We start from the raw sequence: 72,089 nt of genomic DNA on the forward strand, positions 1-72,089 counted from the left end.
GATTTTCCAAGCAGCAACCATTAGAAGAGTGTCAGTTGAGGTCTAATTGTGTAAACATTGTGTGGCACCTTCACAGTGCCTGGAGTAGTCTGCAAAATTAAAGACACAATGCAGGATTTACCATGCAGATAACAATAGAAATCTGGCAGCTGTGGAAAGATTGGCAACTTCACAGTGCCAAAGCACCAGAATGGGCAAGGAGAGGTGGCAGGAGCTATTTAAGAAAATCCCAGAAGTTATTGGAACAATACAAAATTCTGAGCAAAGGCTCACTGCAAGATGGGTATTAGCATGCACGTGCAACATATTTGCATGCACGCTAAGCAGTTCGTGCACACATGCATGCCCGGCACTGGGGTCAAATGGCCTATTTAGGCTGTATTGTAATATGAACAGATTGCTGAGTGGTCTTCAACTAGGCCCTGACCTACCACATTTGTCTTCCCCTACTCAACCCAGCTTGCCTCTGACCGGTCTTTGGATTCCTGCCTACCTGTATCAGCTTGTACCCTGACTCTGCTTCTGCCTTATGTTCCTGTACCTCGCTGCCTGGCTGGAAACTGACCCTAACTTTTATCCTGATGCTGCATCTGCCTGATGTCCCTGTACCTTGCTGCCCGGTTGTTGATGACCTATTGGCTTGTGGCCTTGCTTCGCACCTTTCCACTGGTCCCTATTTGGGGACCCATGGTCATCCGGATCCTGCAACCAACAGTTGCCGCTGCTTGCTACATTGGCCTATTTGCCACTCTGTGGCCTGTCATCACTACAAGGTGTGTTGGACAAAAGTTGCAGGAGAAGATCCCTTCAGCTCAATCTTTACCAGGTGCGTGACAGGCTGATAATGGTGACAGGTCTAATTCTAGTCTGTAGTATTAGTCGCAAAGGTTTGGTTGTCATTTGTAATCCAAGACTGGTTTATTTTAATAAAAGCCGGTGAGCCGGTCGAATGCCAGGGGTCTGTCTGCTATAATTTGAAAAACCCTACAAAGCAGTGCTGAATCAGATGCTGCCATTGTTGCTTCTTCTTTCTGGGATCAGAAACCTGTTGGCTATCAGAAGGGATCTTGCCAGCATCAGGGAATGCAGCAAAGAAGTTCTTAAAGCCCAATTCCAGGAATTAAAAAAAATACACCTTTGCAATGGGCCTGCTTTGCAAGGGTTTAATGCTTGTTATGTCTCCGGATTAAAGAACAGGTTGTAGTACATACCTTAAATTCCTGCTCCGACCAGCTCAGACGCCCGGGGGTGTCACAGTTGAGGCAGTTGTCAGGCAGCTAATATTGGAGCTGAATTTCTGCTAGGTAAGCCATAGTCACCCACAACCCCTTCTGGCCTAACAAAGGACTCCCTGAAAGCTTGGGCACTTCATGATGATCCAATAAACCACTAGGACATGTGCAAGGCAAGGTACATTGATTCCTGCACTTCTATGTATATGTATGTATGGTCACCTAGCTGGTGAATCACTTTTGGATATTATGGATACTTTTTGTCTAACATGGTCTTTCCACAGATGCAAAAATGTTACGGTTGTCTCTGAGTCCTGATGAAGTAGAAGCTGTTCCATAAGTCTGACCCTGTGTGCTATGAATGACATGCAGAATTCTTTATTGTTATGTGTACCCTACCTATAGTCCAGCAACACATGTATTAAATCCCATATGCTGGGGGAGGGCAGGAATGACCTTTTGGACAAATCAATGACAAATGGGTACCTTTCATTGTGGTGCAGCACAGGCCATAATGTTATAGAAGGGTGGATGGAGGTGATTTGGGGATATTTTTTCTTCCACTCCAACAGCTGCAGAAGACACCTACCTTGGGAAGGATGCTGCAGGAGACAGTGCAACAGGTGTAGGAGAATTCTTCAGAGGTTTAAACCTTTGCTTGACCCTCCATATTGTGGTCCCATGACCGTCTTTCATGGAAGGCTTGTAGGTTGGGTGTATTATGGTGTGGAGACAATAATTCACACAGGAAGGTGCAATAAAACTTGTAATGAAGAAACGCAATAGCAGTTCAGAACATACCTGGGGGAACACGGCCACCCAGCCAAGCACACTCCCACAGTTCAGCCGAGGGACAGAAACAGATTCCACCCGGAATGACAGCCTCTGTTAAGAGAGTATCGAATGTGGCTTGGATGTCAGGTCCCAATCGGGAGAACGTCCAAAAGAGATGTAACCCTATGTTACCCTCCACATCAGGAACCTCTCCCTAGTGCTGTTGTTGTTCCTCACAGATGGCGTATCTGTCCACTCGCCAAAAACACGCCAAGCTCATGAGTCAGGGCCTTATGTAGGCTCTGCCTGACCCAAAATGGCTGCTTGAGTGACATTAGGCAGCAGCTTTCAATAGGGTAGCCTCCCCAGTGACTGTGAAAACCATAGAGGAACATTGTTCCTCCTGTCTACCTCTCCAAACAGCACCGCTGCAGTGAGCGTCACCTGCTGGGGAGACAATAGTCTGCACCTGCCTACAGGCTTGTCTTAAGAATTGTCAAAATGTGAAAAACCGACCTTGCAAGTGGAATGGGAGCCAAGCTTGAAGGGTCTTGATGGGTAAGGTGTAGGAGTGAAGAAATTAAAGTAACCTTTTTTTAACAGACAAGAAGCCGAAGACTTTATAGTCTGTTTATTAGGCTTCTTCTGCTGAAGTAGATCCCTGAGAATGGAATTAAAAGTAGATGTGAAGATGTTGTCCGTCAAAAGCCATGATAGCCAGATGCTTCTTATGCTTCGTACTTTTGACCATGCAAAAGTCCGCCGTGAGTCTGTCGGAAGTCCGATGGAAAGATAGAGAACAGGTTCTCTATCTAAGGTCCGTCGGACTTCCGACAAAAAAAGTCAGATGAAGGCTACACACGGCCGGACTTTCTGAGAAAAAAAGCCTGTCAGACTTCTCTTCTCGGAAAGTCCGGCCGTGTGTACGAGGCATTAGAAGCAAGTTCTGCAGTCTTTTGCCAAAGCGTTCCATGCATGTGTACTGACATCATGACACCCATGCGGGAGATAAGCCGGGAAGCTTCCAGCAAACCGTCAAAACTACAGCTACAGCCATTTGCTCCACACATTCAAAATACATGAGATCAACAGCAGCAGTTGTAAGATCTCTAAAGCTGGTCCATACACAGAAGGAGGTTTGCCAGTTACTGATGAACAAGCCAAAGTTCTCTCAATGGATAGCCCAATCAACAAACTCCTACCTAACATTCTTCTACTTATCAATTGAAAGAAGCTGGGTGGAAAAATGCAGATGCAGCCACTGTTTGGGTATTCTGGCAGCTACAGATGCTCAATGGCAAAATACAATAGCTAACATTTCAGATTTGCCCATCCGCTCTGTATAGGTGGTGAAGTAGATAGATTTGTGTTGTTCAGTTGTTGTGGCTGAATTAGGGAAATCTTAGGCCTCGTACACACGATCAGTCCATCCGATGAGAACGGTCTGAAGGACCGTTGTCATCGGTTAACCGATAAAGCTGACTGATGGTCCGTCGCGCCTACACACCATCGGTTAAATAACCGATCCTGTCAGAATGCGGTGACGTAAAACACAACGATGTGCTGAAAAAAATTAAGTTCAATGCTTCCGAGCATGCGTTGACTTGATTCTGAGCATGCATGGATTTTTAAACGATGGTCGTGCCTACTAACGATCAGTTTTGACCTATCGGTTAGGAATCCATTGGTTAAATTTAAAGCAAGTTGTCTTTTTTTAACCGATGGTTAAATAACCTATGGGGTCCACACACGATCGGTTTTGACCAATGAAAACTGTTCATCAGACCGTTGTCCTCTGTTTAACCTATCCTGTGTATGAGGCCTTACAGTGTATGGCCAGATTTACTGTAAGCTCAGGGTATGTGGAAAGCCCTCAGGTACTCACGAAACCAGAACCGCTGGCAGTGAATAAGGGTCGGACGGCGGAGGTGACCAAAGTCACTTTCATTAGTAAAATCGGTGACATTAGGACTGTGAAAGACTTCCTGGAACACTGAATGGAAAAGTACTCTGTCATCTCCTCTGGCAGTGGTGACACCACACACATTCTTGGAACAGGATTTGTGGTTAAGCAGAGCATTTCACTGAGCAAACATTTTGCTCCAAAAGGCAAAGTTTGCCCTACAGCAATTTTTTATGCAACTTTTTGTTATTATGTGAAAAGTAGAGCTTTGTAGACCTGCCACCATAATGAGGGACGATTATCCAGTAAAATCATTCAACTTCCTTCTTAAAGTGTAAGTAAAGACTAGGGTTGTCCCAATATCAATACTAGTATATGCTTCACCTGATACTTCAGGAACAATCGGTGCGGCGGCAGGGAAGTTATAATCACTGATCCCACTGTGTGGATTTCAATAAAGCAGCTGAAAGCCACGGAGGGGAGAGGAGAAGCACATAGAGAGATCGTGGTTATAACTTCCCCACTGCTGCACTGATTGTTCCTGAGTGTTCCCTGTATCCTCCTCTGGCTCCCCTATGAGTCCTCCTCTGTGTTCCTTAGTGGGCTCCTCCGGTCCCCCCCGTCCTCCTCCACTCCCCCTCCGTGCGCTCCTCCGTGTTCATCTCTGGTCCCCCATCCTCCTCTGGTCCCCCTCCATGCAAACCTCCTCGTCTGTTTTCCCCTCCAGCCCTCTCCCATCCTCCTCTGCCCCCCCCCCTGCCAGATCTTTCAGGAAGGAGAGCGGATGAAGGAGCCGTTAATTTACCAGCTCCTTCCTTTTCTTGAATGCACAGTGATTACTGACTTTGTCCATTCATAATAACTGAGCATTGTAAACTGTGTTTACAATGCTTCAGTATATAAATGGAGAGGAGCCTCTGTCTCCTGTCCATCTTCAGTGCAGCTGAGGCTGCTGAGAAAGGGACTGGGGAATCTCTAGCCTCAGTCCCTTTCCATGTTTCAAATAGGATATCTCACCAAAGCCGCCCTAATAAAAAAAAGAAACATTGTAATAAATATTCTAAAGTAAAATTGTAAAAATAATAAAAAATAAAATTACTGTCCCCCCCACCTCCCCCAAAAAAATCATTGTAAATATATATATATATATATACAGTGAGGAAAATAAGTATTTGAACACCCTGCTATTTTGCAAGTTCTCCCACTTGGAAATCATGGAGGGGTCTGAAATTGTCATCGTAGGTGCATGTCCACTGTGAGAGACCAAATCAAAAAAAGAAAATCCAGAAATCACAATTTATGATTTTTTAACTATTTATTTGTATGATACAGCTGCAAATAAGTATTTGAACACCTGTCTATCAGCTAGAATTCTGACCCTCAAAGACCTGTTAGTCTGCCTTTAAAATGTCCACCTCCACTCCATTTATTATCCTAAATTAGATGCACCTGTTTGAGGTCATTAGCTGCATAAAGACACCTCTCCACCCCATACAATCAGTAAGAATCCAACTACTAACATGGCCAAGACCAAAGAGCTGTCCAAAGACACTAGAGACAAAATTGTACACCTCCACAAGGCTGGAAAGGGCTACGGGGAAATTGCCAAGCAGCTTGGTGAAAAAAGGTCCACTGTTGGAGCAATCATTAGAAAATGGAAGAAGCTAAACATGACTGTCAATCTCCCTCGGACTGGGGCTCCATGCAAAATCTCACCTCGTGGGGTCTCAATGATCCTAAGAAAGGTGAGAAATCAGCCCAGGACTACACGGGAGGAGCTGGTCAATGACCTGAAAAGAGCTGGGACCACCATTTCCAAGGTTACTGTTGGTAATACACTAAGACGTCATGGTTTGAAATCATGCATGGCACGGAAGGTTCCCCTGCTTAAACCAGCACATGTCAAGGCCCGTCTTAAGTTTGCCAATGACCATTTGGATGATCCAGAGGAGTCATGGGAGAAAGTCATGTGGTCAGATGAGACCAAAATAGAACTTTTTGGTCATAATTCCACTAACCGTGTTTGGAGGAAGAAGAATGATGAGTACCATCCCAAGAACACCATCCCCACTGTGAAGCATGGGGGTGGTAGCATCATGCTTTGGGGGTGTTTTTTTGCACATGGGACAGGGCGACTGCACTGTATTAAGGAGAGGATGACCGGGGCCATGTATTGCGAGATTTTGGGCAACAACCTCCTTCCCTCAGTTAGAGCTTTGAAGATGGGTCGAGGCTGGGTCTTCCAACATGACAATGACCCGAAGCACACAGCCAGGATAACCAAGGAGTGGCTCTGTAAGGAGCATATCAAGGTTCTGGCGTGGCCTAGCCAGTCTCCAGACCTAAACCCAATAGAGAATCTTTGGAGGGAGCTCAAACTCCGTGTTTCTCAGCGACAGCCCAGAAACCTGACTGATCTAGAGAAGATCTGTGTGGAGGAGTGGGCCAAAATCCCTCCTCCAGTGTGTGCAAACCTGGTGAAAAACTACAAGAAACGTTTGACCTCTGTAATTGCAAACAAATGCTACTGTACCAAATATTAACATTGATTTTCTCAGGTGTTCAAATACTTATTTGCAGCTGTATCATACAAATAAATAGTTAAAAAAATCATACACTGTGATTTCTGGATTTTTTTTTTTTGATTATGTCTCTCACAGTGGACATGCACCTACGATAACAATTTCAGACCCCTCCATGATTTCCAAGTGGGAGAACTTGCAAAATAGCAGGGTGTTCAAATACTTATTTTCATCACTGTATATATATATATATATAGTAAAGAAAAAAAAAAATTTGGTTCTGACTCAAAAAAAAAATATCTGTACTTGAACTCGGTCTTAAAGAAGTAGTATCGGGAAAAACCTAGTAAAGACAAAACTTTTATTCTGTAGTGCGGGAAGGGTTTGGGCCCCCATCTGCTTTTTCCTTTGCTGTCAAAGTCCCACTGGAGAGGTATCCTTTAACTTCCTATTCCAAAGATGCAACAGTTATTTAGGAAAGATCTCCTAAGACAGTTGTCACTGGAACCATTCCCTTCTGCCTCAGTGACAATGGTCACAAGGACAAATAAAGACAGTGAATCTCCCCAATAAAAACCTGGACAGATGGTTTATCCCTTTCACACTCCATCCAAAACTGAAGCCAGACAACGACTGCATTGTCCTCATTGGGTAAGCTTACACTTACTGCTCCTTCACACCACCAGATGCCATAATTCCATCCCTAATGGAAATGTGGTGTCCCAGTACAGGTATTTGCTGTAGGCCCTGTCAGATTGAGGCCCTCGGCTTGTGGGGTCTCCCCTGCAGGGACTCAGATAGTTATGGTTGATAATACGTTTATTAGGTGTGTATAGCTTTAAGAGGTTTAGTCAACCATCTCATGTTAAGTCAGTGTATTAGAGTCAGGAGGATTAAATGCTAGATAAGACCTTATTGTGTTATGTTATCCTACAAGGCAGTCTCTATGATCCACAGCTCTCAACCAATGAGCTTCAGCCTCATCAGGCCCTTATAAGGGATTGTACTTCCTGTTTAAGCCAGTCTAATGCTTCCCTCAGTTCCTGGCAGAGCAGAGCAACACACAGTGAGAGAAGCATTGCAGGCCTGAAGCCTCCAGGAGAAAATACAGCAAAGAGTGGAGTATCCCTAAACATTACAGAACCAGTACTTCAGCTCATTTATCAGATCAATCCGTTATTCCGGCAAAAAAGCCTCAAGTCTACAGACACTCCAGTAAGTGTATCTATTTTTCAGCCTAGTTAAGCATAGGCCCTGAATTACTATCCGGCTTTTGCAGCCGAGTATATACAGTATATGATCAACTAAGCTCAAGCATTATCAGCTGTGTGATCCAGCGACTGCCTGCAGAACATTTTGACACTCTGTTTAAAGCTGTGAAGATTTTGACACCTGCCTTCATGCCAGTAAAGCCTTTGTTGTTTTAACCCCCTGTTGTGGACTGTGTTATTACCATCCTAACTAGCGGGGATACGGAGGCCCCCGGAGCTGTAGTTTCCCGGGGTATACCAAGACTACAGTGGCGTCACGTGACAGAGAGGGTTAATACCATCTGGCCCTCACTAAGGGTTAATACCACCTGACCCTGGGCTCCTAGCCCCAAGAACCAAGTAGCTAACCATCAAGCGCATGTGTGTGGCCGTGGGACTCACCCTCCCCGGTCACCACATCGTTTTCTGGCGTCACGAACAGGATACGGGTGTACGCCTTAACCATTCAGCCACTAAAGCAAGTCCTCCCCCCCCCAGAATCTGAACTGTGTCATTGAAAGTAATTTACTCAGCGAGGCGCATATACAAGTGGTGGGGGAGGTGAAGGAAAGACTGTTAGCTGCCATTATTAAGTGGAGAAAGTCTGTACCTGAAGGGGTTAAATTGTTTCCAGCATTTCCCGCGCGCGGGAGCGGTCGCAGCCCCGCCCAGTCAAGCCCCGGCGGTGACCCCTTTTCAGTGTGCAAGCCGGAACTAGAGAATCCACTCTGTGTTGCACGGAGGAAACAATTGCTGACCGGACCAAAAAAAAAAAGGAAGTTGCCGGGCGCAGCCATAGCAACGTGTCCGGCAATAAAAGACAGCGCACTCAAAGACGTCGCACTCAAAGACAGCGCACTCAACGACATCGCACTCAAAGACAGCGCACTCAAAGTTTCTTAAAGTGACAGCGCACTCAAAGACAGCGCTCTCAAAGTTTCTTAAAGTGACAGCGCACTCAAACAAGGCTACAACATGTCAGCCCCAAGATCACCAGATGCAGGTGATATACCAGATCCTCTTGCGGCTCCTGCACAAGCTACCCCTCCGGGATCACCTCCAGTACGACGTCATGACAGTGGGGCCCCCCCATTCTACCTGGGGAAGCCTGTGTTGCCTAACTACAGAGGGGATCCCTTTTCCCTCAAGGATTTCCAGGAGAGCTTCCAAAGCATTTTCTCTCTCTACTCTCTCCCCCCTAACCAACAGGTGCTGTTGCTCTTGGGACAGTTGCAGGGACCTGCACGTGAGGAAGTCCGTACCTGGCCCACTTCTGAGAAGACCACAGTAGATCAGATCTTCGAGGGATTACATCAGGTATTTGAGTCCCACTCACCCTCAGAGGTCCGCCTCAGGCTGTACGAGAGGCGACAAAAGCCGGGGGAAACACTAAGGGCATATGCAGTAGCCTTGCAGAATGCCCTGGAGGCAGTCCAGAAACTGGACAATATCACCCCTGACCAGGGTAACAAACTATTGATGGATAGATTCATAGAAGGGGTCCAAAATAAATGGGACAAGGCGCAATTAAAGATGTTAGCTGTACAGAACCCCAATATGTCTTTTTCTGCCTTTAAGCGCCTAGCCCTTCAAGTTATAGAGCAGGGGGCAAGCCCCGAGGAGCATCCTGACCCTAAAACGGAACCCATGGGTGCGGCGGCGTGCCCTGCACCACTGTTACCACCAGCCCCCGCACCCGTGGCTGTCACCCTGGCCTCCACTACAATTACTGAGATTCAAGAGATTAGACAAGATATTGCCCAGCTTACCCAAGTGGTAAAGGAGTTGGCTAATCACACCACTCGGGTACTTAGAGAGCCTCCAGAGACTAGGAGACCTACTCCTGCCCCTCCTCCCCGCTCTAGCGGGCCTCGCTCGGGACCCTCTAGTAGGCCTTACTGTGATTTCTGTGACAAACCCGGTCATTGGAAGATGCAATGCTGGGCTTTAAACGGGCGTCCCCTGAGGTCGAGGACCGGCCCTCAGGAAAACGAATCACAGGTCCAGCAGAAGAGCCAATATACTCAGGACAGTCCTTATACATTGCATCCTGCCCCTATGTAAATGTTACCATAGATGGTGTCCAACTGCAGGCCCTGATTGATACAGGCTCGCAGGTGTCTACCATCTCTAAGGGCCTATTCTATAGGTACTGGAATGTCGATTCATTGTGTGAACCAGATGATATGGATTTTAGTGTCCTGGCAGGGGACGGAAAACCAATTCCCAGACATGGGTACTGGGAGCCCACTATTCAGCTGAGAGGTCACACACTTAGAGGTCAAGGTATAATTGTCACTAATGTCACGGTACCAGGGGCCACAGAGTTTATATTGGGGATGAATATAATGAGACATTGCTTCAGTGATATTTTGGATGCCTTGCATGCCTCTCTCCCCCACATGTCTTCCTCAGGTCAGAGGACTGCGCAACACCATCTCAAAATTCTGAAAGCAGAACAGAAGTTTGCGAACCGGAGAGGAGAAATCGGTAAAGTTCGGATCCAAGACATGAGGCCCGTGAACCTGCAGCCGAACACAGAGACAATTTTGTGGTGTCGGGCGCGCCCTGGTGTAAGGAATCAGGACTATCAGGCCTTACTGGAGCCCATACAATCTGAAGATTTTCCTTTGGTTCGAGCTGCAAGGAGCCTAGTGACGGTGGTGAATGGACGGGTCCCAGTCCGCCTAGTTAATTTGTCCGGCGTAGCCACCACCCTACCAAAGTACACTCCAGTGGCCCAACTTGTTTTCTTGGACTCCAGTGACATACTCTCTTCACGGAAGGCGGCCCAACAGCTGAGTGCCCAAACCGTGTCAGGGGCTACCGAAAATTCTCCAGAACCTTGGTGGAGCCAACTGCAAATAGGAGGATCTCTCACCCCACCAGAACAAGTCGAAGGGGTCATCGAGGTGGTGAAGGAGTGCCAGAGTGCCTTCAGCAAACACCCAACTGATTTTGGAAAAACCTCCATGATTAAGCATCGAATCCTGACCGGCGATAAACCCCCCATCAAGGAAAGGCACCGGCCTGTGGCACCAGGCATGTACCAAACCGTCAAGAAACTGTAAACCGACATGAAGGAGGCGGATGTAATACAAGAGAGCCAGAGTCCCTGGGCAGCACCCGTGGTGTTGGTTAAGAAGAAGGATGGGACCATCCGTTTCTGTGTTGATTACAGGAAATTGAACGACATCACCCATAAAGACGCATACCCTCTCCCCCGGATTGAGGAGTCACTCACCGCGCTGGGTTCTGCGGCCTACTTCTCTACATTGGATCTGACCAGCGGATACTGGCAGGTGCCCATGGCCGTCGAAGACAGGGAGAAAACAGCCTTTGTCACCCCCATGGGTCTTTTCGAATTTAAAAGTATGCCCTTTGGGCTGTGCAATGCCCCAGCTACCTTTCAACGGCTGATGGAGAGATGTCTGGGACACCTTAACTTCCAGAGTGTCCTACTCTACCTGGATGACGTGATTGTGTATTCCAAATCCTATCAGGAACATTTGACTCACCTGTCCGATGTCTTCCAAGTACTGATCCAGCATGGTCTGAAAGTCAAACCCTCCAAGTGCCACCTACTCAAGCCACAAGTACATTACCTGGGCCACGTCGTCAGTGCCGAAGGGGTCCAACCTGATCCAGCTAAAGTCGAAGTTGTCAAGAATTGGCCTATCCCACGCACCGTTAAGGATATTCGGAGCTTCTTAGGATTTGCAGGATATTACCGCCGCTTTATTCCTCATTTTGCACAAATTGCCGAGCCATTGACCTCTCTCCTGCGAGGCACGGCGAAGGGGAACTATAATGGCAAGCTGCCTGTGGAATGGGCCAAAGAGCAAGAGGTGGCCTTCCAGGCTCTAAAACATCTATTGACAGAGCCTCCCATCCTGGCCTATCCGGATTATACTCAGCCTTTCCGACTGTATACAGATGCCAGCTTTGAAGGACTCGGGGCAGTGTTGTCCCAGATGCAGGGAAAACAAGAGAGGGTGATAGCTTACGCCAGCCGGAATCTGCGAGGGGCTGAGAAGAATGATTCTAACTACAGTTCCTTCAAGTTAGAGCTCCTGGCCCTTGTGTGGGCAGTCACCGAAAAATTTAAGGACTATTTGTCAGCCACCTCATTCACGGTCTACACCGATAACAACCCCCTGGCTCACCTGAACACCGCTAAACTAGGTGCCCTTGAGCAAAGATGGGCCTCCAGACTGGCCAACTATGACTTCTCTATCAAGTACCGAAGTGGCAAGTCTAATATTAATGCGGATGTGCTATCACGCATGGCTCCTGGCGAAGATCCCCCAGTGGAGGACAAGTGGGAAGATGTGGAGATGCCTCCCTTCTATCAAAGATTCGTGAATCAGGATGTGGTCGTCACCCGCGAGGGGAGTGAATCTGGGTCTAAAGCAATCCAGGAAGACCTGTATACCTGGAGGACCCTACAGGAAGAAAGTCAGACTATGGGAGATCTGCAGGAGTATTTATTGACCCGGAGAGTACCTCCCCGGTTACGACGGGGCCAGAATGACTACGAATTGAAGCGATTGTGGCGTCAGAGGAAAAGACTATTTGTGCACAAAGGAATGGTGTACAGGAACTTCTTGGACCCAGTGTCGGGTGAAAGGCTACACCAAATTCTGATCCCTCGGAGAGATGCCGCCATGGTATTGAATGCCTACCACGACCAGTCAGGACACTTTGGGGTCCATAAAACAGAAGCCACCATCCGACGCCGGTTCTACTGGATTGGAATGAGGAGCGACGTTGAAAAGTGGTGCAGTGAGTGTGCAGTCTGCAATATCACCAAGAATGGTCGCAAGAATGCGCGAGCACCTCTCCATTCCATTCAGAGCGAGGCCCAACCAATTGGTCGCCTTGGATCATGTCAAGCTGTCACCTACCCGGTCCGGGTATTCATATGCTCTCACCATGGTGGATCACTATTCCAAGTGGGTAGTGGTTGTGCCAGTCAAAGACTTAACAGCCAAGACGACAGCCCAGAAGTTCTACACCCATTGGGTACAGATACTTGGATGTCCTGAAACTGTCTTGTCCGACCGAGGTCCGGCCTTTGAGGCTCAACTGTTTCAAGAATTGTGCCAGTTCCATGCTTGTAAGAAACTCAGGACCACTGCCTATCATCCGCAAGGGAATGGACTCTGTGAGAGGATCAACCAGGTGTTTATCCACATGCTGAGAGCGGCTTCTGTATCCCGACCTGAAGAGTGGCCTCAACTAATGCCTGAATTGTTGGAAATCTACAACAATACCATCCACTGTTCCACTGGTTATACTCCATTTTACCTCATGATGGGCCGACACGGTCAACTGCCTAAAGACAGGGTCTTTGGACTTCAAGCACCTTTCAACCACTCCCCCCAAGCCTCTTCGGAGTGGGTCTCGGAACATCAGAAAAGGATTCAGGAAACGAGAGAGATAGTCAACAAAAAGATGGGCGAGGCACACTATAGGCAGCAACAGGACTACAACCGCCATGCCTCTGCCCAGCCATTGCAAGTTGGTGATAAAGTCTGGCTGAAGAAGCATCCTAGAACCCATAAGTTGGACTCCCTTTGGGAAACTGAACCATACACAGTGATTTCCATCCCTTACCCGGACTCTGATGTCTACTCAGTTCAAAAAGCCGGATATGCACCTCAAGTTGTCCACCGAAATCGGATCAAGCTGTGTCACAAAGGGAACCTGCCTGTGTTGGTGCCTCCTTCTGCACCACCAAGTCTTCCACCTCCAGTTCAGCCAGCACAAGTGCAGCCCACCAAGCCAGTTGAGCCTGAGAGGCCACTCCTGATGTTCGAAGATGATCCTCTCTTCCCTTCTGACCAAAACGTCTTCTTTGGTTATGTGCCAATCAGTTCCATTCCATCAACCTCAGTCTTGGCACCAGAAGCTCCAGAGTTTACTCCAGCCATCCGCTCACCTGCTGCAGTCCCATCAGAACCTTCTAATGTGGGAGAAAGCTCCATAAGTCAAGAGCCATCACAGGCCCCCATTGTCCAAGATGAAGGTGCAGCTGTCAGTCCAGAAGAAGCAAGTGTTCAAGGAGAAAACAGTGCTCCAGAAAACTCAGAAATGGTGTTGCGTAGATCCACCAGACCTAATTTTGGAAATCCCCCAGCAAGATATAGGGATTAATCTATTAATTATACATACAATATATGTAGATAGACTACATACACCTCAGTTAGTATACATCTCAAGTATACATCATTTCTAACTAATATGTCACTAGTTACCTACTTACCTTATTTAGTGTATGGGAACATACCTGGCCAGTAAGTCTCCTATCCCTCACTTAAGCACTACAAAAAGAAAAGGGTATCCTCTAAGAAATGTCTAATTGTGTACTTCAGACATAGAATAAAAATGTCTAGCAAATATTAAAGTGTGTTCTGGGGAGAAGAGCTAATAGCCTAAGGGCCCCAGTAGCCAAGGCATTGGGTAGAAAGCCTCCGGCAGCCCAATCCAAAACCTGCTCAGTCTTAAAAGTGTGATCTAACAATAATATGCTGTTTAAAACTGAGTGATAACGTTTAACAGATATGTATTCTGTCTGGGACCCAGATAACCACTTACCCTGCACAAAATAATGATCTCACTTATCTAATAAGCCTGCAACGGACATTGGTGTACAAATGCCTCAGGACTTCTAGTGGCCCCAAGGTCACCTCGTTCCTCAATCCGTCAGTGCCTTAATCGTCGAGGACGACTTCTGTTTAGTGGTGGGGTTTGTGGTGTCCCAGTACAGGTATTTGCTGTAGGCCCTGTCAGATTGAGGCCCTCGGCTTGTGGGGTCTCCCCTGCAGGGACTCAGATAGTTATGGTTGATAATACGTTTATTAGGTGTGTATAGCTTTAAGAGGTTTAGTCAACCATCTCATGTTAAGTCAGTGTATTAGAGTCAGGAGGATTAAATGCTAGATAAGACCTTATTGTGTTATGTTATCCTACAAGGCAGTCTCTATGATCCACAGCTCTCAACCAATGAGCTTCAGCCTCATCAGGCCCTTATAAGGGATTGTACTTCCTGTTTAAGCCAGTCTAATGCTTCCCTCAGTTCCTGGCAGAGCAGAGCAACACACAGTGAGAGAAGCATTGCAGGCCTGAAGCCTCCAGGAGAAAATACAGCAAAGAGTGGAGTATCCCTAAACATTACAGAACCAGTACTTCAGCTCATTTATCAGATCAATCCGTTATTCCGGCAAAAAAGCCTCAAGTCTACAGACACTCCAGTAAGTGTATCTATTTTTCAGCCTAGTTAAGCATAGGCCCTGAATTACTATCCGGCTTTTGCAGCCGAGTATATACAGTATATGATCAACTAAGCTCAAGCATTATCAGCTGTGTGATCCAGAGACTGCCTGCAGAACATTTTGACACTCTGTTTAAAGCTGTGAAGATTTTGACACCTGCCTTCATGCCAGTAAAGCCTTTGTTGTTTTAACCCCCTGTTGTGGACTGTGTTATTACCATCCTAACTAGCGGGGATACGGAGGCCCCCGGAGCTGTAGTTTCCCGGGGTATACCAAGACTACAGTGGCGTCACGTGACAGAGAGGGTTAATACCATCTGGCCCTCACTAAGGGTTAATACCACCTGACCCTGGGCTCCTAGCCCCAAGAACCAAGTAGCTAACCATCAAGCGCATGTGTGTGGCCGTGGGACTCACCCTCCCCGGTCACCACAGAAATGCTGTTATAAAAAGTAATTACAGTAATGTACGGAAGATGCCAATAATTAGGACACCAAACATGCCAAAATTGCAAGGGCTGGGAGACTTATGGAATATATTAGATCTCTCGAGTGACCTATGCATAGAATTTATATCATATTTGGTCTCTGTCAAATCATTCTGTTCAATAATCTGTTGGTTGTTATCTTGTGAAACCTTTTCTTCAGTAAATATTAACGGTGTGTCTGCTGAGTATCATAAATCACTAGAACACCCCTCATACCTTTTCGATTAGTTATGTTGATTCTGTAAAAGTCCTTCTGGGGGAACTGAAAAGATGACTGCCATCGGCAGCTGCAGCTTTTGCTTCCCATCGGCATTATGAAGGAAAGAAAAGGGTCATATATGAGAGCCAGTGACTCTGCACAGAAACAAGGATCAGGAAAAACTGAAGATTAATTAGACATGGTAGGTTATAGGGGGATTGCCCAAGGTACATTTCCTCAAAAGAATTGTCAGTGTCCAATTCCCTGTAGATATCATATAACCCAAAGTCTATGAATATTCAGCCTGTGTCCTGTACTGTATGATTAAGATAGTATCTTTTTAATTTTCTTTTCCGTAAATGATATTTAGTAACATTAAGCTGAATCTCTGAATGCTCTAAACCAGAAATGAAAGAATATTTGATGTTTGTGGGGACTATCAAAGGTTCAGAACTCTATTACATTTCAGCCTGGGCATTGCAGCATGTGCAACCAAAAATGTCAGAATTAAAACAACCAATGCTGTGAACGGTGCATGCAGGGCCGCCATCAGGGGGGTACAACTGATGAAACTGTAAGGGGCAACTGTAACCGCCCGGGCCAGAAGAAGGCAGGAGCGGGTGAAGGGGAGCCGTGTTGTGCACCATAGAAACAATCTCGCAGCTTTTGCTGCTCTGTGTCATTGAGCTCAGCCATCATGCTCTTTACTGCCACCTCTGGCTACTATGTGCATGTGCACCCCTCGTGTGAGCTGTCTGTACTGTGCTCCTTTGTGTCAGCAACATGTCAGCTTTGTGCAAAGGTGCTGGGACTAGGTAGGAAGATTTCCTTTACAATTAGGGGCTGTGAAGGAAAGGGAGGGGGCTGTTTGTGTACAGGGAGGGGCCAGAGCCTTGTGTGTTTACAGATTTGTGTATGTGTGGGGCTGACATATATATACAGGTGTGAGGGGGGCTGACATATATACAGGTGTGAGAGAGGCTGATATATATACAGGTGTGAGGGGGGCTGACATATATACAGATGTGAGGGGGGCTGACATATATACAGGTGTGAGGGGGGCTGACATATATACAGGTGTGAGGGAGGCTGACATATATACAGATATGAGGGGGGCTGACATATATACAGGTGTGAGGGGGGCTGACATATATACAGGTGTGAGGGGGGCTGACATATATACAGGTGTGAGGGGGGCTGATGTATATACAGGTGTGAGAGGGGGGCTGACATATATATAGGTGTGTGGGGGGCTGACATATATACAGGTGTGAGGGGGGCTGATGTATATACAGGTGTGAGAGGGGGGCTGGCATATATATAGGTGTGTGGGGGGCTGGCATATATACAGGATTGAAGGGGAATGGCTTGTTGGCAGGCCCTGGGGGGGGGGGCATGCCTAAACCTGTGTAAGGGGCACAAAAAATTTCTGGTGGCTGCCCTGGGTGCACGTTTAAATTAAAACACATGGTGGTGGCTACCATTTGTGTGTAAAGGGTTATCTGTGGGTTTTCCAGCCCTGGTGATGATCATGCCCTGGTTGCTGTTGCTTAGATTGTTGTCACAGAGCAGAAAGCTCAGGCTGAGAGTGTAATGTGTCCCACTTACCGTTCTCCAGGTGTCTCCAGGCTAGTCATGTGATGCGAAAAGTGCTCTTTGGATTTTCACCAGTATTAGGCAGTTCTGCATGATGTAGACATGATGACATCATCAGATTTTTCTTTGTATCCTTACACTGGGAGGTTGGGTCCATAATGCCCTGCACTCACAGTACATTCTCAGTACTCTGGTTTGAACAACAGTAAGGGAAATGGTGACACAGACCCGCTTCCAGCTGGCCAGATCAGTATCCCTTATGTTGGCTGCATTCCTGCTTTTTCAATAAGTTCATGGTCGCTTCAGAAACTTTTGACTTATACCAGAAGTGATCCCCACACTCTGGTGAGTAGAATAATAGTTGACTCCAACTATTTATTCAAAAAGTGGGCTCCCCTTCCATCCTTGCAGCTAGTGCCATTCCTGCTTACTGGATTGTAGTGTCTTCTCCCCTCTTTGGCATTTTGCCACCTCTTCTGATCTTCTCTGTCCCCTGAACCCCCCATGTCCACCAATTCCCCATCCCCCATGTGCTTCTAGGGGCATGTATACATGCGGCTGTGAGATGAATAAGGCCTACGCTGCTTATGAACGGCTGTCTGCAGTGCACCAGCACTGAGGTTCATTCACGCTAGCTTTTGGGGGTTGGTAAAACCCACCGGTTGAGCCATGGATTTACTGGCCCCAAACTGTTTCCCCTTTAGCTGCAGAGGCACCAGTCAGGGATGTACACATGCCACAGCCATGAAGCAAAGCAGGTACCCCCTAATGCATTCAGCAGATACCACCATCCACCAAACGTGACCCATTCATAGATTTCATAGGCTCCAGTTTCCATGACATGATTCTGATTGCAGCTTCCAGGTTGGTTGTGCCCAGAGGAACCCTTCCCCCAGACTCTGCAGTAGATAGGAACACTCTGCAACCCCCCCCCCCCATATCCATGTGCAATGCACACAGTTGCTGGGTGGTGGCGCTGCATTAAATTGGTTGAAACAGGTGGTGAGGAAGTGAGATATTTCCTCCTCACTTGCCAAACACCTCTGAAAAGTGATCTGAGTGTGGACCGCTTTTGGAAGGAGTGTCAGTCCCTGCCCCCAGTGTGAATGAGCCCTAAAGCTGGCCACACATGGATGGAAATTCAGCCGGATCAGCGGGGATCGGCTCAATGTCAATCAGTGTGCGGCCGTCCCTGCTCAGCAGAAGTCAATCATCAGAGCGATTTCTATAAAAGGGGCGTGTTGTAATATTTTTCTCAATCCCGCCATTGGTCGGTGTAAGTCGCCTATTTACAGTTCTGTGTTCCTTCAATTCTCACTGGTTTACAAAAAAAAAAACACAATTTACAATTTACAAATATTTGTTATTTATTATCTCAATACAGGTCCATGTTGTAGAATTAGAAGGAATTGTGTAAGTTGTGTTGTATTTGTATCCGCTAATAATGATTTTCCTCTATTTTCACCAAAAAAATATTATTTTGATAAACATTTGCGGCAATTATCATGTGACCTAAATCTAAAAAAAAAAATCGAATAAATCAAAAACCTAAAAATCAGTATAAGTGATACAATATAAAATCAGTAGTTATAAAAGAGATCCCATAGAATTCTATTGGTGATCCATTCTATGGGGACACATTATATTAGGATCCATTATAAAAGTGATATAATATAGGATATAATAATGTAGAGACACTTATCAATCATACATGAGGACAGCGATATATGATGAGAAAGAATGACACAATCTTCACACTTATTATATTCTTATTTCTACTACATCTTGTAATCTTATATTATAGATAGATAGATTGGGTCTTAAAGGGCCAGTACACCTCCATCTGTGCCTCCCATAAGTCATGTTACACTCTGCGCTCTGTCTCAGGTCCGGCACTCTATACAATGTCCCATCTCACTATACATAATGATCCTGTACTGGGAGGAGCCATAGGAAATAATGCCCCGCCCCCTTTCTGTAAGTAATGCAGCAGCCGTACACCCCCTATAGAGTCTCCATGTACATCCACACTCAGAGCCGGAGAAGTGTACACTGTTATATTGCAGTCTATAAATAACAGGAAGTACATCTCTCCAGGTAAACAGTTCAGGATCACATCAATGCGGTTGCGGTTGATGCGTTTTTATACCCACGTATTTCATGTGTTTTCATGTATTTTGCAATTTTTTTCCTCTTTAAATTCTCTGTATATAGCTGGTTGCTAAGGAGCAGGCCCGGGAAGCTGGCCGCCACGTCCCTAACAACCGAAGAGTCATCAGCTCTCAGCGGGGTTCCCCTGAATGTAAAAAAAAGACCCCGGGCATGATGGTTCCGTGATGTCACAGGGGGGACACGATTCATTTTTAATACAGGACTTGTCAAAGCCATCTCATGTTTTTTGTTAGACTACGCTGCTTTTTTGGGGGTGAGTGGGTGAGGGGTACATTGTACCCCATACTCATTCACATGGGAGGGACCATGATATGGGGACCCCATTGTTAAAGGGAGCTTCCAGATTGAGGTAATCCCCCCCGTCCGCAGACCCCCACAATCACAGCCTAGAGTTGTGGAGAAGAGGCCCTTGTCCTCATCAACATGGGGACAAGGTGCCATTGAGGTGGGGGTCAGAGTTCTCCCTGCCCCAAAGTACCCCCCAATTTTGAGGGCATACGGCCTGATATGGTTCAGAAGGGGGAGGCACACACTCGTCCCCTCTTTTTCCTGACCAACCACGCTGCATGCTCAGATAAGGGTCTGGTATGGATTTTGGGGGGACGCCATGCCCTTTTTTGGTATGGTTTGGGGGACGGGGGGCACGCCATTTCTTTCTCAAATATTTTTAGCTGGCAAATCTTTTTTTAACATTCAGCTGTCAGCGGGGAACCCCACTGACAGCTGATGAGTCCTTCGTTGCTAAGGACATGGCAGCTGGCTTCCTAGCCCACTCCTTAGCAATTGACTGTATACAGGGAATTTAAAGCAAAACAAAACACAAAACGCAAAACACGTAATAAAAAATGCAACACAAACGTTATTGGTGCGACTCCACTGAAATGTATTACACGCAAAAGGTAATCTACTGCAGGAAAACACACAAATGTGAACTACATCCATAGGAAACCATGTTATATGGACTGTAGAGAGTTTCTGCAAAAAGCACCAAAAAGCACATAGGTGTGAGTGCAGGAAAAATCATTTCTTCATATCTTTCTGCTGAGATTGTTACATTTACTTGAATTAGACATGTGCAATTCGTTTAGTTTCTAATTTGTTTTTTAATGAATTTTGCGAAAATCGTTATTTCCAAATTTTCGTATTTCCGATTTTTTTTATTTCCGAATTTTCGTATTTCCGAATTTTTTTATTTCCAAATTTTCATATTTCCAAATTTTTGGATTTCCGAATTTTCGAAATTCAGTACTTTCAAATTTTTTAATTCGAAAATTCAATATTCGGAATTTCCGAAATTTGGAAATTTCGAATTATTTAATTTTCGAATTTTGCAATTTCGAAACTCTGAATTTTCGTATTTAAGAATTTTGGAAGTTCCGATTTTTGGAAATTTGGATTTCGAATTTTTGAAATTCTGAAATTCCGAATTAAAAAATTCGAAAATCTAATATTTTTTTATTTTTAATTTCCGAATTTTCGTATTTCCGAATTTTTTCATTTCAGGAAATTCGGATTTTTGGAAATTTGTATTTCGAAAATTCGAAAATTATAAAAATTTGGAAAATCCAAAAATTCGAGGTTTCGAAAATTCGATTCGAAAATTAAAAAAATCTGAATTTTAGACATTTTTAATTTTCGAAATTGTGGAATTTTCGATTTTTTTTAATTTTTTAATTTTCAAAATTTTTAATTTTCAAAATTTTTAATTTTCAAATTTTTGAATTTTCGAATTATATAATTTTCGAATTTTGCAATTTCGAAATTCCGAATGAAATTTTTTTGTATTTCCGAAATTTTTCATTTCTGAACTTTCGTATTTAAGAATTTTGGAAATCCGATTTTTTTTCGAAATTTTTGAATTCGAAAATTAAAAAAATTAAAAAATTCGAAAATTAAAAAATTCGAAAATTAAAAAATTCGAAAATTTGAAAATTCAAAAATTTGAAAATTCAAAAATTTGAAAATCTAACATTTTTGTATTTCCGTAATTCTTTCTTTTTTTAATTTCCGAATTTTCGTATTTCCGAATTCCGGAAAATCGAATTTTTGGAAATTTGGATTTCGAAAATTCGAAAATTATAAAAATTTGGAAGATCAAAAAATTCGAAATTTCGATTCAAAAATTAAAAAAATCTGAATTTTAGCATTTTCGAAATTTTTAATTTTAGAAATTGTGGAATTTTAGAAATTTTTAATTTTAGTAATTGTTAATTTTAGAAATTTTTGCATTTTCGAATTTTAGAAATTTTTGAATTCGAAAATTCAAAAATTCGAAAATTCGAAAATTCGAAAAATTCAAAAATTCGAAAATTCGAAAATTTGAAAATTCGAAAATCTAACATTTTTGTATTTCCGAAATTCTTTTTTTTAATTTCCGAATTTTCGTATTTCCGAATTCCAGAAATTCGGATTTTGAAAATTATAAAAATTTGGAAAATCAAAAAATTCGAAACTTCGAAAATTCGATTCGAAAATTAAAAAAATCTGAATTTTAGAAATTGTGGAATTTTTAATTTTAGAAATTTTTAATTTTAGAAATTGTGGAATTTTTAATTTTAGAAATTTTTAATTTTAGAATTTTTTGCATTTTCGAATTTTCGAAATTTTTGAATTCGAAAATTCAAAAATTTCTAAAATTCAAAAATTCGAAAAAAAATTATTTTCAAATTTTGGAATTTTCAAATTTTGGAATTTTCAAATTTTGGAATTTTTGAATTTTTCGGCAGTGCGCATGTCTAGTTTGAATCCCTTTTAAGTATAGATTGGAGGGTGGAAAGAGAGGACAGGTGACCACATTCTATCCAATCACAGTGACCGCATTACACCCTGCATAGAGTGACTGCATGTGGGGGAGGGGCAGAGAGTAGGGGGAGGGGCAGGAGGAGGGAGATTGATGATGTCACACACTGTGATAACTTTCTGTCTAACAATTACAATGAAAGTAATTATCAATAGATAGATATCAAATCAAGCTTTATCTATAGGCCACACCCCTTCTCACTGACAAATAAGAACATGTCATTCACTATTACTCCAGTAACTGGAGAGATCTCCTACCCAATCACAGGGAGTGACAGAGGGAGACATCTCACCTTTAAGAAAAACATGCAGGGCACTGACAGAAGCCCCGCCCACTGCTTTATGCTATTGGCTGAATGTTCAACCAATCTCACTGTCCCTGTGATGTCATTAGTTTCTGGGCAGATTTCTTACATCTTCCCATCCCCCCCACAGATCTTTATACAACCTTTATATACCCATATCCCAGCATGGAGGGGCTCAGTGAAGGTGGTGGTGAAGGTGTGGAGGTGTCGGATCGGGTCACACAGATCATAAAAGGAGATCCGCCCGGCCTCATAATCCAGATCTATCCTGACTCTGTTATTGGAGAGATTGGAGGGTAAGAGGATCTTATTACTGTCATGTCTCACCTCATACTGATCATCATTCCTGAACAATCCCCAGGACTTCTTATTATATCCAATCACTGACTCCCATCCTCCTCTCCTCTCTATACTAGGGTAACACATCCCGACTATCCATCCATCTGATCCCCCGACATCCACTTCCCAGTAATGTCTCCCTGAGGAGAAACTCCGACTGCTCAACACCTGAGGACAATACTGAAATCTCTCTGGAGTTTCTGGACGATTCTGGTTTCTATCTGACATGGATGCAGTTTTCCTGTCATCTGATATATGGAGATAATTATCAGCTGTGTTTACATCCAGTAATATGTCTGCAGCTCCCTGTATATAGAAGTCTACATTTACCTCTGTTATTATATCAGATAATGTGTGTAATGTGTGTGATATCCCAGCCACATCCAGACCCCCTCCATCATGGAGGAGCTTCTCATGTCTCTCTCTGTCCTCATTATCTCCATCCTCAGTATCACACAAGTCACCTGTGTCTGATTCCTGTAAGACAGTCAGTGGATCCGTCATGTTACACAGCTCCTCAATGTGACGCATCTTCCTGGACAGCTCCTCCTTCTTTATTTCCAGATCCCGGATGGAGATGGAGATCCGCTCTGCCCTCCCGGAGATTTCCCTCAGGATTCTTTTCTCCAGATCTTCCAGACGTCTCCTGAGATCTCTAAACAGGACAGTGACTCTCTCGGTGTCACCAGCTGCTTTGTCTTCTACTTTCCTCCTGTGTTCCTGCAGACTCTGGACACTTTCCTCCGTCTCCTCTCTCTTTGTCAGAAGTTTCTGCAGAACATTCCTCAGTGTCTCCTTCTTCTTCTCAGAAGCCTCATCCAGTGACTCCATCTCATGTCCTTTATGTTCTCCAATCATACAACAAGACACACAGATACAGGTCTCATCCTCAGTGCAGTAATACTCCAGGATCTTCTTATGGACGGAGCATTTCCTGCTCTCCATGGACAAGGTGGGGTCACATAAAATGTGTTCTGGGGACTTTTTGTGGACTCTTAGGTGTTTATCACACAGAGAAACCTCACAGAGCAGACAGGATCTAACAGCAGGTACAGGAGAGTCCACACAGTGAGTACAGAAGACCCCGGACTCCTCCTGATGTGGTTGAGCAGACAGGAAATTCTCCACTATGTTACGTAGTGTTATGTTCCTCTGCAGTGCAGGCCGATCCGGAAACTTCTCTCGGCATTCAGGACAGGAATATCCTGCAGACCCCTCCTGTGTATCCAGCACACGATCAATACAGACCCGGCAGAAGTTGTGACCACATCTCAGGTTTACAGGATCTGTATAAATGTTCAGACAGACGGAACATTCCAGCTCAGCTCTCAGATCACCAGACGCCATCGCTGACAGAAGAAGAGGAAATGAAAGTAAAATTCTCTGACACCGGAGAAGAATGCAGTTGGGAGGGTCACTTCCTCCTACACAGGGTGAGGCTCAACCAGATCAGTATTATTAGACACAGAGATCAGAGTACAGAAGAGGAAGGTATTTTCACAGTAGTAAAGATAATCAAACCTTCCAACTTTGAGAGAAAGAGAGAACGTTGGGTGTAGAGAAGAACACACTAAGGCCTCTTGCACACTAGACTTTAGTCCATGTGTGTCCAATTCTGGGATATTAGTGTTCCCAGGAGCCACAGGTACAGCATCTAGACCCGCTGCCTGCAGCCTGTCGCAGTCTTTGAAAGGCTGACAAACACTGCAGCTGGATGGGGCTGAATAGACATGTGCACTGCCGAAAATTTTTTTTTTTTTTTTTCGTTTTCGTTTCATGAATTTTTTTGCTTTTTTTGGAATTTCGGGAAATTCTAAAAAAAAAAATCAGTTTTTGTTTCATTCGTTTTTTTTTTTGAAATTCGGGATATTAAAAAATTCAGAAATTCGAAAATTCAGAATTTCCGAATTTTTTAATTTCTGAAAAAGCAAAAAACAAATAAAAACGAAAAAAATATATTTTTTCAAATTTTCCGAAAAAAGAAAACGAATGAAACGAGAACAAAAAAAAAAGAATTTTCGGAAAGTCAAAAAATTCGGAAATTTCCCATTTTAGAATTTTAGATTTTTGATATTTTCTTTTTTTTTTTAAATTTTCGAATTTTCGAATTCCAAATTTTTAACCACTTCAGCCCCGGACCATTTTGCTGGTCAATGACTGGGCCACTTTTTGCGATTCAGCACTGCGTCGCTTTAACTGACAATTGCGAGGTCATGCAATGTTGACAAACAAAATTGACGTCCTTTTTCTCCCACAAATAGAGCTTTTTTTTGTGGTATTTGATCACCTCTGCGGTTTTTATTTTTTGCGCTATAAACAAAAATAGAGCGGAATTTTGAAAAAAAAATGAATATTTTTTACTTTTTGCTGTAATAAATATCCCCAAAAATATATAAAAAAACTTTTTTTTCCCTCAGTTTAGGGAAATACGTATTCTTCTACATATTTTTCATAAAAAATCGCAATAAGCGTTAATTGATTGGTTTGTGCAAAAGTTATAGCGTCTACAAAATAGGGGATAGTTTTATGGCATTTTTATTAATATTTTTTTTTTTTTACTAGTAATGGCGGCGATCAGCGATTTTTATCGTGACTGTGACGTTATGGCGGACACATCGGACACTTTTGACACATTTTTGGGACCATTATCATTTTTATAGCGATCAGTGCTATAAAAATGCATTGATTACTGTAAAAATGTCACTGGCAGGGAAGGGGTTAACACTAGGGGGCGAGGAAGAGGTTAAGTATGTTCCCTAGGTGTGTTCTAACTGAAGGGGGGGTGGGACTGACTAGGGGAAATGACTGATCGCTGTCCATACATTGTATGAACAGACGATCAGTCATTTCTCCCCCTGACAGGACCGGGAGCTGTGTGTTTACACACACAGCCAGGGCCGCTGATAGGGCAGTACGACCAGCCCTGTTGTACCGGGCCCGGCTCAGCAAGGGGGCCCGGGAAGCGTAGTTAAATTCTGACAGAATAAATTTAAATGTTTTTCTAAACCACCCATGCTCCTGCTTGCTTTTTAGGGTGTACTTACATAATCCTGGGCCCCATTAGGGCAATAGAGGGGCCCAGGAAGTGAAATCACTTTAGGGACTTTATTTCCATTTTCGGGGGGCGCAGGTAGATAAAGCCTGGCCGCATAATGCGCTGCACATGTTCTAGTTCCGGCTGCCCTCTGCTTGTACCATCCCTGGCGGAGTGGTTTATGTGTACAGGGCTCCCTCAGTAAGTGCTGTCTGTGGGTGGGAGTTAAAGAGGCATGTGGCCGTCTGACTGAGAGGATGCAGGAAACTTATTCCAGCAGCGGTGCACAGCTACAGGCAAGGGGCGGCACACAGTCACACCAGCTACCATGGAAAGACGGTACAGCCCCCTGACTCCCCACTGGGTTCATGATTAGCGTCATTAGGATGATCACAGCACTTTAGATCCTCTATTGCTCTTCCACAAAAAAAAAAAAAATGCTGCTATCTCTCTGTATTGTGGGTTTGTGATGCTTTTCTTTGTGGACATTAAAGGGGAGGTTCCCCCTAAAACAAATTTCTAACAATACATTCGTAAGACTGCTTACACTGCGGGTAGGCTGGCTTTTGTTTTGTTTTTTTACTGCATACCTCGATATCGCCGTTTCGTCCCTTGGCGGTGGGCGTTCCTAGTTGATTGACGTTCCTCCGACGGGCACATACGTGACGTCACGACTTTCCGAAAGAAGCCGAACGTCGCTGCGCAGGCGCCGTATAGAGCCGACTCTATACGGCGCCTGCGCAATGACGTTCGGCTTCTGTCGGAAAGTCGTGACGCGCAGTATGCGCCCGTCGGAGGAACGTCAATCAACTAGGAACGCCCACCGCCAAGGGACGAAACGGCGATATCGAGGTATGCACTAAAAAAACAAAACAAAAGCCAGCCTACCCGCAGTGTAAGCAGTCTTACGAATGTATTGTTAGAAATTTGTTTTAGGGGGAACCACCGTTTTAAAGCTATTCTTCTGATGCTGGGAGTGTGGGCAATCTTCCTTCCACATTGCCTGTTGTGAGTGGACACAAGTCCAAATTTCCATTTGGCCACCCATAGAGACATCACAAGTCCTCCCCTGTCGGCTGTGCATTGTATGCAGATGCAAACTGAACAGACCTGGAAATCAGAACACATCTGTCCCATTTAGCTCCAATTCTGCAGAGAATCCACTCACTGATCCCTGGCTGAGTGGAGCAGCACTGTGTGAAAGGGCCCTCATGCTGGAAAGGTAGTGCTGGGGAAAGTACATAGGCTGCAACCACAACTACTGTAACCACCCATCATGTTTCCTGCTGAGCATTTTACTTTTCAACTACTGTCAGGGTTTTTAAGTGGTTAACACAGGTTGTGAGGAGGTGATACAATGCCTGTTCACCACCAGCCAAATTCTGTCAGAAGAGCAATCCGCATGCAGATCACTCTTCAGAGAGCAATGCTAGTGTAAATTAGCTCATACAGATTTAAATAATTATTGGAGTGCATGCCTCAGCTGATTTAAGGCATAATAGATGTGCTGGCTTAAAGCGGAGGTTCATCCGTATATATGACTATTTCCCCCTTAGCTGGATGCTCGTTTTGTCTAGGGGAATCGGGTAGATGTTTTAAAATATGTGCAGTACTTACGGTTTACGAGATGCATCTTCTCCGCCGCTTCCGGGTATGGGCTGCGGAACTGGGCGTTCCTATTTTGATTGACAGTCTTCCGAGAGGCTTCCGACGGTCGCATCCATCGCGTCACGATTTTCCGAAAGAAGCCGAACGTCGGTGCGCAGGCGCAGTATAGAGCCGCACCGACGTTCGGCTTCTTTCGGCTACTAGTGACGCGATGGATGCGACCGTCGGAAGACTGTCAATCAAGAAGGAACGCCCGCTCCCGAAGACCCATACCCGGAAGCAACGGAGAAGATGCATCTCGAAAACGGGTAAGTACAGCTCATATTTTAAAACAAATAGCCGATTCCCCTAGACAAAACGAGCAGGAATCTAAGGGGAGAAGGGCAAAAAACAAACAAATGGGTGAACTCCCGCTTTAAGGAAAATTGAATCCTTAAAGCGGTGGTTCCCCCTTAAAAACAACTTTTTTTTATTCCACTGCCACCCCACATTCCATCACGATTAAGGCACATCCGCACAGCCGCGTCACGATTGGCGAAAGGAGCTGAACGGCGATGCGCATGCGCAGTGTAGCGCCGACTCGCCGTTCGGCTCATTTCGCCAACCATGACGCGGCTTACGCGACGGGGGGAGAGCTCGTTTTTGGGCAAAACGTCAATCAACAGCATGTGAGGAACGCCCACTCCCGCGGGACTCGCAACCCGGATGCACGGGTGAATATGCTGTAGTAAGGTATGTACAGCAGGAAAAAAAAAATATGTGCCTTAATCGTGATGGAATGTGGGGGGGAGTGGAATAAAAAAAAGTTGTTTTTAAGGGGGAACCACCGCTTTAAAGTCAGCTGCAGCACTCTCATTCATTAGAAGGAATGTGATTAGCCTGGACAAAGATACCGTAAATATCACTTAAAATATCACTTTTTTGAGGCGGGGTCAAGGGCGGGGTTGGGGGGGCCCCCATCAGGTAGGCTGTACGGGGCCCCATGATTTCTAACAGCGGCCCTGCACACAGCTCCCAGGTTTTCACTCTGTAATGAGCGATCGTGGGTGCCCGGCGGTGATCGTGCCCGCCGGGCACAAGCATTGGCATGCATTGGCGTTGATCGTGCCCCCCTATTGGCTGAAATGCAAAATGACGTATACCTACGTGATTTCGCAAAGCCGAGCAGACTGGTTTGGCTGGTCGACTAGTGGTTACATTTTTGAATTTAGCATTTTTGAAATTCAGAATTTTTGAAATTCAGAATTTTTGAAATTCAGAATTTTAAATATTCAGAAATATGTAAATTCGGAAATACAAAAATTCGGAAATACGAAATTTTGGAATTTACGAATTTATCAAAATTTGTTAAAAAACTAATTAGAAACTAAACGAATTGCACATGTCTAGGGCTGAACACTCTACTGCCTTAGGGAGAAAGGAGGCCCAGGGACTAAAGACCACCATGTCTTTGTGAAGAACAAGGAAGGGTTCCTTACTGGATAAGACTGGCAATTCTGAAATCTGTCTCATTGACATGATACACTGATAAAACCCACCTTACAAGTAAGGTCAGCCAAGGGAATATCCCGAATGAGCTCAAAGGGAGGCTTCTGTAGAGCCAACGTGACCAGATTGAGATCCCATGGTGACCCAGGTGAATGAAAGTGGGAGCAATGTGACCCACCCCTTACACAAAGGGCTTTAAAGGGGAATCAGTGACCAGCAGTCTCTGAAAGAGAATGGCCAATGCTAAGACTTGACCCTTCAGGGTTCTTAACCACTACATTGGGTTTCTTCAGGAATCACAGCTAAAGGTGATAACCTAAATAAACACATGGAGGCAGGATCCTTACTTCATAAATTTATTTAGAAAATTTTAAAACACTATCATGTCTACATTTCATGTTCTGTGACACACTGTGAACTGTATGTTCTGCTCTTTAACTTTTCTTAACCACTTAACCACTTTAGCCCCGGGCCTGTTTTTGAGAGTCGGTGTTTACGAGACTAAAACATTTTTTTTGCTAGAAAATTACTTAAAACCCCCAAACATTATATATTTTTTTTCTAACACCCTAGAGAATAAAATGGAAGTCATTGCAATACTTTTTGTCACACCATATTTGCGCAGCGGTCTTACAAGCGCACTTTTTTTGGAAAAAATTCACTTTTTTTAATTAAAAAATAAGACAACAATAAATTTGGCCCAATTTTTTTATATATTGTGAAAGATAATGTTACGCCGAGTAAAATGATACCCAACATGTCACGCTTAAAAATTGCGCCCGCTCATGGCATGGCGTCAAACTTTTACATTTAAAAATCTTGATAGGCGACGTTTAAAAAATTCTAGAGGTTGCATTTTTTAAGTTACAGAGTAGGCCTAGGGCTATAATTATTGCTCTCGCTCTAACGATCGCGGCGATACCTCACTTGTATGGTTTGAATACCGTTTTCATATGCGGGCGCTACTCGCGTATACGTTCGCTTCTACGCGCGAGCTCGTCGGGACGGGGCGATTTAAAAATTTTTTTGGGGGGTTTTCGCATTTATTTTTATTTATTTTACAATTTTTAACACTGAAATAAAAAAAAAAAATTATCACTTTTATTCCTATTACAAGGAATGTAAACATCCCTTGTAATAGAAAAAAGCATGACAGGTCCTCTTAAATATGAGATCTGGGGTCAAAAAGACCTCAGATCTCATATTTGGGCTTAAATGCAAAAAAAAATAAAAAATTTGGAAATGTCATTTTTTCAAATGACAAAAAAAAAATGTTGCTTTAAGAGGCTGGGCGGGACTGACGTTTTGACATCACTTCCGCCCAGCAGAGCTATGGGGACGGGCGAAGGAGATTTTTCCTTCAGTCTCGTCCCCGCTCAGCTGCCGAATGGTCCCTCCGCCACTACCGACGGCTACGGTAAGCGGCGGAGGGCGCGTGAGAGCGGCGGGAGGGGGGGCCCTCTCCCGCCACCGATAACAGCTATCTTGCGGCGAATCCGCCGCGGAGACCGCCGTTATCGTTAGGGGTGCACCGATATATCGGTGCCGATACATATCGGCCGAAAATCGTGATTTTGGGGTCATGCCGAAACAGAAATAATCGCCGATATAAAACCACCTCAGAGCCGGACTTAATTACCGTCCGTACGGCTCATTTCCTGTTTCCCCTGCTCTGCCACTGCCAGCGTCGGCGTCGTGACGTCGCAGCCAGTCACTGGTGGTGGGGGGGGGCCCATAGAAGAAGTATGGAGGGATGGATGGCATACACAGTCCGCACTCACCGCTGCTGGTACGAGCTGACCCCGGGCACATTGAGCGGGTGGCTCCCCCGCTCTTGGCCGCCCCGGGCTCGGGAGGAGCCCCGCCAGCCCCCGTAGCTGCCGTCACCCGCACACTGAAGTCGGGGAAGATCCGGATCATCGCGGCGACCGCTGAGCCACTAAACCCGGGCAGATCGCATCCCCTGCCCGGGGAATCCTGCACACCATCCGGCACTGAGACCCGGGAGAGAGACGGGGAGACAGACAGAGAGGAGAGAGACAGAGGGGGAGAGCAGAGAAGAGAAAGAGAGAGAGAGAGGAGCCTCACACCATCCTCCTACTGAGCACTGCCTGCTACTACTGAGCTGCAACTAGTGACTGGGGACTACACACTGCACCGGAGAGAGACTCTATATCTCACATCTCCCCATCTATATACACCTCATCTATATACTATGTGTATACATCTCCCCATCTATATACACCTCATCTATATACAGTATATAGATGAGGTGTATATAGATGGGGAGATGTGTGGTGTGTGTATACACATAGTATATTATATACTATGTGTATACACACCACACATCTCCCCATCTATATACACCTCATCTATATACTATGTGTATACACACCACACATCTCCCCATCTCCTGCAGTACACACAGACATCTAAGATCATTGTGATCTGAATGAACTAATACTCCCACTGCTTGTCAACAGGAGTGGCAGTATTTACTCCAAGTCCACGCATATTCTCACACAAGTATCACAGATTAAAGGGGTTTGTGGTGTTTGTCTCGGTCAGATTGATTACAGGTACTTATATAACACCATTAATTTATGCAATTTATACAATTATTTAAAAAAAAAATTGAAATAGGGGGGAAAAAAAGAAAAGTAATTTTCGGTTTCGGTTTCGGTTTCGGACTGAATTTTTTTTTTATTTCGGTTTCGTTTCGGTTCCAAAATTTCCATTTCGGTGCACCCCTAGTTATCGTATACCGGACCGCCCACTGAAGAGATGAATATCTCGATTGTGGCAGCAGCTGCTGCCGTTACCGAGATATTCATCTTTAAAGTGAGGACGTATAACGGCGGTCGGCAAGTAGTTAAGGACCCTTCATGCCGATATACGTCAGGCACGGTTGGGCACAATCACGTACCTGTACGTGTCTCTTTAAGCCCAGCTGTGGGGTTACGAGCACGCCGCCGGCGGCGCACTCGCGACCCGGTCCGAAGCTTCGAGACCGCGCCCGCGGGATCCGCGGACCCGATCGCTGCCGGTGTCCCGCGATGTCACCGGAGCTGAAGAACGGGGAGAGGTGAGTGTAAACACAACTTCCCTGTTATTCGTTGTGGCAGTGTCAGTGATCGTCTGTTCCCTGATATAGGGAAATACGATCAATGACATCACACGTTCAGCCCCGCCCCCTACAGTTAGAAACACATATGAGGTCACACTTAACCCCTACAGCGCACCCTAGTGGTTAACTCCTATACTGCAATTGTGATTTTCACAGTAAACAGTGCATTTTTATAGCACTTTTCGCTGTGAAAATGACAATGGTCCCAAAAATGTGTCAAAATTGTCCAAAGTGTCCGCCATAATGTCGCCGTCACGAAAAAAATCGCGGATCACCGCCATTAGTAGTAAAAACAAATTATAAATAAAAATGCAATAAAACTTTTCCCTTATTCTGTAAACGCTATAAATTTTGCGCAAACCAATCGATAAACGCTTATTGCGATTTTTTTTACCAAAAATAGGTAGAAGAATACGTATCGGCCTAAACTGAGGAAAAAAAATGTTTTTTATATATTTTTGGGGGATATTTATTATAGCAAAAATCAAAAAATATTGAATTTTTTTCAAAATTGTCGCTCTATTTTTGTTTATAGCACAAAAAATTAAAACCGCAGAGGTGATCAAATACCACCGAAAGAAAGCTCTATTTGTGGGAAAAAAAGAACGCCAATTTTGTTTGGGAGCCACGTCGCACGACCGCGCAATTGTCAGTTAAAGCGACGCAGTGCCGAATTCGCAAAAAAGGGGCCTGGTCCTTTACCTGCATAATGGTCCGGGTCTTAAGTGGTTAATAAAACAAAGTGGGAAAAATATATGAAACAACACAATATCAGGCAACTCGTTCACAGGTGTAAAACTTACAAGCCCTAAACAGCCTAATTCCTGCGAAGAAAGTCAATAAAACCCTCAGAAAAGGCAATGATATCAGCCGACTGATCAACAACCCTGACATGCTGTATACTGCACAGGAGCACTGGCCATCCTAGCACTGCACTGTACCTGTTATTGCACCTGCAATAACTGCAGCAAATGAAAACACAATGGGGTAGATTCAGGTAGGGGCGCACACTGACGTTGGCGCAGCATATCGTCTTTACGCTACGCCGCCGTAAATTACAGGAGCAAGCGCTGTATTCACGAAGCACTCGCTCCGTAAGTTGCGGCGGCGTAGCGTAAAAGGGGCCGGCGTAAGCGCGCGTAATTCAAATGATCCGGTAGGGGGCGTTCCCGCGCCAAACGTACTGCGCATGCGCCGTCCCTAAAATTTCCTGACGTGCATTGCGGTAAATGACGTCGCAAGGACGTCATTGATTTCGACATGAACGTAAATGGCGTCCAGCCCCATTCACGGACGACATACGCAAACGACGTAAAATGTTCAAATCGCGACGTGGGAACGACGTCCATACTTAACATTGGCTGCGCCTCCTAATAGCAGGAGCAGCTTTACGCCGAAAAAGCATTAACGCAAACGACGTAAAAAACGAACGCCGGGCGCACGTACGTTTGTGAATCGGCGTATCTAAGAAATTTGCATATTCTACGCCGACAACAACGGAAGCGCCCCTAGCGGCCAAAGTTATATTGCACACAATTCTACGCCGCCGCAATCAAGTTACGTCGGTGGAGGAAGCCTATTTTTTCAGCGTAACTGCCTTTGTGAATCGGCGTAACGATACGCGGGCGCGGAATTCAAATTACGGTGGCGCAAAAGGTACCTGAATCTACACCAATGAAGACATTTCACAGGTCAGAAGTGTGATAAGTGAACTATAAATGAAAGCACTAGAGAGCTGAGAGTGAACAGGAAGGGGGTGACTAAAGGCTGACTGACCACACTGAGCATGGAAGACACTGACACAGAGGAGACAGAGGCAGACAGAACAGAGTGAAGTGTGTGTACATTCCCGGCCCTCAGAGCCTTCACTCACCCCTAGTCTGTGGTGGTGATGATGATGATGATCCTGTTGGAGAGGTGTTGATCACGCTGTCGGCCCATGGTAGCAGCTTCAGACCCGCTGCCTACCTGGCTCACGCTGGCAGGAACAGTGGCGCTATGGGTGTCTGAGTAGGGCCTCCTTATCCTGCGTATTCTTTCACAGTAGCTTCTGTCCTGTCAGCCTGTGTACTGACACTTCCAGTCAGCGGTCCTCTTCTTCTGGTCCCTGTAAAGTCCCAGTGGTGAGGTGACTCTCCTATGGTCTCGCCTCAGGTCCAGGTCTGCCTACAGGTGGATGAAAAGTTCCATGTCTGGCTTCAGGTAACCTGTTACCATCAGTATTTAGGAGTATACCTGGCACTTCAGGAATGAGAGGCACAATACAGGCCCGGGGCCCACAGATGTAAGTGAAGATACAGCGGTCACCAGTGACAACTGAGGGGGGGGGGGAGAGTAAAATAAATAAATAATGAAATGACTGAGGCAAGCCTTTCTCCAGGGGAATTCGTCCTTTTGAAGTAGTTCATGAAGTAGAATATCCATTCTGGGCCGAGAGCGGGTCACAAGATCCAGAAGGAAGGCTGAGGAGAATCCAGAGGGGAGTCCGGCTGACAGACCTGAGGTAAAAGCTGACTCCTCCCAGTGACAGGAGAGGATAGAAGTAAAAGGTTACACTCATTGGCTAGATGTTTCCCGCCAAAGGATTTGTCACCAATCCAGTGCTCTACAGCTGAGGTATACCTTCCTAGCAACAGCAGGCAGCTTGTCACCTGAAACACAAAACAGAAACAACCAGCAAAGCAGCCATAGAGAGACATGTACTTATCAATTATCATAGCCCTCTATTAAGAGTAAAATGTATTTATTAAACAAATGGGTGTCAGGGGTGACAACCCCATGGGGCCACTTCTTTATTTTATTCTTTCGTGGCCCTGACATTCTGCATGGGAATAGGATGGAGGACTCTGCAGACTCAGTTTGGATCAGACCCATCCATCCACCCACCTATGCTTCCATCCATCCATCCACCCACCTATCTATCCATCTGTCCATCCATCCACACACCTATCCATCCACCCACCCACCTATGCATCTATCCATCCACCCACCTACCTATCCATCTGTCCATCCATCCACACACCTATCCATCCATCCACCCACCTATGCATCTATTCATCCACCCACCTACCTATCCATCCGTCCATCCATCCACACACCTATCCATCCACCCACCTACCTATCCATCCATCCACACACCTATCCATCCATCCACCCACCTATACATATATTCATCCACCCACCTACCTATCCATCCGTCCATCCATCCACACACCTATCCATCCATCCACCCACCTATCCCTCCATCCATAAATCTATTCACCCACTTATCTATCCATTCATCCACCCACCTATGCATCCATCCGTCCATCCATCCACCCACCTATGCATCTATCCACCCCGCCCACCTACCTATCCATCTGTCCATCCATCCACACACCTATCCATCCACCCACCGACCTATGCATCCATCCGTCCATCCATCCACCCACCCACCTATGCATCTATACACCCACCCACCTACCTATCCATCCGTCCATCCACCCACCCACCCACCTATGCATCCATCCATTCATCCATCCACCCACCTATCCACCCATCCACCTATCCCTTCATCCATAAATCTATCCACCCACCTAGTCATCCACCAACCCACCTTTCCATCCCTGCACACCCCTTCCTGCTGGTTGTGTATATCCTGGTTATCCCTCCACTTTCCTATATGAAAATAGTTTATTTCTTGGTATTGTCCTAAAGCTGACCATACTCTGTCCAATCCCCTTTTTCAGCAGACCATACACAATACAGTCTGTGCAATCTCCTATAGATCTGCCAACTACTATGTAGTGCAAGAGCCTGCCTTGGGGGGGAGTGAGGGGCCATCCCCCCAAAACAATTGGCCACCAGCCGCCACTGAAATGTATATTAGCTGGAACTGATCACATAGGGCCACCAGTGTGTCCACCACAAAGGCCTTTGAATCCCTCCACCTGCCCACAAACCTGTCCCCTTTGTTGCTGAATTGGAATGCCAACAGGTCTACATTTGGTAACCCCCAGTGGTGTCAGATCTAAAAAATACCTTGGGGAGAACTAACCCTTCACTCACATCTAGGCTCTGAAAACTGAGGAAGTCTGCCAGACAACTGTCTATCCCAAGAATGTGGACTGCAGACACGGCTGAAATGTACCTTTCAGCCCAAGCCATGATTAGGTCCTCTTCTCAAAGAGCAGCATGGCTTCTGTTGCAGCCCTGATAATTTATGTAAACCACGCCTGTGACATTGTTTGACGACTGAACTCTCATCCGTCACCCCTGAAGCTGATTGGTTCAATGCAGACTTTAATCCACCATTTTATATATTATGGGCCTTTTATGGACTGTAACTTCTTTCCCTATACATTATACCAAGTGCAAGCTATTTTCTGTTTCCCTTCCCCCATCAACATGGGGACAAGGTGCTTTGGGGGGAGCCCCCTTGCCCCAAAGCACCCCCCATGTTGAGGGCATGTGGCCTGGTATGGTTCGGGGGGGGCACTCACTCATCTCCCCCCCTTTTTCCCACCCTGTCGGGCTGCCGCCTCTGATAAAAGTCTGGTATGAATTTTGGGGGGGACCCCCACACTATTAAAAAAAAATAATTGGCATGGAGTTCCCCTTGAAATCACTACCAGACCTTAGGATTTGGTATGGATTATGGGGGGACCCCTAACCATTTTTCAAAAACCTTTTGGCTCCCCCTAAAATCAATACCAGGTCCAATGGGCACCCCTTTCTGGTTCATAAAGACAAGAGAGTTAGTAAAAGCAGCACCCTTTGCACCCACACACCTTAGGTAGGCATATGTAACCCTTTGATTGCCTTCATTAACCCTTTGATCACCCCTGTCACCCAGCCAGTGCCATTAGTAGAGTGTCAATGTACAGTATTTATCACTGATCACTGTATTAGTGTCACTTATGACATCAGATAATGTCAGATATCACGGTCAGTTAGTGTCCCTCCCAGCCAGGGTCAGTTAGCGTTAGATTGCCCGCACACTATCGCACTCACACTATAAGACGCTAATCACCGCCATTACTAGTATAGTGTCTGTATGGATCAATATATTGATCATGAACAGAACTCTACTAGTGCGCCCCCTTAGTACAGCGTCCCCAAAAATGCAGCATTAGCAGGATAATAAGCCCCATTTGCTGCCAGCACTTGCGTTTAGCCCACCCCCTCCCCCAACAAGTGCAGTGTCAGTAGATCACTATCACTTCTGATGCATTGCACACATCTGCAGTGTTGGAAAGACCAGGCCTGATCTCTGCTAGTAGTAGCAGGTGAATTTTATTTGTAGGGCTTCAAGCAGTCCCTGGCAGCCAGGAGCTCTTTTTCCCATGAGTCGCACTAGGTACCTGTACATTTTGGCCCAGATTCTCAAAGGACTTACGACGGCATAGCGCCATGTACGCCGTCGTAAGTCCGAATGAGAGCCGTCGTATCTATGCGGCTGATTCTTAGAATCAGTTACGCATAAATTCGGCTAAGATACGCGCGGTGTAAGTCTCTTACGCCGTCGTATCTTATTTGCATATTTACGCTGGCCGCTAGGTGGGCGCTTACGTAGATTTCCGCGTCGAATATGCTAACGAGCTAGATACGCCGATTCACGAACGTACGTTTCCCCCTGGCGTAGCAAGATACGTCATTTACGTGAAGCCCCATACACACTATCAGTTTTCCTGATGGTTTTCTCTTCAGGTTTACCAAAACCATCTAATATGAGGTCAAACCTTAAGCGTTTCAATTTGAATGCAATCAGGCAGGTCCTTGTACTACATGGTTTTGGTAAACCTGAAGAGAAAACCAGCAGGAAAACTGATAGTGTGTATGGGGCTTAAGACATACGCCGGCGTAAAGTTATCCCTCATAAAGCAGGGGTAAGTCATGTTAGGTATGGACGTCGGAAAGGTATGAACAGCGTCATGTTTTACGTCGTTTAAGTAAGTCGTCCGTGAATGGTGCTGGACGTAATTTACGTTCACGTCGAAAGCATTGACTATTTGCGGCGTAATTTTGAGCATGCGCACTGGATACGTTCACAGACGGCGCATGCGTCAATCATGTCGGGTCACGATACATTAACATAAAACACGCCCACACTAGCCTACTTTGAATTACGCGGGCTTACGCCGGCACAGTTACACTACGCCGCCGTAACTTTGGCCGCAAGTTCTTTGAGAATACGGGACCTGCCTCACTAAGTTATGGTGGCGTAGTGTATCTGAGATACGCTACGCTCGCCTATAGATAGGCGCTTTTTTGAGAATCTGGCCCTCTGTGCTCAAAATGTCCAAAGAAAGGTACACTAGTGAGGAGTGCTATGGTGATACCCAAAAAGATTTCTGCTAGAACATTCCCTGGTGCTTTTCACTGCATTTCTCAACAATTATGCGATACATAAAATACAATCACATAAAATACTATAAAATAATTATAATCAACAAAACATAAAGTCACATCTACAATCTCCTCATAAGGGTCCATAAAAAGAGTCCATACAGCACATATTACAGGAAGAAAGTATAAAAGATTTTATGGCATGTGATACCAAAGGTGTGGTCTATATGGTAGAGTGTCCCTGCAATAAGCGATATGTGGGTCACACATCGAGACCATTACAGGTGTGAGTTAGGGGAGCATATTAATAACATTAAGAAAGGATTGAAAACTCATTTGGTTTCTAAACATTTTAGAGACTGCCATAACAGGGACCCAAAGGGGGTGTACAATTTTTGGGCAGTTGAGAAGGTGGAGGGGAGGACACTATGTGAGGCAATTAAGTAGAAGAGAGTCGTTGTGTAGATATGAGGCCAAAGTGTTATCCAGAGGTGGGCTTAATGTCTACTGTGATCTCAATTTCTTTATTAATAATTCTTAGAATATCTTTACTATACCTTCTCCACTGTCTCATCTACATTCTCTTGTGATAATGACCGTTGTTTGTAGTTTACTTTTCTGTGGGAGTGTTGTAGTATTTAGATTATGTCTAAATGGTGGATTCAGTTTTTTTATGCCATTTTAGGAATTTTATGTATATACACTCACCGGCAACTTTATTAGGTGCACCTGTTCAATGGCTTACTAACACAAATTGCTAATTAACTAATCACATGGCAGCAACTGCATTTAGGCATCTAGATGCAGTGAAGATGACTTGCTAAAGTTCAAACTGAGCATCAGAAAGGGATAAGAAAGGGGATTTAAGTGACTTTGAATGTGGCATGGTTGTTGGTGCCAGACAGGCTGGTCAGAGTATTTCTGGGATTTTCACCTACAAGCATCTCTTGGTTTACAGAGAATGATCCAAAAAAGAGAAAATATCCAGTGAGTGGCAGTTGTGTGGAGGAAAATGCCTTGTTGATGTCAGAGGAGAATAGGCAGGCTTGTTCCAGATGATAGGAAAGCAACAGTAACTCAAATAACCGCTCGTTACACACAAGGTATGCAGAATACCATCTCTGAACGCACAACAGATCCAACCTTGAAGCAGATGGGCTGCAGCAGCAAAAGACCACACCAGGTGCCACTCCTGTCAGATAAGAACAGGAAACTGAGTCTACAATTGGCACAAGCTCACCAAAATTGGGCAATAGAAGATTGGGAAAACGTTGCCTGTTCTGATGAGTCTGGATTTCAGCTGCGACATTCAGATGGTGGGGTCAGAATTTAGCGCATGGATCCATCCTGCCTTGTATCACCGGTTCAGGCTGGTGGTGGTGGTGTAATGGTGTGGGGGATATTTTCTTGGCACACTTTGGGCCCCTCAGTACCAACTGAGCATCGTTTAAACACCACGACCTACCTGAGTATTGTTGCTGACCATGTCCATCCCTTTATGACTAAAGTGTCCCCATCTTCTGATGGCTCCTTCCAGCAGGATAATGCACCATGTCACAAAGCTCCAATCATCTCACCACTGGACAATGAGGGTCACTGTACTCCAATGGCCTCCACACTCACCACATCTCATCCTATAGAGCACATTTGGGATGTGGTGGAACGGGAGATTGGCATCATGGATGTGTAGCACACAAATCTGCGTGATGTTATCATGTCACTATGGAGAAAAATCTCTGAGGAATGTTTCCAACACCTTGTTGTATCTATTCCACCAAGAATGAAGGCAAAAGGGGTCCAACCCGGGACTAGCAAGGTGTACCTAATAAAGTGTCCGGTGAGTGTATATTTTATATGTGGGGCGATTTTATTTATAAATGATCTCTCTGTGTATTTTATGTTGTACTTGTTGGATAAATCGTATTGTAATCGGTTTAATCAGAGATATTTTGGGGAGGGGTGCTGCTCGGGTCCGTGTGTGCCTGTCCCCGACCGGGAATGATTGATTATTGGGCACTTCTGGGTGTTCTGTCAAAAGAGGCAACTTGTCAAAATCTCCAATTACGTCCCTTCCGGTTTCTCTCCAGCAGTAGTAAATACAGATTTTGACGACTTGCCTCTTTTCAATGAACACCGGCAGCGTATACACTACAGTAGACAATATAATGAGTGAGCATTGTTACTTCGCCTGCTACTAACCAACAACATGGCCGCCTCTGAGGCGGCGACAACTTTTTCTAATGCTTAGCCGTTGTTCATCAAAACAGCCAAGTCCTCATATACTGTAGTGTATTATACTCTGCTGGTTCATTGAAAAGAGGAAAGTCATCGAAATCTGTAATTATTACTGCTGGAGAGAAACCGGAAGTGATGTGATTGGAGATTTTGACAAGTTGGCTCTGTTGACAGAACAGAACACCAAGTCTCGGGACCTCAGGATTATGTCATTTCCTGTTTGGGACGGAGGTGTGGTTTCCAGCTGCTTCACTTCCTGTGTTCCCCCCGGTGGTCGCTGTGGATTGCGTTTTCCAAGACTATTAGCTGGGAATGATTTATTATTGAGGAACGACACTTTCACCGGAACGATTAAATCGGAGGATGTAAGGATGGACTTTGAGGTCTCATGTCCACTGGATGTGATAAAAACGCCAATAGCTTTATCTGTAGAATAACGCCTTGAAAAATTTGTGAGTTTTTCTGCGTTTTGCAACAGTGTTTTTTTTACCATTTGCGCTTTTCAGCGTTTAAAAAAAACATTTATACTCCCACAAAATCTTGAGGCTCAAAAACGCTCATAAACGCCAGATAGGCGCAATTTTGCCGTGCTTTTCAGAGTTAGAGCGTTCTTACAGGTAAAACTCTTCAAACGCACTTTTTTTTTCAGCCTGAAAACACTCCTGCCAAAAAACGCTGATAAAAGCCGATGTGTGCATGGACACATAGGACAAGATGCTGGGGAGTTTACTGGCTGTAGAAAAAAAAAACGCCGGACGCCCAAAACAGTCGCTGTAACAACGCCCCGTGTGTATAAGACCTGAAGGTATAATATGTTCTGACACCCGGGAGACTGCGTATGTCATGTGACTAGTCACTCCCCCGGGAAGACATGTGCAATTTGTTTCCTTACGAATTATTTTTTTCACAAGTTTCGCCAAATTTGTCCATTTACGGAAATATCCAAATTAACGAAAACTTATTTAACAAACTTTTCAGAATATTCTTAAATTAGAATATTCGTAAATTCATAAGTTCGAAAATGTTGAAATTTATAAATTCGTAAATTAGAAATTCGTAAATTTGGAAATTCAAAAATTCAGAAATTAGAAAATCCGAAAACCCCAAAATTGTAAAATCTGAAATAATAGCTAAGTAATAATAACTAGCTATTCAATTATAGGTATTGGAATTTCATTTCAAATTTGGCTGTTATGCCACGTACACACGATCGGAAATTCCGACAAGAAAACCGTGGATTTTTTTTTACAGAATTTTGGCTCAAACTTGAGTTGCATACACACGGTTACGCAAAATTCCGACCGTCAAGAACGCGGTGACGTACAACACTACAACGAGCCAAGAAAAACGAAGTTCAATGATTCCAACCATGCGTCAAATTGATTCCGAGCATGCACGTTTTTTTTGCGCTTCGGAATTGCATACAGACGATCGGAATTTCCGACAAGAACTTTTCCCGTCTGAAAAATTGAGAACCGGCTCTCAAATTTTTGCTGTTGGAAATTCCGACAGAAAAAGTCAGATGAAACCTACACACGGTCGGAATTTCCGACCAAAATCTCACATCGAACTTTTCTTGTCGGAAATTCCGACCGCGTGTACGCAGCATAAGTGAACGTAACGAATACGAATTTATCCGAAGTTTCGAATTATCCGTAATTACGAATGCCGCATCTAAACAAATGAAACATTATGAATTAATAATAATAAATAATAATAACAGAAATAAAAACTTTTTATTATTATTATTATTATTTATTATTAACTCATTCCGTTTGTTTAGATATGGCATTCGTTAGTTTGGATAATTCATAACTTTGCATAAATTCATATTTTTTTTTGTTGCATTGATACATATCACCCAGGGCAGTACCCAGACCCCCATACCCCTTTTATGACCAATTACTTTCAATGGCGTTCTCTGTTCGGGTTAGAACTTTTCCCCTGTTTGGAAGTTCTGCTGCAAACCGAACAGGGGGGTGTCCAGCCCATCTCTAATTATTATATTCTCCAATTTCCCACTCTGGAGGAGATCAATAATAATAATATTAAGATCTGGACATCCATAAATTAGCTGTGATAGGTTTGTTTGCTATAACAAGTGTTGATATGCATTAGATGTGTATTATATTTGACATGTACATGTCCATTGCCCTGCCTAAGGCCCATTGCAGTGATTTGTTGATAGTTGATTGGATAGCCTTAATTTAGTCAATAATGGTTGTTGTTGTTTTTGTTGTTTTTGTATTTTTTTTACCTACAATGTCTGAGATGGTTTTCTGTTGTATTGTAACCAGAGATATGTGGGCCCCATGCACTGTGTTGTTGTTTTGACTCTTTTCCAATGAGGTGCTGACTGGCCCGCCTGGTTCTCCTTTCCTGTTGATGTGGAGATGGTGCCTGGACTGGTTTTTACTCCTGCGGGTGTGCGGTCCCTTATGCAGGACACTGCGGACACCTTGCAGTCTATCTGCCGTCCACTAGGTGTCATTGGGTTGACATCATATGATGGCAATATTCTGTATTGCCTAGGGAGGGTGGCCAATGGAACGGACGTTTTTTGCTCTCCATGGCAACCCTTGAATGACACTGCGCATGTGCCATCTTTGGTGCATGCAGAGTACGGGATTGGGCCTGGTTCCAGGCAGGAGCCAGGGCTATATATTGGGGGATGGGCTCCCCTCAAATTGCCACAGACCCTCTGGCAGTGATATGTGATCTTTTGGACCTGTTGGTAAGATAGAAACTTTGTTATTTTGTTTTAAGGGACTTACCTGAATTCAAATCTATGTAGCTTACCATGGTTGTCCTGTTTTTCAATTTTAGGTTTCCCTCAACTTACCCTTATCTCTCAGTCTGTGAAAGTATCGGCACATAAATTATACCCTTACATGTTTTAATGGAATTACACTTATTTCCTCCATGGTGGCTGAAACATTATATGCTTAGGATTATGACATCATTACAAGTGGTATATACATGTAATCCCGTTGCTGCTGTCATGATGTGCTGATTCAGGCTGATTCAGGCTGAGCTATGAAGTCGGCCGCGGCGTCCTTAACAACCAATGAGTCATTAGCTTCCCCTCTGACAGCTGAATAAAAAAAAAACTATTGACGGTAAAATAAATAGTAAAAAAAAAAAAAAGCATCTTGTATGACTGGGTGGGGGGACACCACACAGTTTTTTTTTCCTTTGTTTTCTCAATAGCCGGGTGTCGGCAATTGCAACCGCGAGTCAATTTAAATGGGATTTGGCTCGTTTTTTTTTCTTTAGAAATGTCATTTTTGCTGCAGCAGGTTCTATACATGCTACAGATGCACCACTTTACAGGCAGACTAAGGGGACCCCCCAGGCACTAATATTTAAAAGAGTTTTTTATTTTTATTGTTGCACTTTAAAAAAAAAATTGTATTGCTACGTGTCCCCCAGTGCAGTACCCGGCCCCCATAACCCTTTTATGGGCAATTACTTGCATATAAGCCTTCAAAATGGGGACTTTTGAGTTTTTTTCCTGTTTGGCTATCATAGACTTCAATGGGGTTCGCCGTTCGTGTTTAGAACTTTTCCCCTGTTTGGGAGATCTGCTGCGAACCGAACCCGGGGGTGTTTGGCCCATCTCTAATGATTACTCTATACTTATCTATATAGGTTTGGTTTGGACCAGCAAGTACTTTTGGGGTATTCCTGTTTCTTTGATCACGCACCGCCAGTGTACGAAATTTTAGGATCCTTACATCTCCTTGGTGTGTATATGGAGTCCTCTGTACACTATGTACAACGTCTGGTTGGATACCCTTACAATGCTATAATATTAGGAAATACTTATATCAAACAGAGCTTATCAGCCCTCACCTTGCCTGGCTCCCACAGTGGCCGGGGAGACCACCATATGTGGCGTTCCCTTCCTGGATGGGTCTGTGTGAATTTTCGGGTGAGTGTTGCCCCCCCCCTCCTGTTTTCATTGACCATATGAGTTTCCTGCACAGTGCAAGGGGTGATGCATTGTATGTAGTGAATTTATTATGTGTGTGTATCTTGTGTGGGCATGTGTATGTGTGTTTTATCATACGTGTATACATGGGCACATACTATATGTCTATACATGTTGTGTTGGTGTCCTATGATTTATGTCTTGTGCTCTGCAGATTATTACTCCTTCTAAAACTCCTGAGGAAGCAGTTACCGCACGAAACATGTCGGCAGGAAGGCTGGACTGACATCTATTATAGGTTCCTTACGTTTGTGGGGGACTATATGAAGACATCCAGTCTTTGAAGGGGTTTAGTTCCCTTTAATTTTTTTTATATTATTACATTTTGTCGCTGGTGTGTGATGTATTTATTAATGATTTTGTATAAACTTTTGTAATAAATATAATGATTTTACACTGTATTTAGTGTTGTGAGTTCAATGGTACCATGAAAGTCCTTAGTGCCTCAAAACATTTCTATTTCTAACCTTCAACTTACACCAGAAGTCACCCCCAGACTCTGGTCAGTAGAATATTACAGTAGCTGATCAAAGGTGAGTGCCCCCCCAACCCCCCCCCCCCCCAATCACCACAACTAGCACCATTCCTCTTTTCTATTGGCTGTAGTTAGTGTCCTCTCCCCTCTGCAGATCTCTGACATCTCCTCTGATCCTCCATGGACTTTCATCACCCCGTTTCCTCTGATCCCCCCCCCCCCCATGTCCACAGATCCCCTCCCCCATGTGCTTCAAGGGACATGTATATGTGCAACTTCAGGGTGAGGAATGCTTCCTCAGCTTATGATTGGCTGTCTGTGGTGCCCCAACACACATGAGAATCCTTCACACTAGAAGTCGGGGGGGGGGGGGTGGTATAACCCCCCCCTCCCCCGGTTAAGCCCAAAACTGCTCCCCCTTCAGCTGCAGAGGCAGAAGCCCGGGGTGTACACATGTTGTGGCCATGAAGCAAAGCCGGGACCCCTTTTATTGCATTCAGCAGATACCACCACCCATCAAACGTGACCCATTCATAGATTTCATAGGATCCGGTTTCCATCACAAGATTCTGATTGCAGCTTCCACGTTGGTCGTGCCCAGAGGAACCCTTCCACCGCACTCTGCAGTAGATAGGAACACTCTGCAACCCCCCCCCCCATATCCATGTGCAATGCACACAGTTGCAGGAAGGTGGCGCTGCTTTAAGGGAGTTGAAACAGGTGGTGAGGAGTTGAGATATTTCCTCCTCACCTGCCAAACACCTCTGAAAAGTGATCTGAGTGTGGACCGCTTTTGGAAGGAGTGTCAGTCCCCGCCCCCAGTGTGAATGAGCCCTAAAGCTGGCCATACATGGATGGAAATTCAGCCGGATCAGCGGGGATCGGCTCAATGTCAATCAGTGTGCGGCCGTCCCTGCTCAGCAGAAGCCAATCATCAGAACCATTTCTATAAAAGGGGCGTGTTGTAATATTTTTCTCAATCCCGCCATTGGTCGGTGTAAGTCGCCTATTTACAGTTCTGCGTTCCTTCAATTCTCACTGGTTTACACAAAAAAAAACACAATTTACAATTTACAAATATTTGTTATTTATTATCTCAATACAGGTCCATGTTGTAGAATTAGAAGGAATTGTGTAAGTTGTGTTGTATTTGTATCCGCTAATAATGATTTCCTGTATTTTCACCCAAAAAATATTATTTTGATAAACATTTTGCGGCAATTATCATGTGACCTAAATCTAAAAAAAAAAAATCGAATAAATCAAAAACCTAAAAATCAGTATAAGTGATACAATATAAAATCAGTAGTTATAAAAGAGATCCCATAGGATTCTATTGGTGATCCATTCTATGGGGACACATTATATTAGGATCCATTATAAAAGTGATATAATATAGGATATAATAATGTAGAGACACTTATCAATCATACATGAGGACAGCGATATATGATGAGAAAGAATGACACAATCTTCACACTTATTATATTCTTATTTCTACTACATCTTGTAATCTTATATTATAGATAGATAGATTGGGTCTTAAAGGGCCAGTACACCTCCATCTGTGCCTCCCATAAGTCATGTGACACTCTGCGCTGTGTCTCAGGTCCGGCACTCTATACAATGTCCCCTCTCACTATACATAATGATCCTGTACTGGGAGGAGCCATAGGAAATAATGCCCCGCCCCCTTTCTGTAAGTAATGCAGCAGCCGTACGCCCCCTATAGAGTCTCCATGTACATCCACACTCAGAGCCGGAGAAGTGTACACTGTTATATTGCAGTCTATAAATAACAGGAAGTACATCTCTCCAGGTAAACAGTTCAGGGTCACATCAATGCGGTTGCGGTTGATGCGTTTTTAAACCCACGTATTTCATGTGTTTTTTACATGCAGTTTTCATGCAATTTTTTCCTCTTTAAATCCTCTGTATATAGCTGGTTGCTAAGGAGCAGGCCGGGAAGCTGGCCGCCACGTCCTTAACAACCTGAAGAGTCATCAGCTCTCAGCGGGGTCCCACTGAATGTAAAAAAAGACCCCGGGCATGATGGGTCCGTGATGTCACAAGGGGGACACGATTCATTTTTAATACAGGACTTGTCAAAGCCATCTCATGTTTTTTGTTAGACTACTTTGCTTTTTTGGGGGTGACTGGGTAGGGGTACATTGTACCCCATACTCATTCACATGAGAGGGACCATGATATGGGGACCCCATTGTTAAAGGGAGCTTCCAGATTGAGGTAATCCCCCCCGTCCGCAGACCCCCACAACCACAGTCCAGAGTTGTGGAGAAGAGGCCCTTGTCCTCATCAACATGGGGACAAGGTGCCATAGGGGTGGGGGTCAGAGCCCTCCCTGCCCCAAAGTACCCCCCATTTTGAGGGCATACGGCCTGATATGGTTCAGGAGGGGGGAGGCACACACTCGTCCCCTCTCTTTCCTGACCAACCACGCTGCATGCTCAGATAAGGGTCTGGTGTGGATTTTGGGGACGCCATGCCTTTTTTTTGGTATGGTTTGGGGGACGGGGGGCACACCATTTCTTTCTCAAATATTTTTAGCTGGCAAATTTTTTAACATTCAGCTGTCAGCGGGGAACCCCACTGACAGATGATGACTCCTTCGTTGCTAAGGACATGGCAGCTGGCTTCCTAGCCCACTCCTTAGCAACCGACTGTATACAGTGAATTTAAAGCAAAACAAAACCCACAATATGCAAAACACGTAAAAAAACACCATAAAAATGCAACACAAACGTTTTTGGTGCGACTCCACTGAAATGTGTTACACGCAAAAGGTAATCTACTGCAGGAAAAAAAAGTCCCTGACCCTTTTCTAAAAATGCAGCGCCGCAAAACACACAAATGTGAACTACACCCATAGGAAACCATGTTATATGGTGTTATATCCTCGGTGTTGTGAGGGAGACAAGACTCTGGGCTGGAACAATGGATGTTTATTTAGTACAGCCTGTACACTGCAACATGCATCTCAGGACATTACATATCTCTGTTTCTTACATGTGGTCTCTCTAAGATGGCTACTATACCCCTTGACCCTTGTCATCACTGCTGGGTGGAGCCAGCCTTAAAGTGCCAGTACATGTGAAACCCTTCAGGTATAACATATGGACTGCAGAGAGTTTCTGCAAAAAGCACCAAAAAGCGCATAGGTGTGAGTGCAGGGAAAATCATTTCTTCATATCTTTCTGCTGAGATTGTTACATTTACTGGAATTAGACATGTGCAACTCGTTTAGTTTCTAATTTGTTTTTTAATGAATTTTGCGAAAATCGTTATTTCCAAATTTTCGTATTTCCGAATTTTTTTATTTCCAAATTTTCGTATTTCCGATTTTTTTTATTTCCGAATTTTCGTATTTCCGAATTTTTTTATTTCCAAATTTTCATATTTCCAAATTTTTGGATTTCCGAATTTTCGAAATTCAGAACTTTCAATTTTTTTAATTCGAAAATTCAATATTTCGGAATTTCCGAAATTTGGAAATTTGGAATTATTTAATTTTCGAATTTTGCAATTTCGAAACTCCGAATTTTCGAATGAATTTTTTTTTGTATTTCCGAAATTTTTCATTTCTGAATTTTCGTATTTAAGAATTTTGGAAGTTCCGATTTTTGGAAATTTTGAAATTCCGAATTAAAAAATTCGAAAATCTAATATTTTTTTATTTTTAATTTCCGAATTTTCGTATTTCCGAATTTTTTCATTTCCGGAAATTCGGATTTTTGGAAATTTGTATTTCGAAAATTCGAAAATTATAAACATTTGGAAAATCCAAAAATTCGAGGTTTCGAAAATTCGATTTGAAAATTAAAAAAATCTGAATTTTAGACATTTTTAATTTTCGAAATTGTGGAATTTTCGAATTTTTTTAATTTTTTAATTTTCAAATTTTCAAATTTTCAAATTTTCGAATTTTTTAATTTTCAAAATTTTTAATTTTCAAATTTTTGAATTTTCGAATTATATAATTTTCGAATTATATAATTTTCGAATTATATAATTTTCGAATTTTGCAATTTCGAAATTCAGAATGAAATTTTTTTGTATTTCCGAAATTATTAATTTCTGAATTTTCGTATTTAAGAATTTTGGAAGTTCCGATTTTTGGAAATTTGGATTTCGAATTTTTGAAATTCTGAAATTCCGAATTAAAAAATTAGAAAATTCGAAAATTGAAAAATTCAAAAGAATTTTTTGGAAAATCAAAAAATTCGAAATTTCGAAAATTCGATTAGAAAATTTAAAAAAATCTGAAAATTCAAAAATGAATTTCCGAATTTTCGTATTTCCGAATTCCGGAAATTCGAATTTTTGAGAATTTGGATTTCGAAAATTATAAAAATTTGGAAGATCAAAAAATTCGAAAATTCGATTCGAAAATTCAAAAAATCTTAATTTTAGCATTTTCGAAATTGTGGAATTTTAGAAATTGTGGAATTTTAGAAATTGTGGAATTTTAGAAATTGTGGAATTTTAGAAATTTTTAATTTTAGAAATTTTTAATTTTAGAAATTTTTGCATTTTCGAATTTTCGAAAATTCAAAAATTCGAAAATTTGAAAATTCGAATGTTCGTATTTCCGAATTCCGGAAATTCGAATTTTTGGAAATTTGGATTTCGAAAATTCGAAAATTATAAAAATTTGAAAGATCAAAAAATTCGAAATTTTTAATTTTCGAAATTTTTAATTTTAGAAATTTTTAATTTTAGAAGTTGTGGAATTTTAGAAATTTTAAATTTTAGTAATTGTTAATTTTAACAATTTTTGCATTTTCGAATTTTAGAAATTTTTGAATTCGAAAATTCCAAAATTCGAAAATTCAAAAATTCAAAAATTCAAAAATTCTAAAAATTCGAAAATTTGAAAATTCAAAAATTTGAAAATTTGAAAATTCGAAAATCTAACATTTTTGTATTTCCGAAATTCTTTTTTTAATTTCCGAATTTTCGTATTTCCGAATTCCGGAAATTCGAATTTTTGGAAATTTGGATTTCGAAAATTCGAAAATTATAAAAATTTGGAAAATCAAAAAATTCGAAACTTCGAAAATTCGATTCGAAAATTAAAAAAATCTGAATTTTCGAAATTTTTTATTTTAGAAATTTTTAATTTTAGAAATTGTGGAATTTTTAATTTTAGAAATTTTTCATTTTAGAAATTTTTGCATTTTCGAATTTTCGAAATTTTTGAATTCGAAAATTCAAACATTTCTAAAATTTTGGAATTTTTCGGCAGTGCACATGTCTAGTTTGAATTCCTTTTTAGTATAGATTGGAGGGTGGAAAGAGAGGAAAGGTGACCACATTCTATCCAATCACAGTGACCGCATTACACCCTGCATAGAGTGACTGCATGTGGGGGAGGGGCAGAGGGTAGGGGCAGGAGGAGGGAGAATGATGATGTCACACACTGTGATAACTTTCTGTCTAACAATTACAATGAAAGTAATTGTCAATAGATAGATAGATATTAAATCAAGCTTTATCTATAGGCCACACCCCTTCTCACTGACAAATAAGAACGTGTCATTCACTATTACTCCAGTAACTGGAGAGATCTCCTACCCAATCACAGAGAGTGACAGAGGGAGAAATCTCACCTTTAAGAAAAACCTGCAGGGCACTGACAGAAGCCCCGCCCACTGCTTTATGCTATTGGCTGAATGTTCAACCAATCTCACTGTCCCTGTGATGTCATTAGTTTCTGGGCAGATTTCTTACATCTTCCCATCCCCCCACAGATCTTTATACAACCTTTATATACATATATCCCAGCATGGAGGGGCTCAGTGAAGGTGGTGGTGAAGGTGTGGAGGAGTCGGATCGGGTCACACAGATCATAAAAGGAGATCCACCCGGCCTCATAATCCAGATATATCCTGACTCTGTTACTGGAGATATTGGTGGGTAAGAGGATCACTTTACTGTCATGTCTCACCCCATACTGATCATTACTCCTGACCAATCCCCAGGACTTCTTATTATTTCCAATCGCTGACTGCCCTCCTCCTCTCTCTATACTGGGGTGACACATCCCGACTATCCACCAATCTGATCCCCCGACATCCACTTCCCAGTAATGTCTCCCTGAGGAGAAACTCCGACTGCTCAGCACCTGAGGATAATACTGAAATCTCTCTGGTGTTTTGGGACGATTCTGTTTTCTATCTGACCTGGATACAGTTTTCCTGTCATCTGATATATGGAGAAGATTATGAGCTGTGTTTACATCCAGTAATATGTCTGCAGCTCCCTGTATATAGAAGTCTACATTTACCTCTCTTATTATATCAGATAATGTGTGTAATGTGTGTGATATCCCAGCCACATCCAGACCCCCTCCATCATGGAGGAGCTTCTCATGTCTCTCTCTGTCCTCATTATCTCCATCCTCAGTATCACACAAGTCACCTGTGTCTGATTCCTGTAAGACAGTCAGTGGATCCATCATGTTACACAGCTCCTCAATGTGACGCATCTTCCTGGACAGCTCCTCCTTCTTTATTTCCAGATCCCGGATGGAGATGGAGATCCGCTCTGCCCTCCCGGAGATTTCCCTCAGGATTCTCTTCTCCAGATCTTCAAGACGTCTCCTGAGATCTCTAAACAGGACAGTGACTCTCTCGGTGTCACCAGCTGCTTCTTCTTCTACTTTCCTCCTGTGTTCCTGCAGACTCTGGACTCTTTCCTCCGTCTCCTCTCTCTTTGTCAGAAGTTTCTGCACAACATTCCTCAGTGTCTCCTTCTTCTTCTCAGAAGCCTCATCCAGTGACTCCATCTCATGTCCTTTATGTCCTCCAATCATACAACAAGACACACAGATACAGGTCTCATCCTCAGTGCAGTAATACTCCAGGATCTTCTTATGGACGGAGCATTTCCGGCTCTCCATGGACAAGGTGGGGTCACATAAAATGTGTTCTGGGGACTTTTTGTGGACTCTTAGGTGTTTATCACACAGAGAAACCTCACAGAGCAGACAGGATCTAACAGCAGGTACAGGAGAGTCCACACAGTGAGTACAGAAGACCCCGGACTCCTCCTGATGTGGTTGAGCAGACAGGAAATTCTCCACTATGTTACGTAGTGTTATGTTCCTCTGCAGTGCAGGACGATCCGGAAACTTCTCTCTGCATTCAGGACAGGAATATCCTCCAGACCCCCCCTGTGTATCCAGCACAAGATCAATACAGACCCGGCAGAAGTTGTGACCACATCTCAGGTTTACAGGATCTGTATAAATGTTCAGACAGACGGAACATTCCAGCTCAGCTCTCAGATCACCAGACGCCATCGCTGACAGCAAGAGAGAAACGAAAGTAAAATTCTCTGACACCGGAGAAGAATGCAGTTGGGAGGGGTCACTTCCTTCTACACAGGGTGAGGCTGATCCAGATCAGTATTATTAGACACAGAGATCAGAGTACAGAAGAGGAAGGTTTTTTCACAGTAGTAAAGATAATCAAACCTCCCAACTTTGAGAGAAAGAGAGAAAGTTGGGTGTAGAGAAGAACACACTAAGGCCTCTTGCACACTAGACTTTAGTCCATGTGTGTCCAATTCTGGGATATTAGTGTTCCCAGGAGCCACAGGTACAGTATCTAGACCCGCTGCCTGCAGCCTGTCATAGTCTTTGAAAGGCTGATAAACACTGCAGCTGGATGGGGCTGAATAGACATGTGCACTGCCGAAAAAACTTTTTTTTTTTCGTTTTCGTTTCATTCGTTTTTTTGCTTTTTTCGGAAATTCTAGAAATTCGAAAATAAAATCTGTTTTTGTTTCATTAGTTTTTTTTTTTTTTTTTGGAAATTCGGGAAATTAAAAAATTCAGAAATTCGAAAATTCAGAATTTCCGAATTTTTTAATTTCTGAAAAAGCAAAAAACAAATAAAAACGAAAAAAATATATTTTCTCAAATTTTCCGAAAAAAGAAAACGAATGAAACGAGAACAAAATTTTTTTCGGAAAGTCAAAAAATTCGGATATTTCCCATTTTCTAATTTCAGATGTTTTCGTTTTTTTTTTATATTTTAGAAATTTACATTTTTCGTATTCCGAATTTTTAACCACTTCAGAGCCGGACCATTTTGCTGGTCAATGACCTGGCCACTTTTTGCGATTCAGCACTGCGTCGCTTTAACTGACAATTGCGAGGTCATGCAATGTGGCTTCCAAACAAAATTTACGTCCTTTTTTTCCCACAAATAGAGCTTTTTTTTGGTGGTATTTGATCACCTCTGCAGTTTTTATTTTTTGCGCTATAAACAAAAATAGAGCGGAATTTTGAAAAAAAAATGAATATTTTTTACTTTTTGCTGTAATAAATATCCCCAAAAATATCTCAAAAACAATTTTTTTCCTCAGTTTAGGGCAATACGTATTCTTCTACATATTTTTCATATAAAATCGCAATAAGCGTTAATTGATTGGTTTGCGCAAAAGTTATAGCGTCTACAAAATAGGGGATAGTTTTATGGCATTTTTATTTTATTTTTTTTTACTAGTAATGGCGGCGATCAGCGATTTTTATCGTGACATTATGGCGGACACAGCGGACACTTTTGACACATTTTTGGGACCATTATTTTTATAGCAATCAGTGCTATAAAAATGCATTGATTACTGTAAAAATGTCACTGGCAGGGAAGGGGTTAACACTAGGGGGCGAGGAAGAGGTTAAGTATGTTCCCTGGGTGTGTTCTAACTGAAGGGGGGGTGGGACTGACTAGGGGAAATGACAGATCGCTGTTTATACATTGTATGAACAGACGATCAGTCATTTCTCCTCCTGTTTACACACACAGCTCCCGGTTTTCACTCTGTAATGAGCGATCGCGGGTGCCCGGCGGCGATCGTGCCCGCCGGGCACACGCGTTGGCACCATGGGCGCGTGCACGCGCCCCTATTGGCTGAAATGCGAAATGACGTATACCTACGTGATTTCGCGCAGCCGAGCCGACTGGTTTGGCTGGTCGACTAGTGGTTACATTTTCGAAATTCAGAATTTCTGAAATTCAGAAATACGTAAATTCGGAAATACGAAAACTCAGAAATACGTAAATTCGGAAATACGAAAATTCGGAAAATATAAATTTTAGAATTAACGAATTTCTCAAAATTCGTTAAAAAACTAATTAGAAACTAAACGAATTGCACATGTCTAGGGCTGAACACTCTACTGCTTTAGGGAGAAAGGAGGCCCAGGGACTAAAGACCACCATGTCTTTGTGAAGAACAAGGAAAGGTTCCTTACTGGATAAGACTGGCAATTCTGAAATCTGTCTCATTGACATGATACACTGATAAAACCCACCTTACAAGTAAGGTCAGCCAAGGGAATATCCCGAATGAGCTCAAAGGGAGGCTTCTGTAGAGCCAACGTGACCAGATTGAGATCCCATGGTGACCCAGGTGAATGAAAGTGGGAGCAATGTGACCCACCCCTTACACAAAGGGCTTTAAAGGGAAATCAGTGACCAGCAGTCTCTGAAAGAGAATGGCCAATGCTAAGACTTGACCCTTCAGGGCGCTTAACCACTACATTGGGTTTCTTCAGGAATCACAGCTAAAGGTGATAACCTAAATAAACACATGGAGGCGGGATCCTTACTTCATAAATTTATTTAGAAAATTTTAAAACACTATCATGTCTACAAGTCATGTTCTGTGACACACTCTGAACTGTATGTTCTGCTCTTTAACTTTTCTTAACCACTTAAGGACCCCTTCACGCCGATATACGTCGGCAGAATGGCACGGTTGGGCACAATCACGTACCTGTACGTGTCTCTTTAAGCCCAGCTGTGGGGTTACGAGCGCGCTGCCGGCGGCGCACTCGCAACCCGGTCCGAAGCTTCGAGACCGCGCCCGCGGGATCCGCGGACCCGATCGCTGCCGATGTCCCGCGATGTCACCGGTGCTGAAGAACGGGGAGAGGTGAGTGTAAACACAACTTCCCTGTTATTCGTTGTGGCAGTGTCAGTGATCGTCTGTTCCCTGATGTAGGGAAAGACGATCAATGACATCACACGTCCAGCCCCGCCCCCTACAGTTAGAAACACATATGAGGTCATACTTAACCCCTACAGCGCACCCTAGTGGTTAACTCCTAAACTGCAATTGTCATTTTCACAGTAAACAGTGCATTTTTATAGCACTTTTCGCTGTGAAAATGACAATGGTCCCAAAAATGTGTCAAAATTGTCCGATGTGTCCGCCATAATGTCGCAGTCACGTAAAAAATCACTGATCGCCACCATTAGTAGTAAAAAAAAACTATTAATAAAAATGCTGAAAAGAATTTTCCCAAATGGGGTTATTGCGCAGCTCAAAAAAGGAGAGGTAATACCATGTAGTAAAAAATAATATTTATTCACATGTTAAAAATTGGACAGAAGTGGACAAAAGTTGGATAGCAAAAAATGGATGGAGCATGAGTAACAAGTACACAAACAGCGTTTACATAAATGTATAAAAAGCAGTACACAAATAATGTTTATACAGTCAAAAATGTGCATTGTAGTAAAAACAATCTAACGAACGTTTCGACCTTTAGAGGTCTTCTTCAGAGAATTTGTGTAGCTGAAAAGGAACACATAATGATTAGGCATCTCATGATTATAACTTAGGTAATAAGAGGTACATTGTTGGTTTTACAGAAGCCCTTTGGTTGGGAGAGCAGTGTGCAAAGAGATGCAATGAAAGCAACAAATTAAGCAAATTCATGTGCATCATTGCAAACAAAAATATTTGATACATTTTTTAATTTTTAATTATTAATTCCTTTACCTTGATGTTGTGTCTCAATGATGTGCTGCAGTCCAAGCGGCATTAATAAAAATGCAATAAAACTTTTCCCCTATTTTGTAAACGCTATAAATTTTGCACAAACCAATCGATAAACGTTTATTGCAATTTTTTTTTTTACCAAAAATAGGTAGAAGAATACGTATCGGCCTAAACTGAGGAAAAAAAGTTTTTTTTATATATTTTTGGGGGATATTTATTATAGCAAAAAGTAAAAAATATTGCATTTTTTCAAAATTGTCGCTCTATTTTTGTTTATAGCACAAAAAATTAAAACCGCAGAGGTGATCAAAGACCACCAAAATAAAGCTCTATTTGTGGGGAAGAAAATACGCCAATTTTGTTCGGGAGCCATGTCGCACGACCGCGCAATGGTCAGTTAAAGCGACGCAGTGCCGAATCGCAAAAAAGGGGCCTGGTCCTTAACCTGCATAATGGTCCGGGTCTTAAGTGGTTAATAAAACAAAGTGGGAAAAATATATGTAAAAACACAATATCCGGCAACTCATTCACAGATTTAAAAGTTACAAGCCCTAAACAGCCTAATTCCTGCGGAGAAAGTAAATAAAACCCTCAGAAAAGGCAATGATATCAGCCGACTGATCAACAACCCTGACATGCTGTATACTGCACAGGAGCACTGGCCATCCTAGCACTGCACTGTACCTGTTATTGTACCTGCAATAACTGCAGCAAATGAAAACACAATGGGGTAGATTCAGGTAGGGGCGCACACTGATACGGCGGCGCAGCGTATCGTCTTTACGCTACGCCGCTGTAAATTACAGGAGCAAGCGCTGTATTCACGAAGCACTTGCTCCGTAAGTTGCGGCGGCGTAGCGTAAAAGGGGCCGGCGTAAGCGCGCGTAATTCAAATGATCCGGTAGGGGGCGTGGATCATTTAAATTAGGCGCGTTCCCGCGCCGAACGTACGGCGCTTGCGCCGTCCCTAAAATTTCCCGACGTGCATTGCGCTAAATGACGTCGCAAGGACGTCATTGGTTTCGACTTGAACGTAAATGGCGTCCAGCGCCATTCACGGATGACTTACGCAAACGATGTCAAATTTTCAAATCGCGACGCGGGAACGACGTCCATACTTAACATTGGCTGCGCCTCCTAATAGCAGGAGCAGCCTTACGCCGAAAAAGCCTTAACGCAAACGACGTAAAAAACGAACGCCGGGCGCACGTACGTTTGTGAATCGGCGTATCTAAGAAATTAGCATATTCTACGCCGACAACAACGGAAGCGCCCCTGGCGGCCAAAGTTATATTGCACACAATTCTACGCCGCCGCAATCAAGTTACGTCGGTGGAGGAAGCCTATTTTTTCAGCGTAACTGCCTTTTTGAACCGGCGTAATGATACGCGGGCGCGGAATTCAAATTACGGCGGCGTATCTGGAGATACGCCGCTGCAAAAGGTACATGAATCTACCCCAATGAAGACATTTCACAGGTCAGAAGTGTGATAAGTGAACTATAAATGAAAGCACTAGAGAGCTGAGAGTGAACAGGAAGGGGGTGACTAAAGGCTGACTGACCACACTGAGCATGGAAGACACTGACACAGAGGAGACTGAGGCAGACAGAACAGAGTGAAGTGTGTGTACATTCCCGGCCCTCAGAGCCTTCACTCACCCCTAGTCTGTGGTGATGATGATGATGATCCTGCTGGAGAGGTGTTGATCACGCTGTCGGCCCATGGTAGCAGCTTCAGACCCGCTGCCTACCTGGCTCACGCTGGCAGGAACAGTGGCGCTGTGGGTGTCTGAGTAGGGCCTCCTTATCCTGCGTATTCTTTCACAGTAGCTTCTGTCCTGTCAGCCTGTGTACTGACACTTCCAGTCAGCGGTCCTCTTCTTCTGGTCCCTGTAAAGTCCCAGTGGTGAGGTGACGCCGCTCCTATGGTCTTGCCTCAGGTCCAGGTCTGCCTACAGGTGGATGAAAAGTTCCATGTCTGGCTTCAGGTAACCTGTTACCATCAGTATTTAGGAGTATACCTGGCACTTCAGGAATGAGAGGCACAATACAGGCCCGGGGCCCACAGATGTAAGTGAAGATACAGCGGTCACCAGTGACAACTGAGGGGGGGGGGTAAAATAAATAAATAATGAAATGACTGAGGCAAGCCTTTCTCCAGGGGAATTAGTCCTTTTGAAGTAGTTCATGAAGTAGAATATCCATTCTGGGCTGAGAGCGGCTCACAAGATCCAGAAGGAAGGCTGAGGAGAATCCAGAGGGGAGTCCAGCTGACAGACCTGAGGTAAAAGCTGACTCCTCCCAGTGACAGGAGAGGATAGAAGTAAAAGGTTACACTCATTGGCTAGATGTTTCCCGCCAAAGGATTTGTCACCAATCCAGTGCTCTGCAGCTGAGGTATACCTTCCTAGCAACAGCAGGCAGCTTGTCACCTGACACACAAAACAGAAACAACCAGCAAAGCAGCCATAGAGAGACATGTACTTATCAATTATCATAGCCCTCTATTAAGAGTAAAATGTATTTATTAAACAAATGGGTGTCAGGGGTGACAACCCCATGGGGCCACTTCTTTATTTTATTCTTTCGTGGCCCTGACATTCTGCATGGGAATAGGATGGAGGACTCTGCAGACTCCTCAGTGTGGATCAGACCCATCCATCCATCCACCCACCTATGCATCCATCCATCCACCCACCTACCTATCTATCCATCCATCCATCCATCCACCCACCTATCCATCCATCCATCCATCCATCCACCCACCTATCTATCCATCCACACACCTATCCATCCACCCACCTATGCATCCATCCATCCATCCATCCATCCACCCATCCAGAGTCCACAGAGTTCCCCCTTTAGATCAGAGTCCACAGAGTTCCCCCTTTAGATCAGAGTCCACAGAGTTCCCCCTTTAGATCAGAGTCCACAGAGTTCCCCCTTTAGATCAAAGTCCACAGAGTTCCCCCTTTAGATCAAAGTCCACAGAGTTCCCCCTTTAGATCAGAGTCCACAGAGTTCCCCCTTTACATCAAAGTCCACAGAGTTCCCCCTTTACATAAAAGTCCACAGAGTTCCCCCTTTACATAAAAGTCCACAGAGTCCCCCCTTTACATCAGAGTCCACAGAGTTCCCCCTTTACATCAGAGTCCACAGAGTTCCCCCTTTACATCAGAGTCCACAGAATTCCCCCTTTACATCAAAGTCCACAGAGTTCCCCCTTTACATCAGAGTCCACAGAGTTCCCCCTTTACATCAGAGTCCACAGAGTTCCCCCTTTACATCTGAGTCCACAGAGTTCCCTCTTTACATCTGAGTCCACAGAGTTCCCTCTTTACATCAGAGTCCACAGAGTTCCCATTTTACTTCTGAATCCACAGAGTTCCCCCTTTACATCAAAGTCCACAGAGTTCCCCCTTTACATCAAAGTCCACAGAGTTCCCTCTTTACATCTGAGTCCACAGAGTTCCCTCTTTACATCTGAGTCCACAGAGCTCCCCCTTTACATCAAAGTCCACAGAGTTCCCCCTTTACATCAGAGTCCACAGAGTTCCCTCTTTACATCTGAGTCCACAGAGCTCCCCCTTTACATCAAAGTCCACAGAGTTGCCCCTTTACATCAAAGTCCACATAGTTCCCCCTTTACATCAAAGTCCACAGAGTTCCCCCTTTACATCAAAGTCCACAGTGTTCCCGCTTTACATCAAAGTCCACAGTGTTCCCCCTTTACATCAAAGTCCACAGAGTTCCCCCTTTACATCAGAGTCCACAGAGTTCCCCCTTTACATCAGAGTCCACAGAGTTCCCCCTTTACATCAGAGTCCACAGAGTTCCCATTTTACTTCCGAATCCGCAGAGTTCCCTTTTACTGTAAGGAGAGACTTTGCAGACTCTGATGTAAGGGGGAACTCTGGGGAATCTAACATAAGGGATGCTCTGGTGTACGGCGAGGACTCTGATGTAAGAGGGAGTACTGTGGCCTCTGGTGTAGAGGGGAGCTTTGATGTAATGAGTGCTCTGAGAACCTTGATTTACCTTAGCATACTCAGAGACAGGAGAGAGAAGGTGGAAGACTTAGTCTGGTCTGAATAATGTGCCCGGGTCTCAGACAGTCTGAAACCCGGACGCATGATTCCAAACCCAAACTGTCCGGGTGAATCCCGAACAGGTGGCAACCCTAAGCCCAAGCCATGATTAGGTCCTCTTCTCAAAGAGCAGCATGGCTTCTGTTGCAGCCCTGATGGTTTATGTAAACCACGCCTGTGACATTGTTTGACGACTGAACTCTCATCGGTCACCCCTGAAGCTGATTGGTTCAATGCAGACTTTAATCCACCATTTTATATATTATGGGCCTTTTATGAAGTGTAACTTCTTTCCCTATACATTATCCCAAGTGCAAGCTATTTTCTGTTTCCCTTCCCCCATCAACATGGGGACAAGGTGCTTTGGGGGGAGCCCCCTTGCCCCAAAGCACCCCCCATGTTGAGGGCATGTGGCCTGGTATGGTTCGGGGGGGGGGCACTCACTCATCTCCCCCCTCTTTTCCGGCCTGTCGGGCTGCCGCCTCTGATAAAAATCTGGTATGAATTTTGGGGGGGACCCCCACACTATTAAAAAAAATAATTGGCATGGAGTTCCCCTTAAAATCACTACCAGACCTTAGGGCTTGGTATGGATTATGAGGGGACCCCTAACCATTTTTCAAAAACCTTTTGGCTCCCCCTAAAATCAATACCAGGTCCAAAGGGCACCCCTTTCTGGTTCAGAAAGACAAGAGAGAACACCGCAGTGAGTAAAAGCAGCACCCTTTGCACCCACACACCTTAGGTAGGCATATGTAACCCTTTGATTGCCTTCATTAACCCTTTGATCACCCCTGTCACCCAGCCAGTGCCATTAGTAGAGTGTCAATGTAGAGTATTTATCACTGATCACTGTATTAGTGTCACTTATGACATCAGATGATGTCAGATATCACGGTCAGTTAGTGTCGCTCCCAGCCAGGGTCAGATAGCGTTAGATTGCCAGCACAATATCGCACTCACACTATAAGACGCTAATCACCGCCATTACTAGTATAGAGTCTGTATGCATCAATATATTGATCATGAACAGAACTCTACTAGTGCCCCCTTAGTACAGCGTCCCCAAAAATGCAGCATTAGCAGGACAAGCCCCATTTGCTGCCAGCACTTGCGTTTAGCCCACCCCCTCCCCCAACAAGTGCAGTGTCAGTAGATCACTATCACTTCTGATGCATTGCACACATCTGCAGTGTTGGAAAGACCAGGCCTGATCTCTGCTAGTAGTAGCAGGTGAATTTTATTTGTAGGGCTTCAAGCAGTCCCTGGCAGCCAGGAGCTCTTTTTCCCATGAGTCGCACTAGGTACCTGTAAATTTTGGCCCAGATTCTCAAAGGACTTACGACGGCATAGCGCCATGTACGCCGTCGTAAGTCCGAATGAGAGCCGTCGTATCTATGCGGCTGATTCTTAGAATCAGTTACGCATAAATTCGGCTAAGATACGCGCGGTGTAAGTCTCTTACGCCGTCGTATCTTAGTTGCATATTTACGCTGGCCGCTAGGTGGGCGCTTACGTAGATTTCCGCGTCGAATATGCTAACGAGCTAGATACGCCGATTCACGAACGTACGTTTGCCCCGGCGTAGCAAGATCCTCTGTATATAGCTGGTTGCTAAGGAGCAGGCCGGGAAGCTGGCCGCCACGTCCTTAACAACCGAAGAGTCATCAGCTCTCAGCGGGGTTCCCCCTGAATGTAAAAAAAGACCCCGGGCATGATGGGTCCGTGATGTCACAGGGGGGACACGATTCATTTTTAATACAGGACTTGTCAAAGCCATCTCATGTTTTTTGTTAGACTACTCTGCTTTTTTGGGGGTGAGTGGGTGAGGGGTACATTGTACCTCATACTCAATTACATGGGAGGGACCATGATATGGGGACCCCATTGTTAAAGGGAACCTTCCAGATTGAGGTAATCCCCCCGTCCGCAGACCCCCACAACCACAGTCCAGAGTTGTGGAGAAGAGGCCCTTGTCCTCATCAACATGGGGACAAGGTGCCATTGGGGTGGGGGTCAGAGCCCTCCCTGCCCCAAAGTACCCCCCCCATTTTGAGGGCATACGGCCTGATATGGTTCAGGAGGGGGGAGGCACACACTCGTCCCCTCTCTTTCGTGACCAACCACGCTGCATGCTCAGATATGGGTCTAGTATGGATTTTGGGGGGGAAGCCATGCATTTTTTTGGTATGGTTTGGGGGACGGGGGGCACGCCATTTCTTTCTCAAATATTTTTAGCCGGCAAATCTTTTTTTAACATTCAGCTGTCAGCGGGGAACCCCACTGACAGATGATGACTCCTTCGTTGCTAAGGACATAGCAGCTGGCTTCCTGACCCACTCCTTAGCAACCGACTGTATACAGGGAATTTAAAGCAAAACACGTAAAAAAACAACATAAAAAATGCAACACAAACGTTTTTGGTGCGACTCCACTGAAATGTATTACACACTAAAGGTAATCTACTGCAGGAAAAAAAGTCCCTGACCCTTTTCTAAAAATCTAGCGCCGCAAAACACACAAGTGTGAACTACATCCATAGGAAACCATGTTATATGGACTGTAGAGAGTTTCTGCAAAAAGCACCAAAAAGCGCATAGGTGTGAGTGCAGGGAAAATCATTTCTTCATATCTTTCCGCTGAGATTGTTACATTTGTTTGAATTAGACATGTGCAATTCGTTTAGTTTCGAATTTGTTTTTTAACTAATTTTGCAAAATTCGTTAATTCCGAATTTTCGTATTTTCCAAATTTTTTTATTTTCCAATTTTTCTAAATTTTTTCTAAAATTCCAAAAAAATTAGGTATTTCCGAATTTCAAAAATTACAATTTTCTTTTTTTTAATTTTCCGAATTTTCGTATTTACGAATTTTTTCATTTCCGAATTTTTCAGATTTACGAATTTCAGAAATTCAGGTTTTTTGAAATTTGGATTTCGAAAATTCGAAAATGAAAAAATGCGAAAATTTTAAAATTCGAAATTTCGAAAATGTAAAAATTTGAAATTTATACGAAATCAGAATTTTCGAATTTTTGAAATTCCAAATTTTCGAAAATTCAGAATTTCGAAAAATCGAAAGTAAAAAAATTCGAAAATTCCAATTTTTTATATTTTCGAAATTTCAAATTTTAGAATTTTTCAATTTTCAAAGTTCCGAATTTGGTTTTCAATTTTCGAAATTTCAAAAATTTTAATTTTTTAATTTTCGAATTTTTGGAAAATCAGAATTTAAGAAATTCGAAAATAAAAAAAATTGAAATTTCAAGGTTGTAAAATTCGAAAATCTAAAATTAGAATTTCCCGAATTTACGAAAAAAAACAAAGAAAAAAAAATAACATAAACAAAAAAACTAATTTTTCGGCAGTGCACATGTCTAGTTTGAATACTTTTTAGTATAGATTGGAGGGTGGAAAGAGAGGACAGGTGACCACATCCTATCTAATCACAGTGACCGCATTACACCCTGCATAGAGCGACTGCATGTGGGGGAGGGGCAGGAGGAGGGAGATTGATGATGTCACACACCGTGATAACTTTCTGTCTAACAATTACAATGAAAGTAATTGTCAATAGATAGATAGATATTAAATCAAGCTTTATCTATAGGCCACACCCCTTCTCACTGACAAATAAGGACATGTCATTCACTATTACTCCAGTAACTGGAGAGATCTCCTACCCAATCACAGGGAGTGACAGAGGGAGAAATCTCACCTTTAAGAAAAACATGCAGGGCACTGACAGAAGTCCCGCCCACTGCTTTTTCCTATTGGCTGAATGTTCAACCAATCTCACTGTCCCTGTGATGTCATTAGTTTCTGGGCAGATTTCTCACATCTTCCCATCCCCCCCACAGATCTTCATACAACCTTTCAATACAAATATCCCAGCATGGAGGGGCTCAGTGAAGGTGGTGGTGAAGGTGTGGAGGTGTCGGATCGGATCACACAGATCATAAAAGGAGATCCGCCCGGCCTCATAATCCAGATATATCCTGACTCTGTTACTGGAGATATTGGTAGGTAAGAGGATCTTATCACTGTCATGCATCACCTTATGCTGATCATCATACCTCCACAAACCCCAGGACTTGTTATTATTTCCAATCACTGACTGATCTCCTCCCCTCTCTATACTGGGGTAACACATCCCGACTGTCCATCTATCTGACCCCCCGACATCCACATCCCAGTAATGTCTCCCTGAGGAGAAACTCAGACTGCTCAACACCTGAGGATATTCTATAAATCTCTCTGGTGTTTCTGGACGATCCTGGATTCTATCTGCCAGGGATACAGTTTTCCTGTCATCTGATATATGGAGATATTTAATAGCTGTGTTTACATCCAGTAATATGTCTGCAGCTCCCTGTATATTGAAGTCTACATTTACCTCTGTTATTATATCAGATAATGTGTGTAATTTGTGTGATATCCCAGCCACATCCAGACCCCCTCCATCATGGAGGAGCTTCTCACGTCTCTCTCTGTCCTCATTATCTCCATCCTCAGTATCACACAAGTCACCTGTGTCTGATTCCTGTAAGACAGTCAGTGGATCCGTCGTGTTACACAGCTCCTCAATGTGACGCATCTTCCTGGACAGCTCCTCCTTCTTTATTTCCAGATCCCGGATGGAGATGGAGATCCGCTCTGCCTGCTCGGAGATTTCCCTCAGGACTCTCTTCTCCAGCTCATCCAGACGTCTCCTGAGATCTCTAAACAGGACAGTGACTCTCTCGGTGTGACCAGCTGCTTCTTCTTCTACTTTCCTCCTGTGTTCCTGCAGACTCTGGACTCTTTCCTCCGTCTCCTCTCTCTTTGTCAGAAGTTCCTGCAGAACATTCCTCAGTGTCTCCTTCTTCTTCTCAGAAGCCTCATCCAGTGACTCCATCTTATGTTCTTTATGTCCTCCAATCATACACAACACACAGATACAGGTCTCATCTTCAGTGCAGTAATACTCCAGGATCTTCTTATGGACGGAGCATTTCCTGCTCTCCATGGACAAGGTGGGGTCACATAAGATGTGTTCTGGGGACTTTTTGTGGACTCTCAGGTGTTTATCACACAGAGAAACCTCACAGTGTAGACAGGATCTAACAGCAGGTACAGGATAGTCCACACAGTAAGTACAGAAGACCCTGGACTCCTCCTGATCTGGCTGAGCAGACAGGAAATTCCCCGCTATGTTACGTAGTGTTATGTTCCTCTGCAGTGCAGGACGATCCTGAAACTTCTCTCTGCATTCAGGACAGGAATATCCTCCAGCCTCCCCCTGTGTATCCAGCACAAGATCAATACAGACCCGGCAGAAGTTGTGACCACATCTCAGGTTTACAGGATCTGTATAAATGTTCAGACAGACGGAACATTCCAGCTCAGCTCTCAGATCACCAGACGCCATCGCTGACAGAAGAAGAGGAAATGAAAGTAAAATTCTCTGACACCGGAGAAGAATGCAGTTGGGAGGGGTCACTTCCTCCTACACAGGGTGAGGCTGATCCAGATCAGTATTATTAGACACAGAGATCAGAGTACAGAAGAGGAAGGTTTTTTCACAGTAGTAAAGATAATCAAACCTCCCAACTTTGAGAGAAACAGGGAAAGATGCCTATAAAGAACATCACACTAAGGCCCCTTACACGCTAGGCATTTAGTCCATTTGTGACCAATTCTGGGATATTAATGTTCCCTGGAGCCCCAAGTGCAGCCTCTAGGCCTGGAGCCTGTGAAAAGCAGTGGCGGCTGGTGAAGTTTCAGGATGGGGGGGCGCAAGACTCCGCCCTTCATTTTTGACCCCTCCCACTTCCCATAAGCCCCACCCCTTACATACTCCACCCACACCATCCCCTGTATTCCACCCATAGTGTCAGGAGTATACAGCCCTAGCATCACAGGACAGTGTATACAGCCATAGCATCAGAGTATACAGCTCTAGCATCACAGGACAGAGTATACAGCCCTAGCATCACAGGACAGAGTATACAGCCCTAGCATCACAGGACAGAATATACAGCTCTAGCATCTCAGGACAGAGTATACAGCCCTAGCATCACAGGACAGAGTATACAGCCCTAGCATCACAGGACAGAGTATACAGCTCTAGCATCACAGGACAGAGTATACAGCCCTAGCATCACAGGACAGAGTATACAGCCCTAGCATCACAGGACAGAGTATACAGCTCTAGCATCACAGGACAGAGTATACAGCTCTAGCATCACAGGACAGAATATACAGCTCAGCCTCACAGATCAGGGTATGAAGGTATACATCATCTGTCCTGTATACAGCTAGCTATATACACCAACCTTCCTTCCTGTATATAGAAACCTTCCTCCATCATCACTGACTGCAGATATACATCATCTGTCCTGTATACAGCTATGTATACAGTAACAGGACATGCTGGGAGGTTAATTGGATCTTGTCTAAATTGGCCCCAGTATGTGTATGAATGTGTGTTAGGGACCTTAGGTTGTAAGCTCCTTGAGGGTAGTGACTATACAATGTATATGTAAAGCGCTGCGTAAATTGACGGCGCTATAGAAGTACCTGAAATAAAATAAATACAATAATAATGATGTATATCTGCAGTCAGTGATGATGGAGGATGGTCTCTATATACAGATGGGTGTATATAGCTGTATACATTACAGGACAGATGTACTCACAATTTGTGACTATTATGTAGTGTAACATAGTCAGCACATGGCATGGCAGAAATCCCCAAAATCATGTATTGCAAAGCATCCAGCGAGACATGATGTGGCACACTCAATAACACTGTCTGACACCCTGATGCTCCAGTCATTGTATAATACACCCATCATCCTCATCCCCATATTATACACCCATCATCATCATACTCCTCATCATTGTATAATACACCCGTCATCGTCATCCCCATATTATACACCCATCATTATCATCATCATCATCATCATACTCCTCATCATTGTATAATACACCCGTCATCGTCATCCCCATATTATACACCCATCATCATCATCATCATACTCCTCATCATTGTATAATACGCCCATCATCGTCATCCCCATATTGTACACCCATCATTATCATCGTCATACTCCTCATCATTGTATAATACACCCATCATCCTCATATTATACACCCATCATTATCATCATCATCATCGTCATCATCATCCTCCTCATCATTGTATAATACACCCGTCATCGTCATCCCCATATTATACACCCATCATTATCATCATCATCATCATCATCCTCCTCATCATTGTATAATACACCCGTCATCGTCATCCCCATATTATACACCCATCATTATCATCATCCTCCTCATCATTGTATAATACACCCGTCATCGTCATCCCCATATTATACACCCATCATTATCATCATCATCATCATCATCATACTCCTCATCATTGTATAATACACCCGTCATCGTCATCCCCATATTATACACCCATCATTATCATCATCATCATCATCATCCTCCTCATCATTGTATAATACACCCGTCATCGTCATCCCCATATTGTACACCCATCATTATCTTCATCATACTCCTCATCATTGTATAATACACCCGTCTTCGTCATCCCTATATTATACACCCATCATTATCATCATCATCATACTCCTCATCATTGTATAATACACCCGTCATCATCATCCCCAAATTATACACCCGTCATCATCATCCTCATCCTTGTAATGCACCCGGGTTTAACAAACAGTTGAATTGTAAAATAGTGGATGCTTCTAATCTAGAAGCATGGCGCACCAGCCCTGGTTTTATGAGATGATTCTTCTCCTTTAGCCTGGGTTCACACTGATTGTGATGCGGGAACCAGTGCGATTTCAGCGTTGGTTCCCGCATCGCATCTCTCCTGCTGGCAGTTCACACTGCCCTCTGCGAACAGCTGCGGGTGTCATTACAATGTAAATGGCACCCACAGATCGGTTCACAGATCGCAGTGTGAACTGTGAACTCACACAGAAATCGCATCGCATAGGTGAGAACACCCATGCGATCCAATTTCAGTGTGGGGGGAAAATAAGTCCCTGCACTTTTTTTTCCTGCGAATCTAATGCGAGTTCAGCCAAACAACTGTATGGCTGAACTCACATCTCACTGACATCGCATGCTATTCGCACCGCAGTGCAGGTGCAAATCACATGCCATGTCTTAGATCGCAGTAGTCTGAACCTGGGCTCATACCCTACCTCCAGTAGGTAATCAGAGAAACCAACAAAACAAATGCAGGGAAGTAAAGAGTTAACCTATGTCCTCAAGTTCAATCAACAGTAAGATAGCAGCAGTCTGAGGGTAAGGTGTCACAGGGGAAGAACGTTATCTCCTGCAATATATAAGGCTGAGCCTAGTGTGCAGTGAGCTGTTATCAGGAGTCAGTGAAACATTTACTCCCCCCCCCCCTTGTCCTGATCCTCCACTGTACCTTCTCTGTTTTCAGTGTGCACTGCTGACTGTCACATGGAGATGGATGGAGGAAATGCAGCCAGTGTACATCCACATAGGAGCAGAAAGGAAAAAATAAATAGTCCCTCCAGCTACAGTCTTCCTGACTTCACTAGAACAGAAAGTGAAAGTAAGACGGCTGCTGGAGGGGAAGCACCTCCCAAGTCCTACAGTGATTGCTAATGGTCAGACACACAGACAGGCAGAAGTCTGACAAATGAGAGTGCTGGGGCTATTAGCTCTGCGCCTCGAATCAACACAAAACCCTGCAAATGAAGCGTCTCGCCTGCAATCACAGGATTGCAGTGACATGAACGCTCCCATAGTTCACAGTGGCCAGCGCCCTAGCAGAGTAAACTTAAAGAACTTAAAAAAAAATAAAAAATTTAAAGGGACCTTTTTTTTTTTTTTTCATTTTTTTTTTCATTTTTTTTTTTTGTAGCCTTGGGGGGGTGGGGGGCGGCGCCCAGGCGCCCCCTATGGACGGGCCGCCACTGGTGAAAAGTATGAAAGGCTGACATACACTACAGCTGGATGGGGCTGAACACTCAATGTTTACAGAGGCATTCCCTGAAATTGCGACAAAATCTGCAACTTTCAAGTCGTGGCAATGTGAGAGGGGCCTTAGGGAGGAAGGAGTCCCAGGGACTACAGACCACCATCTTTATGAACAAGGAAAGGTTCCTTACTGGATAATGAAAGAAAGACAGCTGTAAGGTACAGACTGTATAAAGCAGGCAAATTATATCCAAGCAGTGTAGTATGAAAAACATTTTTTTATTGAAAAATAAATGTAAAACTGTATGGAAATACATCCATGTGAAAAATTTGTGAAACCTTCCAAAAATTCAACACCACAACACACACATACAATATAAAAACAGTCCAGATGGTTGCCTGAGGTGATAAAGTATCCTAACAAATCACCTGAAACCCACTCAGGGACGTAGATAAGGGGGAGGCATTTTGGGTGTTGAAACCTCCCAGAGCATCAGTGCAGACGAAGTAGTAATGATATGTGTGCTTTTGTGTGAGATTTTATTGGGTTTGTAGTTGCAACAGCTGAGTTTGATTTGAATGAGATGCACATGTGCTGTCATGATTTATGTGTTATAAATGTGATTGTAGCTTTTGCAACTTCTGTGGTTTTGACAAAGCACTTCCATAGTGTGAAACGCGTCAACCATACCTGCATTTCCCCTGCCTGTACTTAACCAGTGCTTTTAGTATTTATGCTTCAATAAAGACTTTCTACTTTACTCTCTGTGTTGGTGTGCTGGCGTTCCGAAGATTCTCAGTTCCACTGACTCACACACACTGTTGTTGTGTGCTGCCTGAGCCTGGTCTGCTGTTACACCGCCCGACCACTGGGGCGCGCCGACCCAGGCTGTTGGGCTCGGCTTTAGCCGAAGGAAGCTCTGTCAGCAGGGACTTCTGAGAGCGGGAAGTGAGCCCGGCTTGCCAGGTAGGTCTTTCTGCCTATATACCCTGCCTGTAGACCAGGGATCAAGTCCTGGGGAAAAAAGTGTGGGAACTCCCACCCAAGATCCACTCCCCCACCAAAAAAAAAAAATGATACGCTCATATGCATAATTACTAAACCGCATGTTTTTTTTTTTTTTTCGATCCACTGTACCTTAGAAGCAAGTTCTTTCTAAATCCTGCGATAACTCGCGGCAGACCTCCGCAATGTCTCCTGGGAACAATGACAAAAGCTCCCAGGAGACATTGCGGCATCGAGGAAGTGACGGAATCCATATACAAGAAGCGGCCAATAACATAAAGGATTACTAAGGTTCGCCTGCCCCTGACAGTGACTCGAGCTGGGCATCGCCGCTTAGTGAAGGATTGGCTCTGCTGCTCTAGTTCTGCAAAGGGATCTGAGTTCCTGTTGTGAAAAAAGTGCAGGAACTCCGTTCCCACGCGTTCCCGCAGGACTTGAGCCCTGCTGAGACAGTAGACTCACTGTTATGCTAAACCCTCCCTGACAGTGTTGTTTACCCCCCTGTATAGCTGTGCATTGCTGAAAGTTAGAAAAAGTTTTAAAAATGGCTACTTGATCATCTCCTGTAGTATGTCGCATCCACAGTCTCTGGTCATTTTCTGTAGTCCGTCCGCAGTCCTTGGTCATTTCCCATAGTCACATCCGCAGTCTCTGGTCATTTTCTGTAGTCCTTTCGAAGTCTCTGGTCATTTCCTGTAGTTGCATCTGCAGTCTCGGGTCATTTCCTGTAGTCGCATCCGTAGTCTCTGGTAATTTCCTGTAGTTGCATCTGTAGTCTCTGGTAATTTCCTGTAGTTGCATCCACAGTCTCTGGTCATTTCCTGTAGTTGCATCTGCAGTCTCGGGTCATTTCCTGTAGTCGCATCCGTAGTCTCTGGTAATTTCCTGTAGTTGCATCTGTAGTCTCTGGTAATTTCCTGTAGTTGCATCCACAGTCTCTGGTCATTTCCTGTAGTCGCATCCACAGTCTCTGGTAATTTTCTGTAGTCCGTCCAAAGTCTCTGGTCATTTCCTGTAGTCACATCCGCAGTCTCTGGTCATTTCCTGCAGTCTCAGGTCATTTCCTGTAGTCGCATCTGCAGTCTCTGGTCATTTTCTGTAGACGCATCTGCAGTTTCTGGTCATTTCCGGTTGTCTGTCTGCAGTGCTTGGTCATTTCCTGTAGTCACATCTGCAGTCTCTAGTCATTTCCTGTAGTCCGTTCGCAGTCTCTGGTCATTTCCTGTAGTCGTATCCACAGTCTCTGGTCATTTCCTGTAGTCCATCCACAGTCTCTGGTCATTTCCTGTAGTCGCAGCCACAGTCTCTGGTAATTTCCTGTAGTTGCATCCGCAGTCTCTGGTCATTTCCTGTAGTCGCATCTGCAGTCTCTAGTCATTTCCTGTAGTCGCATCTGCAGTCTCTGGTCATTACCTGTAGTCCATCCGCAGTCTCTGATTATCTGTGCATTTGGCTTGTGGCTGTGGCGACTGTGACATAAATGGGAAAATGTAACAGTGCCGCCTGTGACATGTCTGGTTGCGGGACTGTGAAGCTAAGCATCGATATCACGGCAATGTGTAGTCACCGATGCAGCTGCTATGTTTATTTAGAGGTAGGTGGTCAGGGGGTGCTTCTGTTTAATCATCCTCTTTGAGCCCCCTTTCACATTGACTGCGGCTTTGAAATCGTGCAACTTCATCTAAATTCGTATGTTTTCAAAACCGCATGTGAGCGCGACTTCAGGTGTGACTTGAAAGACATCTGTGCGACTTCATGTACAGATGTCTATGCAAGTCGCACCTGAAATTACCAAAGGTAGTGCAGGAACAACTTTTTCAAATCAGTGCTGCATTTGAACATGGCCATTGCCGGAAATAGGGTGCGACTTGTCATGCGATGTGACAGGTCAAATCGCACAAGTTGCTCCAATGTGAAAGGGAACTTAGCCCTTCTTATACCCAATCTGGTCATACCCACTACTCTCTGCGGCATGCCCAGAACCAACAATGTTCTTACAAGCTATCAGCAAGATCATTGCGGAGGAAAAGGATATTCAGTCAGCATAACAGGACAGTCACTC

The 72,089-nt window shown here is 44.0% G+C and overlaps 3 protein-coding genes across 3 annotated transcripts; all 3 read right to left on the reverse strand.

The window, feature by feature from the left end:
- Positions 1 to 22,135: 22,135 nt before the first annotated feature.
- On the reverse strand, positions 22,136 to 24,241 carry LOC120933704 (E3 ubiquitin-protein ligase TRIM39-like). The gene has a single exon (XM_040347056.1). The coding sequence runs from the start codon at positions 24,199 to 24,201 to the stop codon at positions 22,621 to 22,623; it is 1,581 nt and encodes a 526-aa protein (XP_040202990.1). The 5' UTR covers positions 24,202 to 24,241; the 3' UTR covers positions 22,136 to 22,620.
- Positions 24,242 to 50,548: 26,307 nt separating this feature from the next.
- Positions 50,549 to 52,485, reverse strand: LOC120933705 (E3 ubiquitin-protein ligase TRIM39-like). The gene has a single exon (XM_040347057.1). The coding sequence runs from the start codon at positions 52,464 to 52,466 to the stop codon at positions 50,850 to 50,852; it is 1,617 nt and encodes a 538-aa protein (XP_040202991.1). The 5' UTR covers positions 52,467 to 52,485; the 3' UTR covers positions 50,549 to 50,849.
- Positions 52,486 to 58,146: 5,661 nt separating this feature from the next.
- Positions 58,147 to 65,665, reverse strand: LOC120930794 (E3 ubiquitin/ISG15 ligase TRIM25-like). The gene is made up of 2 exons (XM_040341968.1): positions 64,602 to 65,665; positions 58,147 to 58,204 (listed from the first exon to the last, which is right to left on the reverse strand). Exons 1-2 carry the CDS (start codon positions 65,456 to 65,458, stop codon positions 58,147 to 58,149), a joined length of 915 nt encoding a protein of 304 aa, XP_040197902.1. The 5' UTR covers positions 65,459 to 65,665.
- Between the last annotated feature and the right edge of the window lie 6,424 nt (positions 65,666 to 72,089).

This window comes from Rana temporaria, chromosome 3, assembly GCF_905171775.1.
Source record: "Rana temporaria chromosome 3, aRanTem1.1, whole genome shotgun sequence".
Lineage (NCBI taxonomy): Eukaryota > Metazoa > Chordata > Amphibia > Anura > Ranidae > Rana > Rana temporaria.

Coding starts and splice junctions, on each gene's coding strand:
- LOC120933704 (XM_040347056.1), bottom strand. CDS start 24,201: ATGGCGTCTGGTGATCTGAGAGCTGAGCTGGAATGTTCCGTCTGTCTG.
- LOC120933705 (XM_040347057.1), bottom strand. CDS start 52,466: ATGGCGTCTGGTGATCTGAGAGCTGAGCTGGAATGTTCCGTCTGTCTG.
- LOC120930794 (XM_040341968.1), bottom strand. CDS start 65,458: ATGGCGTCTGGTGATCTGAGAGCTGAGCTGGAATGTTCCGTCTGTCTG. Junction 58,205..64,601: donor AACACGACGGATCCACTGAC/TGTCTTACAGGA, acceptor GATTCTCCTCAG/CCTTCCTTCTGGATCTTGTG.